The 71,625-nt window shown below is 47.4% G+C and overlaps 3 protein-coding genes and 1 long non-coding RNA gene across 4 annotated transcripts; 2 read left to right on the forward strand and 2 right to left on the reverse strand.

Annotated features, from left to right (window-relative positions):
• Positions 1 to 9,876: 9,876 nt before the first annotated feature.
• LOC112876619 lies at positions 9,877 to 11,621 on the reverse strand. The gene is made up of 3 exons (XR_003225344.1): positions 11,161 to 11,621; positions 10,977 to 11,087; positions 9,877 to 10,311 (listed from the first exon to the last, which is right to left on the reverse strand). It is a non-coding gene; the product is annotated as an uncharacterized LOC112876619 (long non-coding RNA).
• A 37,760-nt stretch (positions 11,622 to 49,381) lies between these two features.
• LOC112877213 lies at positions 49,382 to 50,182 on the forward strand. The gene has a single exon (XM_025941442.1). The coding sequence runs from the start codon at positions 49,484 to 49,486 to the stop codon at positions 49,784 to 49,786; it is 303 nt and encodes a 100-aa protein (XP_025797227.1). The 5' UTR covers positions 49,382 to 49,483; the 3' UTR covers positions 49,787 to 50,182.
• Positions 50,183 to 52,216: 2,034 nt separating this feature from the next.
• On the reverse strand, positions 52,217 to 55,230 carry LOC112875692 (proline-rich receptor-like protein kinase PERK10). The gene is made up of 4 exons (XM_025939630.1): positions 54,941 to 55,230; positions 54,737 to 54,842; positions 52,651 to 54,208; positions 52,217 to 52,554 (listed from the first exon to the last, which is right to left on the reverse strand). The coding sequence occupies exon 3, from the start codon at positions 54,115 to 54,117 to the stop codon at positions 53,542 to 53,544; it is 576 nt and encodes a 191-aa protein (XP_025795415.1). The 5' UTR covers positions 54,118 to 54,208; positions 54,737 to 54,842; positions 54,941 to 55,230; the 3' UTR covers positions 52,217 to 52,554; positions 52,651 to 53,541.
• A 3,206-nt stretch (positions 55,231 to 58,436) lies between these two features.
• On the forward strand, positions 58,437 to 60,910 carry LOC112872892 (TD and POZ domain-containing protein 3-like). Its single transcript, XM_025935927.1, has 4 exons — positions 58,437 to 58,591; positions 58,731 to 58,765; positions 59,833 to 60,182; positions 60,332 to 60,910. Exons 1-4 carry the CDS (start codon positions 58,437 to 58,439, stop codon positions 60,908 to 60,910), a joined length of 1,119 nt encoding a protein of 372 aa, XP_025791712.1.
• Positions 60,911 to 71,625: the final 10,715 nt, after the last annotated feature.

Below are 71,625 nucleotides of genomic sequence, written 5' to 3' on the forward strand. Positions count from 1 at the left end.
ACTTTATTTTGGACAACCGAGGGGGTCAAGTATGGGGTGGATTACATGACCTTCTCTAGGCTTCTTGGACCTGGCTCAGAGGATGAGAAGAGAGATCCAATTCATGTGGAAAATCAATTGAAGCCAAATCAGCTACTGGCCCTCTTCTACAATCCGATTCTAGCTGAAGCCGGTAACGCAAGCATCCTTCAACCCTTCTACTATACAATGAATCAGTTCTTTCATGCCACCATTGATGCTAAGGATGGAGATGCTACGGCACTAAGATACTTTGCTTGCAACCTTGTTGCTTGTATCATGCCCGGTGGGAGACCCTTCTCCATTATGGATTTCATTTGGAATGAGTTGAGGAGGACGATGAATGACCCCCAGAAATTTCTAACATCTGCTCCATATCTCATGTACATGATCGAGAGGGTCGCCAAGGTCACTTTTCCTAAGGACTACAAGCATGCCGCACTTCACCTTCGTCCTCGGTCCGGTGATGCACCGCACGCTCCTCCTCTTCATGCCGGTGCTACAAGGAATCCGAGATTTGATCCCGCTCCGTCTCATTCCGGTGTATCTTCTTCCTCTCGTCACGGTCATCATGATTCTTTCATCAAGTGGGCACTCAAGAACATCTTTAGCATGTGCAAGATAACTACTCATGAGAACAATGAAAACCGCCGTGACATTATTGAGATCAAGGGCCACTTAGGACATCCGGCGGATCCCTACCATGAGTTGCTAGAGTTTGATGACCCATTTGCCGAGTGGGATGCCACGGATGAGGCTGCTGTTGCTGCTGCTCATGCCCCTCTTCCTCGCCCACGTCGACGCGCTCATGCCCCTACTCATTCTCGTCGCTCTCCTCCTCGTGGCCAAGAGATTTTTGATGAAGAAGATGAGACTGAGGAAGAAGAACCTCACAACTACCGTGAGATCCCCGACTCGGATGAGGATGAAGACACATCAGATGATGGCGCCCAAGTTGATGATGATGAGTAGACCATTTTACTCTTTTCATTCCATTTTTGGCACTTGATGACAAAGGGGGAGTGAAGATGATCATTTATTATTTTAGCACACACCTTCTCACCCCACTGTAAAATGTATAAAGAGTTTTTCATGTTTTCTTCATAATGTGCCAACTTTAACTTTTGAGAAGTCAATTTGAAATTCAAATTCATGGCATACACTAAGGGGGAGCTCTTTATATGCTTAAGCTTACTTCTTTATGATTTTTAAATGAAATACATGTGGTTTGTCATCAATCACCAAAAAGGGGAAGATTGAAAGATATCTAGGCCCCTTAGTGGGTTTTAGTGGAAGATGACAAAGCATATGTATATCTAATCATGTTGTCGAGCATGTGTGCAGGGGCTAAGAATGGTGAAGCAAAGCGTATTACAAAAACATGACCCCTCAAAAAGGGAAATGAAAAGCGGTGTTTCAAATTTACTTGAAGAATTAGATTTTATTTTGAAATTGAGTATAGGAACACCGTACTATCAAGAGGGACTTTGACCACAAGTGTTGATGTGGTAGTTGTGTTAAAGAGAACTTTCAAAAGCCATGAGAATCAAACCTACCACTAAAAACAGCCTTCTTGTGAAAATCCATGTTTATCCGGACTGTCCGGTTCAATGTCCGGAATGTCCGAACATTGTGATCCGAAGTATCCGGACAGTCACCCGGAGAGACTCCAGTCCCAGATAAACTTTGGATGAGTAACAGTTACCCGGAGTCTCCGGGTAACTGTTACTCATCCAAAGTTTATCTGGGACCGGAGTCTCCGGATCCCTATGTCCGGAATATCCGGATACCCTTCTCCCAACAGCTAGTTTTCTGTGAGAGGGGGTATAAATACCCACCATACCCCTTTATTTCCCCCTCTCTTGCTCATTTTCAACCAGAACACGCCAGCAAGCAAAAGGAGAGCTCTCTCACTTCCCCTCTTCCATTCTTGAGTGATTTTCTTAGGGGAATCAAGTGAGATAGTTGCAAGAGCAAAGATTCATGCTAGCAAGCTTCCATTCCATCTCTTGAGCACAAAACCCTTAGCCGGTGGATTCAAGTTTATTACTCTTGGAGCTTTAAGCTCCTAGACGGCTAGGCATCGCTTGTGAGTGTTCAAGCAAATTGTGAGCACCACAAGAAGTTTGTAATCTTCATTCCTCACGGAGGAACACATAGTAAGTAACTTTGGGTTTGAGCCTTGGTCTCACCCTTGGAAGAGGAGCATAGGAGTTCTTGGACACCGTCTCTTAAATCCTTCCTCAATGGAGACATAGCTCCTTTGGGAGTGAACTTCGGGCAATAAATTCTGTCTCTATTTTGTGCTCCTTACTAGTTTTATTAGATATTTGCTTGTGAGACTAACTTTCTAGGGTTTGAGGTCGATCTACATTTATATTAGTCTCTAAAGCAAGACAAATGGTTAGAAACACTCCTAAGGTACTACTAGCTTGCCCAAATTTACTCGATCTAAATTGTAGCATCAATATCTTGTTAGTGCATACATTGTTTCATACCCGGACTCTCTGGACAAAATTTCTGGAAACTCCGAACACAAAACCCGGAGTATCCGGACATATATCCGGAGTATCCGGACACCTGTATTACTGACAGTGTGTAAAGTGTTTTAGTTTCAGATTAGCCTATTCACCCTCCCCCCTCTAGGCATCTTGAGATCCTTTCACTATGTGCTTCTACGGTTCCTTGTGCAAACTGATGGAGTCCAAGGTTTTGGGCGACGACTTCGGTATGAGGTTCTTCATGTGCGAGAACTACGAGTATGATCCCCCCAAGAGATACGGCAAGGAGAGACCCAAGGTACTACATCCCACTCTCTGAAATTGCCACTGATGTATTTCAAACTGACTTCTAACTTGATGTGGAAAAAGACTCCACCGCCTCTATGTGATTTCGTGCAGTGGTTGGACACGGAGCAGTCGCAGCAGGCTAAGGAACACGTTGCATGCGAAGGAAGGTGGGCAGCGGAAAGGTGGCAGCGAATGTTGCACGAGGAACGGATGGAGGAGAAGCGCAAGAAAGACTAAGAAGAGATCCGAAAGAGGATGGAGGAGGTGGAACGTTAGGCGGCAGAGGAATGTGAAGCTGATAGGGAGAGGAAGCGAGAGAGGGCACGTCGTGCGAAGGAAGCAGAACCAGATGCTATTAGGAAGAGGAAATATCCCCGGTGCACTCAGTGAAGCAGCATCATGTATTCCCGGCATTTTATATTTCCTAAGGCATATTAGGTGTAGTTCCAACATGAGGTTACCATGTTGCACATACCAGTGCAGGTCGTTGTTTAATTTTACCGTTTAGAACAAACACCTTATGCGTCATGTAGTAGTAGAGATGCAATGGGCCAGTGCTAGTTTATCAGTATCTAACTACCATTTGCAATAAAAGCTAGGATTTTATGATCAGCCTTATGCATCAAATGGATCGTACCACGTTTATTATACTCATAGTAGTCAAATCCTGCACGTCTTATAGAATGTGATAAAGCCTGCACCGGCCAACGTCAAAGCCTGCACCGGCCTACACTATAGCCTGCACCGACCTACGCCAGAGGCTGTACTGGCCTACACCAAAGCCTGCACCATCTTACAAAATGCGATAAAGCAACGGAAATTGAATAATGCCCCGGCATGGAAACAACATTACACAAAGGTACATGTAGTGAATGCAATGTTACATGTCTACTCCTACGATACATCAAGCGATACACATACACCATGCACCTCGAACTTAAACAATTTTTGCAGTGGCATGTCATCAACTTAAACAACTTTGGCTATCATCAAACTTGGATGACACCTGAATGAATTTTGAAATGGAAAAAATGAGGATTCAGGAGAAGAATTTCCATGCAGCTTCAGGTATAACCCTGAACATACTACTCTTCTCTTCCTGATTAGGCTCTCAATATAAAATGTTGTACTTGTCATAAGGAACATCACAAGCATGGTCCTACCAGCAGATGCTGCAAATGCCATTTAAAATGCAGCTTCAGGCAGCAATTTATGTGGAGTATGCTCTTGTCTTGTCCTTTTTATGCATCTCTAGCACAGATTTAGCTGCCTTCACAACTTTGGTTTAAGGAGCCATCCCTGATGCAAGATCCAATCGGAAGGATTCGAAAGTTCAAATTATATTTTTTTTTCTTCTAAAAGCAGAATTTATTAGAATTATTTCTCTCCTACAAGGAGTGATACAAAAGGTTAGTGCTCATATTACAGAGTTCAAGGTCAATACAGTATACTTGAACTAACTAAATCTTAGTGAGTTGCATTGACTATTTTGCTTAGTTGAATAAACTGGCCAGAGAGGAAGTTCAAAATTACAGTTCTATATATTCCTTTTTGGATACTACAACTGAAAATAATTCCAATCCAAATTATGCTCATTATGCTTAAAGAAAATATCTTGGGTATGATCTTTTATAACGGTTGCAGTCAGATGGAGAATGGCCAGGAAACAAGTAATAATTTGTTTGTACTTACCATTATCTATCATCTAAGTCTGGGAGCTTCTATATTGTGTTCATCAGCCATATCCAGGCCCGGCCCGGGGGGTGGGGGACGGGGCGAGAGGGGCGGCCGCGCCGGGCCCCTGATTCCAAGAGACCCTACCTAGGAATACATACAGTATACGTATTAGGTGCAATCACTTTCCGCTTTCTAGAATTCCAATCGATGTTTCCTTTTGCCCATGCTCACGCGCCGCCGAAGCCCACAAATCGTATCGGTCTGACCTTCCAGCTTCCGCGATTCCGCTCCGCCTCCGCGCTGCGACGGCCGACGGCCGACGGCAGCCAAGCTGCAGGTCGCAGACGCTGAGACGCAACCGCCGGCGGCCGGCTGGGCCAACGCCCGACGCCCGACGGAAGCCAGGAGCCCAGGACCGGGACGCACGCATGTGCTGATGCACGCAGCACCGCAGCACGCAAGGAGCAAGCAAGTCATATTCATCTGACGTCTCGTCTAATCATCTATTCAAGTTAGATTAATTCCATAACAACAGTCTCTCTCCTATGAATCAATTGGTTACTTACTGATCAATCTTGTCTTGTTTTTTTTTCAGTTTTACCACATAGCGCAGCAATCAGCGAGTAGACGGACAGGGATCAGCCAACAACTCAATTAATCCAATCTCTTGTGCAAGAATTAGCGAATCAGGACTTTAGAAGCTAACAGGTATTATATTCATGGAGATATTAGTGTGTATATATATTCCCGTTTTGTCCTAAATTATTGACATTCATGACTAACTTATTTTATCTTTAAAATTTCAGCATAAAGTATTATCATGTCATCTAGAAAATATCCATCCGGCAGTGAGAAAAGGAAGAAGAGAAAACAATCAGATGCATTTATTGAAACACAGAGAGTACTCTTGATAGATTTATTAAGCCTAATACAAGCACTTCAAGAAATCCGGATGATTTAGCTTTGGCTACGGTACTTGTGGAGGAACATCCAAACATTAATCAAGAAGATCAGCTGGGCCCTACAGCGGAAGAAAATGTTGATATGAACACAGATGGTAACAATGTGAGTGATCATAAGCCAATATTTAATCCATCTCCTATAGAAAGTGCTAATCTTGATGATGAACCGGTTTTTACCAAGGATATCTATGAACCAACAAATTGGAATAATATTGATAACAAGGCAAGGGATATATTAGTAGAGAAGGGGCCTATAAAAGAAGAAAGTGTTGAATTTCCTTTGGATGACAATGGGAGACATTTTTCATACACTCATTACTCTAGAAAAATGAGCAATGGGGAGGTTCGTAGAAAGTGGTTAGTTTATTTAAAACTTATCGATAGAATGCTTTTTCTTTTGTTGTAAGCTTTTCAATTCAGAAAACTGCAAGAGTTCATTGGGGCATGACGGGTTCAAAGATTGGAGGCACATCAACGAGAGGTTAAAAGAACATGAAGCTAGTATCGATCATATTACCAACATGAACTCTTGGAATGAATTGAGAGCTAGACTCAGCAAGCAAGAAACAATTAACAAAGAATTGCAGCATCAAATCACACAGGAGAAAGAGCGTATTAGGCAAGTTTTATTTAGAATAATTGCTGTTGTGAAATTCCTTGGTAAATGGAATTTGGCTTTTAGAGGATCAAGCGAGCAACTTTACAATGACCAGAATGGTAATTTCTTAGCTTGTGTTGAGATGATTGCAGAATTTGATTTGATAATGCAAGACCACCTCAGATGTATGGAAAAGAATCAGGTCCATTATCATTATCTCAGTCATAAAATTCAGAATGAGTTGATTTCTCTTTTGGCTTCCGAGATTACAAGTTTAATCATAGAGATTGTTAAAGAGGCCAAATATTTTTGTGTTATTCTTGATTGTACCCCAGACGTCAAGTCATCAAGAACAAATGAGTTTAGTGGTTCGATGTGTTAATATGTCTACTGGCAAAAGTGAGGAATATTTTTTGGATTTCTTGAAGGTAGATGACACATCTGGTAAGGGACTTTTCGATTTTCAATTCAATGGTCGATTCCATTAAGTCCTTTGGTCTCAATGTTGATGATACCAGGGGTCAAGGTTATGATAATGGCTCCAACATGAAAGGACCCCATAAGGGAGTCCAAAGACGATTGCTTGATATAAATCCAAGAGCTTTGTATATGTCATGTGCTTGCCATAGTCTTAATTTGACTCTTTATGATATGCCTAAATCTTGCGGTAAAGCTATTTCATCTTTTGGAATTGTTCAACGGATATATGTATTATTTTCCAAATCTACCAAGAGATGGAAGGTTTTGCTTGACTATGTTGAAAGTTTAACTGTGAAATCATTATGCAATACTCGTTGGGAGAGCCGGATCAAAAGCGTCAAAGCAATTAGGTATCAAGCACCTCAGCTAAGGTCTGCTTTGCTTCACGTAAGTAAAGATAAGGATGCTAAATCAAAGGATAGGAGTGACGCAAAAAAATTATTTGACGTGATTGGTACTTTTGAGTTCATGCTTGGTATGGTTATTTGGCATGATATTTTATTTACAGTGAACAGTGTAAGCAAGAAGTTGCGGTCACCATCCATGTGCATTGATGCTACCTTACAACACATAGAAGGTATAGTGAATTTCTTTGAAAACTATAGAAATGAAGGCTTTACTTCTAGTTTGGTCACTGCCAAAGAAATTGCATCAGAAATGAGTGTGTAGTCATCATTTCCAATAAAGCGACGTGCTTCTAGAAAGAAACAATATGATGAAACTGATTGTGAGAAAACAAATCTAGAAGCCGAGAAAGCTTTTGAAGTCAATTACTTTTTAGTTATGGTTGATATGGTAATTAGCTCACTAGAATCCAGATTTGAAGAACTTCAATCATTTACAATTATATTTGGATTTTTAATGAGTTCAGCTACCTTGAAGTTACTGGATAGTATTGAGGTAAGAAAGTGTTGCACTATCTCTGCAAGCACTTTTTCTTTTGATGGTTCATCTGATGTTGATTTAAATGATCTAATTTCAGAGTTACGTGTTCTTCAGCTGACTTTAACAGATAAAACAATGACTACCATGGAGATCTTTGAGTACGTTAGAGAAGTGGACTGCTATCCTAATATTTCTATTGCTTATTAGATCTTATTTACTATGCCAGTCACTGTGGCATCGGCGGAAAGTACATTTTTAAAGTTGAAGCTATTGAGGAATTATCTAAGGTCCACAATGTCTCAAGAAAGGTTAAATGGTTTGCCAACTTTATGTATCAAGAAGAAATTATTGGATGAAATCGATATTGATACTATCATCACCAACTTCGCTTCTAAAAATGTTAGAAGAAACTTTTGAGGTAATATATATAGAACGCTTGATACTGTTTGTTCCTATATCATTAATTTATTACTATTACTATTACTATTATTATTATTATTAAAGGGCTAAATCTCGCCCCTGGGCCCTAAAATCTTAGGACCGGGCCCTGGCCATATCTATGACTGAGTATGCTGGTCCAAACTTGTGCATTTCATCAAAAACATATAGAGCATATCTCCGGCTCTCAGCTTTGCCTAAGTTGTGCAAGCAAGATGTCTTTGATGGGGGCAAGAGCTTGCAAAATAACAGGCTGCAGTGATTCACATGCTGCTGCGCTTATGGGTCCACAAGCACAAACAGCGAGGATGAGCCACAGCTTCCTGGTGAGGTCTGGCCGCTGTACCCAACCACCATGCTTAGCTAGCTTCTCCATCACGCGTGCCCACAATGCATCTGCACGTATCAACAGCTTGTATGCATCTGCATACCATATCTTAGACAACAAAACGCTAATTTTAGCAATGACATACTACCTTGTTCATTGAACGCGAGTAAAACGTGGCCGAGGACTTTATTGCCAACTTGCCATATTATTCCTAGGCAAAGGACGCCTGGTCCAGCGTTGGTTCAGTGAGTAGCTTGCCTTGGAGGCATTTCGTCGAGCAGCTATCGGGCATCGTCCAATGACCGTTCCACCTGGCAGGGCGCTTGCTGGCGCTCTTGGCTGAGTGGGAGGGCGCTCAGGGGCGCGCGGGGAGCTGCGAAGGGTTGGCGCTGCTTGCTTGCTTCATCATGTGTGCATTCAGATGGCGCCCGGCGTGGAGCCGTGGACACTGCAGGCAACAGGGGAAGGGAGGTGCAGAGGTCAGCGACGACGAGGGTGAGCGCACTTCCTTTGGCCATATCCGCGCTCTCTCGGGCCTCCGGGCCGAGCGGGCGCCAGGTGCCTCGTGCCATGGTCGCGTGCCTTCGGCTTCGCTGCGGGTCGCGCGCCTCTCGTTCTCGGAGTGCACGGCGGAGATGGGGCTGCTACTGCGAGGTGGGGAAGCAGCAACCAGTCAAGCGAGACGGCACTCGGGAAGGCTCTGGAAACGCTAGGTGGCGCTATGCTCGCTTTTGGATGGTTCGACCAAAACCCAATAAGGTGCTTGAGCTTGGTCCAGGATTCGTTATATAGAGATTTTCAAGATATGACACTAAATCGAAATTGAGCCATCAGATCATTGTTCAGATCACTAGTTTCTTAGCAACTTCAGAGGGAGCAGTTGCTTCAGAAATGCAGTTGTTCGAATCGTTTTTTGTCTATGGGCTTCACTGGGCCCCTTTTTTCTCGATGGGCCGACGTCTTCACTGTTCAGCCCATCTTCCTCACCCAGGCGGGCAGGCCTGAAGGGCTTAGGCCTGCCAAATTGAATCGTTGCTATTCTATTCAGGATTAAATCTATTGATACTTTCTCAAATATATATATATATATATAAATAAAACGAGTTTGGGAGTAGCTGTATGTAAGTAAGTACGTGTAGAATAAATTATATATATATATGTAGGGGTGCGCTATTTAACACGCAGAAGAGTGTTAAATAGTTATTTAGCGCGTCGCTGCCAGCCCACGACCGACCCTCGCCAAGCCAACAAACCTCCGCGGCCGGAAAATGCCATCTGCAACCGGAAAAAAGCTACTGTGCGTTTCCTGTTGGAAAAGAAGGACATCCGCAACCGGAAAAGGAATGCAGGGAGACATCCTATGGCCGGAAAACAGGTCCGTTCTCTGACAAACATGGAATAGTCTTTGCTTGTCTGAAGAAGTATTCTGGTTTTTAAATAAAAATGCTTGATGCGACCGGAAAAACTGTTGAGTTGGCCCAACGACATGCTAGCCGGAAACAACGTCCTTGACCGGAATGTTTTAGTTGGAAACCGGATCATTTTTAGCCGGGAAATTTTCTGGTTTATTCCAGCAGTATGTTTACGTGGTAGGTCAACCGGAAAATTTTTGCTTTACAACATCGTGCTGAATACATTCAGACATACAACACCTCCATACACATTGGAATGAAATATCCTTTGCATTAAAAATTCAGTTAATATGTACACGGATCAGAAGATCGTACACGAATGAGCAAAGAAAAATTCCAATCATAGGATTACCATTACACTACCTATCCGAGATAACTAAAAGTGACAGTATTTGCCTCCTTTCAACCGAACTCAGCCAGATCGTCAGAGCGGCAGCGCTGCAGATGAAAAGTTTTAAGGAAAAACTTCAGCTGACCTGCCGTAACATACAAAACAAGAAAACTCACCAATGCAGCTTTAGATCAAATACACAGTTATAGTCAAAATCAACATGTGCTTCCAGTTGTCTTCATCACACAACTCTTCATTGTAGAGTAACAACATTTTACTTACTTCATTTACCCCAATTTATGGGTTAGACTAGCGAGTTTTTCTCGGGTTGCACATGATGCACATTTGAAGCTGTAGTGCTGGCTGGATGTACACCTTTGGTGAAACTAGTACCTACAAAATTCATCAACAAGAATGAACAATTGTTTTTGCAACTGAGTAAATAGGTTTTTGCAGTCATACTTGAAAGCCCTAAAGAACGGATTTTATAGATACATGAATCACAAGTTTTGCAATATTTCAATATACAATGTTGTAAAGGCAATTACCACAGATTTTTCCCACTCAAAATTTCCAAAGATTAACACTGAAGACTAACCATGAGTTAACAGAATGAATAACATGGATATATGTAAAGAAGAACAAACATAAAACAGTGCAGGCTAGCTAACGTGTAACATCTACTACTTGATTAAGATTAATGCAGATGAGTTCACACATCATATATGCAGCTACACACAGGCAGCTTCAGAATTGAAATTCACAACCATAAATTTAGTGCAGATGAATGCACATGGGCATGCTCGTCCACAGCTACAGAGAGCTTCATGTTTAATTGCCCATACTATCGCTATCAGATTCCATGCATATCTGCAACTGCATTCCCACAATCCCACGACATTATTCCTTTACAGGTCCAAATTAGCTGGCCACACCAGCTGATCTCGCGAACTGATGGCATGGTACTGTATTTTCAGTCAAATTGACTAATCACTACACAACGGGGAGCACCAATTAAATATGAATAAAAATCTAGAAGCTAGACTTGCAAATGGTACCTTTTCGACTTGCCCAGTCATAAATCCATCAAGCATCAGCACTGCGTTTCCTTTCAGGATGAGCAGCAGACCCACCGGCGGCTAGCTCAGCAGGAGGAACAGGCATGAAATCTGGTAACAGATATGGCCAGTAAAATTTATTGAAACAATCATGTAAATCCACAAAATACCATAGACTATTCACCTGACACTAACACCAAATCGAAAAATTGTCCGGAAAGAATGAATTGGAGGGAGGGGACTTGTGTGCAGAGACTCTAGATGGCTCCGTTGTGGATTCCCAGCGTCTAGATTGGAATCCGGGCAGGAGGCCGTGCGCCGCGCCGCCGTCTGCATCACACATGCCGGGGAGGCACGCCAGCTCCCAGCCTCGAGGGCCGGAACTGATCTGTGCAGACCTGCACCTCGCTTGGTCGTGCTCAATCTATCACGCCGCCGGTTCTTGGCCGGGATCTGCCGCACCTCCTCTCTTTGCCTCGATCTGGTGATGCCGACGAGCAACACGAGATCCCCCCGCTGCGGCACCACCTGCGGTTGCTGAGGAGAAGAATGGGAGGCACGCGGCGGATAATGCAGCAAATGAAAACCGCCCATCAACACGATCTCTCCATGAAAATATCTGCCAACTCGCCAAATTGGTCAAGATTCCGGTTTGCGGTATACAATAATCTGTCTACTCAGCATTTTCCGGTTAAAGGATATCTTTCCGGTTGTGGGCTCGCTCACACACGCTAGAGAGCGGTCAGGAGGTGTGTTAAACAGTTATTTAACACCCAGAGTGTTAAACAGAGAATATATATATATATATTTTGCATAGATATTGGAAAAAAAATTAATTTAATATGTTAAAATTAAAAATAATTAAAACCCAATCTATTATTGAACATCTAAACTTTGTTGAAAAAAACTATCATGCGTGTGTAAATATAGAAAAATAAAACTTCTTCTCTCTCCTCCACTATCTTCTCCACAGATCTAGGAATTTGTTTACTTAGAAATAAAGCTAAAATATAAAAGTTGGACCTGAATGATTACATAATCTTGTTCTCCTATTAAACTAACCTAACTTCATCCAAAAAGTTTGAGGGAAATGCAGCCCAAAATGGCAAATCCACACCATGCAAATCTTGATCTAGCTAGAGGTAGGAGAGCTCCATTTCACAATTTAAACTATCCAAAAAGCTAAGAAAAGATATGGGATTACCCTCAACTTACCTCCTAGATCCTCAAACTCGAAGAAAATCAAGTTTAAAACCTCCGCTCCTCTTTTTTCTTTCTTTGGATTTTTCGCCAGCACCTCCCCCGAGCAAGCAATGGGCTGTCGGGAGAAGGAAGAATCCTTGCGTCCAGAATTTTATGGGCATTTTTAGAGGCGGGTGATGGCGCCATCCGCCCCCAAAAACGGATGGCGCCATCATCCGACCCTAAAATATACGCATATTTTTATATTTTTAGGGGCGGGAAAGGCACCACTCGCTCCTGGAAATTTCATCTTTAGGGGCGGGTGATGGCGTCACCAGTATGTATTTCCAGAAGCGGGTCAGCTGCTACAGTAACCCCAATCCATCTGTATAAGCGGGTTATATTTTGACTCGCCCCTAGAAAAAAAATAGAACGTTGCTACAAATTGTTTTTGCAGCATTGACCTCAAGCTTGCGAAGGTTTATCGCAAGTTGAGAATGGCAAGAGCACTTGACCTTATCTCTTAATGCCATGCTCTGTCAATTTCAACATACAGGCCCACATGCAAGAGACCCATATGCTTTCTGAAAGATGTATATTGTCGATGTTTTACCGCCAAGCCCACCGAGGGATACCTCAAGTTGGTAGGCTTTAGGTGGGATGTTGTCGAGATCTAAAACTCAAAGCTGCAAGGAACACAAGAGTTTAGACAAGTTTAGGCCGCAAGGAGCGTAATACCCTACGTCCTGTGTGGTGGTTTGTATTACCTTAGATATGGATTGCTTTAGAGGGGGTCCTTACCCGCCCTTATATAGTCTGCGGGGGTAAGGTTACATGGAAATTCTAACTCGATACTAGCTTAGAGTCCTACCTGACTACTATCCGGCTAGTTTCCTTCTGTTCCGATTAGTCCTACTCATGTACGAGTAGTTGTGGGGCATGGGCCATGTCCCAACTCTTATCCTAGAATATGTACGCTATGTGCGCAGTCCCGTGGCCCCAGGTCTGACAAGCCCCCGAGCTCTTCGTAGTCGAGTAGAGTAGGCTTCCGAGTAATTCCGAAGGCGTCTTCGAGTTCTACCAAATTTTATCTTGAAGGTGTCTTCCGAGTACTGCTTCGAGGCTATGAGGTGCTCATGCTTCGAGTAGTCTTCTTTTATATAGGTGCGATGAAACTCGCGCTCCATATGGGGTAGCCCCCGAGGTTAGGTTGAATCGAAGAATCAGGCTAAGGGTCAAATTAGTCTTGAATCCTCCGATCTTTGTCTTCTAAATAAATTTAAAAAATAAGCCATTGATGACACGTGTCCTGCAGCTCTCCAGTCTTGAATCCAAATCCTAAGATTTGGAAAAAGAATCTAAAATATCGTTGCATGCGCTGTAAAAGATTTTGACTTGACGGCTAAAATGGATAAATTGATTTAGAAATTCAAAAATCCTCTTTATTTGGGATAACATCCCTGAAAAATGATTAAATAAATAATTTCCCCAAAGAAACCCTAAATTACCGCTCAAATCAAATCGTATCCCGAGAAAAACTCTTTGGCTTCTGTACATTGACTGTTGGTTTTCCACTATGGTAACCGTTGGTTATTTAATCCCGCAATAAAACTAGGGTGTTCATCCATCACCTGCATTTTCACTGCCTTGAGCCTTTCATCTTCCTCCTTCTCACCACCGCCGCCACTTCCAGATTCAGATCTACGCCATTTTCAGATCCACTTCTCGTACTAGAAGTAGTCGCTGAGCTCCCTCCTCCTCCAGAGCACTTCTCCACAACCCCAATCCTTAGCCCCCCGAGCGTATGCGAATGAAACGATTCATGGCAACAAGGATGGCGGGCAAGAAGAGCGCCACTAAGGGGAAAGGAAAACAATCGAAGATTGCCGCTTCATCTGGTGATGGGTGGAAAACAATTAAGTGTTCGAAGCTGACCCCAATTCCGTGGTAGATGAGTGCCTCCTTCAATCCAAGGAGATAATCCAATGGCGTGCTGCCACTGGTGATGCAAGGCCATATGATGGTGCCGAAGAAATAGTCATTTTTGAGCATTTTGTTGAGCAAGGGCTAGGCATCCCGACTTGTGATTTCCTCTGTGGCCTTCTCTTTCACTACGGGATCCAACTTCATCATCTCAATTCCAACTCCATACTTCATATAGCCATCTTTGTCCACTTTTGTGAAACCTTCTTATGAATAGAGCCCCACTTCGATCTCTTCTGCCACTTGTTCCATCTGAAGCCGCAGCCTAATGACAAAAATATGTACAAAGTTGGTGGAGCCGGTATCCAACTGAGGCAGGGTATGGAAAAGAAGTACATCCAGTACAAGTTTCCGACTAGTTTGTTAGGGTGGAGGGAACGATGGTTTTACATCGGGAACCATCAACCCTCGCTTCCCGAGAGGACTGCTGAGGGGCCCAAGATTACTAGTGAATGGACATTGGGCACCCGAGACTTGAGCCAGATCAATGATCTGCTGGACAAAATCAAGGAACTCAGGGATGCTGGAGTTACCGGACTGTTTGTGATGTATTCCTAGGTAGGCAGGCAGATCCAGCCACTGCAGAAGCGTGATCGATTTAGCTTTGAGTACCTTGGTGTCTCAGATCCATCTTGGTTTACTGCAGACAAGATCTTCAAAGAAGAAGCCTTGAGGCGTGTAAGCCGAGTACTGCTAGATGCTGAGACGGTGCCATACGTGCCTAAGATATTCAATGTCAAAAATTCTCCCAAACAAGTAACTAAAAGTATCACTCTATTTCCATCGAGTACTCGTCGTCTGTTTGGATCTGGTTTATTCTGATAGCATTTGTAATCCTATCACAGAATTATGTGAATGTGTACAGGAGTATGCCACCGATACCGGACATTGATCGCCCGAACTACTTGGTGCCATCGGAGTTCCAAGCGCTCAGAATCTCTCGACCTACTATCGATCCAGTTAGTGGGGAGGAAAATGAGGGCACTGATGATGATCACACCTTGGTGGAGATGATGAAGAACAAGAAAACGAAGACCTCCCAAGAGGGCGCAAACTCTCCTAGTGGTGATCTTTCACCAAGTCACCTGAATAAGCCGAGGATCACCACCCTGAAGCGCAAGGTAAGCATCTCGCCGGGTGGTGATGGAGATGAAACATCCAAGTAAGTACTTTTCCTAAACTTGCGAGTACTTTTATTTGCTGATTTTGATTGATTTCTCCCCTTTTCTTGCATCTTCAATGCTAGTTCTCCGAACCCTAAATAGTCGAAGGAGAGGGTCAGGGAAGTAGTCGGGGATGAAGCTGTGAGGGGGCAAAATGTGCCCTCTATTACACTGGACCCATCGTCAGAGTCTGCTAGGGCCGTGCCGGGACAAGTGCTGCACTCGGCGGACCCTAAATTGGTATCAGCTCCATCGACTGCAGCACCGAGAAAAACGGTACCTTCAACGCCGTCGAGTACTTTGGGTGCTGCCCCAGCGCCCAAAGTACTTAGGATAAAAAAAGATTAGTTTTAAGAAATCCTCGCTGTAAGTATTCGAGTACTTTCCAGTCATAGTTTCTAGGTTCGCAATGTTATGTACCAATCTGACTGCTTGTTGTATGAAGGAAATCCTCTGCTCTGGGCTTAGAGCAACCAATTAGCGTTGCGACTAGGCCAGCCCCCGAGCAAGAGTCGAATGCTACAGCGTTAATTGCAGTGGCTGCTGTCAGACCCGGGGCCACCGGGCTGGGCACATAACGTAGTTTAAAGAGGTCTAAGAGATTAAGTCCATCTTATCTCTTATTCATTTTGTTTATCTCTTGTTTATCCCGTTTAAATAGGAGATAGAGCTAACCAACACGGAGGGGATCTACTCAAAGATATGTTCTGGTATGATCCCTCAGCGGAGGTTGGTTAGCATCTTTGTAACTCTGGCCTCTCGGGTATATAAGGGAGGTCAGGGACCCCTCTCAAAACAGAAGATCATTAGGTCATTCTACATCAAAGGCAATACAAACCACCATACAGGACGTAGGGTGTTATGCTTCTGCGGCCCGAACCTGTCTAAGCTTTGTGTTCCTTGCACCTTCGAGTTCCTGATCTCGGCGTCCCTTCACCCAAAACTTACCACCTTGGGTATATCCCACGGTGGGCAGCCGGTTAAACACCGACAGCTGGCGCGCCAGGTAGGGGGGCGCGTCGAAGATTCACTGGCGAGCTCGATGGCATCGTTCAAATTCATCAGGTCAGTTCCCTCCCAGGGTACGACATTCGTCTTTGGTTCATGGGTCTGCATCCAGATGGTGTGGGCAATTTTCGGCGATTCCTCGTCAACATGAAGCCAAAGACTCCTGTTGCGGATCTCCGCAGCAACCTTGACAAGTTTGTCGACGGGCTCGACAACTTGCCGCTTTATGCCTCTGCAGCACAGATCGAGATGAAGTCTGCTCCAGTTTCGACTTCTTCTGGTGTTGCGACAACTTCCCCTGGTTTGGACTTGTTCCAATTTAGGGATCCGCATAACCGATCTCAACTCGGCTTGTGCAAATCGGCCACTGATCTTCAGGAGGCCAACGTCTCTGGGTCCCTCTCCATGTTAGAGAAGGACCTGGACTTGCTGCTTCAGGGTGGAAAGCCTGAAGCCACCGCGTGTCGGGGGGCTTCGGGTTGTTCCGGTACCGGTGACCTCGTGGTCACCTCTTTGCCGGAAGGGCGCGTTGTGCATTGGAGGGGCATGATGCTCTCCGATTTACTCGAGGCAGAGGGTCGACTTGTGGCTCACCTCGAGCCCTTGCCCTTTCAAGAAGGCAGGCTGTTGGCCACCGCGGCGGAGGGGTCGACTGAACTAGTCGACGAAAGTTCTCATGAGCTTTCCTCCTGCCGGGTGCTAATGGCCGAAGAAGGTGAGGACGATGGGGACCTTCCCATCATCAACTTTGAAGCAATCTCCGAAGATGAGATCACGGCCAACGCCAGTGACGAGAACGACGCCGATCATGAGGTGCGGAGGGCCAGGAACAGGGCCCGCACAATCCGGCGGAGGAGGGCCAACGAGCGAAGGCGATCCATGCATCGTGAGCTCAACCCTGAGTTTGCCACTGTAAGCGAGCGGGGTTTCAGGACTCCGGTGGCCAACATCACCAGGGTAACGGCTATCCTCGAGCGCAGCCATGATCTGGAAGTGCGTTAGGCGCTCCTTTATGCATAGAGGGCCTGGATCCAGTTGGATCAGTGCAGCCCGGCATCCACCATCAGGGAGGAGTGCGTTGGTGAGAGCTTGAGTCAGGCTCACAACCGAACGGCTGGTGGCCGTCCTCGACTCCAGCTCAGTAATGACAATGCTCGCGGGAGCCAGGCCCCTGGCGGGAGGCGGCAGCCACCGCAAGGGGGTCAACCGTGACAGGTCAATCATCGACTTCCTCCAGAGGATTTGCGTCAGCACATCAATGAAGGTCGCGACGCGCGGACCGTGATCTCCTCCAGGCGCAAGGTCCGCGAAGAAGTCGAAACTGAAGGTACTGACTGTAGCGATCGATTCCCTGCTTTTTCTGCTCGTTTCAGCAGCTACAAATATCCAGAGGGCTTCAAACCGATCGGCATCACCAAGTATGACGGCAAGTAAGCCCCTCAGCAGTGGCTTCGTTGCTACTCCACGGCCATTGAGGTCGCAGGGGGTTCGAACATTACCAAAGTCGTCTATTTTCCGATGGCTTTGGACCCTGCGCCGCTCACATGGCTGGAAAGCCTTGACAACAACTCCATCGACTACTGGGAACGACTTAAGAAGGTCTTCATCGACAATTTCTAGGGAGCGATTTCCCGTGCAGGTACTTGACACGATCTTGCCCAGTGCAAGCAAGAACGTAACGAGCTTCTGCGGTCCTACACGCGTCGCTTCTTCGACATCCGCGCTACCATCGCAAACATCTCGGAGGACGACATCATCGATTGCTTCTACAACGGCAGCACCGACCCGGGCATCTACAGGGATTTCGGGCGGAACAGGCCAAAGACTGTTGCGGGCCTTCGTGATATGATGCACGATTGGTCCGAACAGGAGGAGAAGATGCGGGAGCAGTTCCCGCGGCGTCCAAATGACAACCGCAACGACAAAGGCCAGCGGGATTTTTCGGGTGCACCCCGGAAACGAAAGCCAGATGATGTCATCGCGGCTATCGATCGTCCTTCGTGGGGCAAGAAGTCGACGACGCAGGAGGAGTTCGAGAAGCTCTTGCAGAAGAAGTGCCCGTGGCATCCGGGCGCCAACCACGCCGCCATCGACTGCTACCACCTTCGGAGGACGTTCAGCAACTCTGGTGGCGGAAAGAAGAACCCGAGGATGATGATCAAGAAGATCATGGGTGCAACCTGAAGTTTCAAGACGCTTCGAAGGTTGTCAACGTCATCTTCGGAGGAGATGAGGATTTTGGTTCCAGGCGGGACCAGAAGCTGCTTCTCCGGGAGATTTTGTCCATCGAGCCGACGGTACCACGACCACTCCGTTGGTCGGAGGTCCCCATCTCGTTCTCCTGTGATGACCAGCGGACGAGCTTTTCGGAGCCCGGTAAGTTCCCCTTGGTCCTGGATCCTGTGGTGGCAGAGGTCAAGCTCACCAAGGTCCTCATTGATGGCGGGAGTGGGCTCAATCTCATCTTCGTCAGCACTCTGAAGAAAATAGGCCTGGACTTCAAGGACATGCTGGTTCCCAGCAAGTCTCCCTTTTACGGCATCGTCCCAGGTAACGCGGCACACCCGCTGGGTACGGTGGTCCTCCCAGTCACCTTTGGCACGCGGGAGAACTATCGTACCGAGTTCATCAAGTTCGAGGTGGCTCACTTCGAATCTTCTTACCATGCTATATTGGGTCGACCGGCACTCGCCAAGTTTATGGCAGTGCCGCATTACGTCTATTTGCTTCTTAAGATGCCAGGACTCAGTGGGGTACTCACCCTCCGTGGCGACCTGAAGAAGTCATACGACTGTAATCAGGAGGCGATCCAATATGCTTCGACTACTCGCGTGCCAGATGCTTCGGGAGAAGTACTCGCGGCTGCGCAGCAGCTTGCCCAATCTGGGCTGGAGATTCCTTCCAAGAAGGCCAGCAAGTCGAGCATCCAGTCGACTGATGACGTGGCCCTCAAGTCGATCCAGCTTCAGGAGGGAGATTCATCTAAGACCGCTATCATCGGTGCCAGCTTAGGTGACAAATAGGAATTCGCGCTCGTCAGCTTCCTTCGGGCTAACCGAGACATATTCGCATGGAAACCAGTGGATATGCCAGGGGTGCCTAGGGAGTTAATCGAGCATGCTTTGAATGTACACCCGAAGGCTACGCCTAAAAAGCAACGCCTGAGGAGGTTTGCCCACGACAAGCGTGAGGCCATTAAACGGGAGATCGCTAAACTTCTCACGGCTGGATTCATTAAAGAAGTAATCCATCCAGAGTGGGTAGCGAATCCCGTTCTTGTAAAGAAAAAGAACAATGAATGGAGAATGTGTGTCGACTACACTGACTCAACAAGCATTGCCCAAAAGATTATTTTGGGCTGCCGCGCATCGACCAAGTTGTCGATTCGACGGCTGGTTGTGTCCTTCTTTGTTTTCTTGATTGTTACTCAGGTTATCATCAGATCGCGCTCAAGGAGGAGGATCAAATCAAGACTGCTTTCATCACCCCGTACGGGACTTACGCCTACAAAACAATGTCCTTCGGGTTGAAGAATGCAGGAGCAACGTATCAGCGTGCGATCCAGATGTATTTCGCGGATCAGCTGCACCAGAATGTTGAGGCTTATGTGGACGACGTCGTCATCAAGACCAGGGCATCCAGCAACTTAATTGCAGATTTGGAGGAAACATTCAGCAGTCTGTGCAGATTTTGGTGGAAACTTAATCCCACCAAGTGCGTCTTTGGAGTACCTTCAGGGAAATTGCTCGGGTTCATCGTCAGCAACCGGGGCATTGAAGCCAACCCTCTAAAGATCATGGCCATCACTGATATGGAGGCTCCGGCCACAATCAAGGATGTGCAGAAGTTAACAGGTTGTATGGCGGCCCTGAACAGGTTCATCTCCCGACTCGGGGAGAGAGGACTACCTTTCTTCAAGCTCCTGAAATGCCAAGATAAGTTCCAATGGACGGAGGAGGCTGAGCGAGCCTTGCAGGATCTGAAACATCATCTTCAGTCACCTCCGATCCTTACAGCACCGTTGCCAGGGGAGGATCTACTACTTTACATCGCGGCAACAACTCATGTTGTCAGCAGTGCTATTGTAGTCGAGCGAGGTGAAGAAGGCCATGCGTTTGGAGTGCAGAGGCCTGTCTACTTCGTTAGCGAAGTCCTCTCCGAATCCAAGGTACGGTATCCAGCTGTTCAAAAGCTCTTGTATGCAATCTTAATCACATCGAGAAAGCTACGCCACTACTTCGACGAGTACAAGATCACCGTGATCACGGACTTCCCGCTGGCGGATATTCTTCATAATCAAGATGCCACGGGGCGCATATCCAAGTGGGCAGTGGAACTGGGGGCTTTGTCAATCGACTTCAAGCCACGCACTGTAATCAAGTCACAAGCTCTAGTCGACTTCATGGCTGAATGGAGAGAGAATCAAGTCCCAACCCCGGTGGACAAGCCAGAGCATTGGACCATGTATTTTGATGGGTCCCTCAAGCTCGACGGCGGTGGCGCCGGTGTTCTGCTTATTTCTCCACGAGGTGAACAATTGAAATATGTCCTTCAGATCCTGTGGGCGGTATCCAACAATGAAGCCGAGTATGAAGCCTTGCTTCACGGTCTTCGTTTGGCGATATCACTAGGGATCAAGCGACTACTTGTATATGGCGACTCTCTTCTTGTTGTTCAGCAGGTCAACAAGGAATGGGACTGCAACAAGGAGACAATGGAGGCTTATGTACAGGAAGTGCGCAAATTGGAAAGCAATTTCTCCGGCCTGGAGGTTCATCATGTATTGCGGGAGCACAATGTTGGCGCGGATGTCCTATCCAAACTGGGGTCCACGCGCACAGGTCCCGTCGGGAGTCTTCGTCCAGGAGCTCAAGCAGCCATCCATCAAGTCTTCTCCGCAGGTAACCATCGACGTGGGTCCCCAGCAACCCAATCGAGAGGTTATGGTGCTGGAAGAGGACTGGCGAGAGGCTTTTATCGACTTCATTCGAGATCAAAGGCTACCAGCGAGAATCGACGCTAAGAGCGCAGAAGCGGCACGCGTCTTACGAAGAAGCAAGGGCTTCGTCCTGGTCGACGGCAAGCTCTATCGGCGTGGCGCTTGGTCAGGAGTTCTCATGAAGTGCATCACGAAGGAAGATGGTTACGACATACTGCGGGAGATCCACGAAGGCGTCTGCGGCAACCATGCGGCTTCAAGAACGCTGGTGGGGAAAGCATACAGGGGCGGTTTCTGGTGGCCCACCGCAGTGACCGACGCGGAGGATCTCGTGCGCAGGTGCCAAAATTGTCAATTCTTCGGCAAATAGACGCATGTTCCAGCTCACAGCCTCATCACCATACCGCCATCCTGGCCTTTTGCCTGTTGGAGTCTTGACATGATCGGGCCCTTCACGACGGCGCCAGGCGGTTTCACCCATGTTCTGGTGGCTATCGACAAGTTTACTAAGTGGATCGAGTACAAGCCGATAGCCAAGCTCACGCCAGATCGGGTCGTCGACTTCATCTCAGACATTTTGCATCGTTTCAGCTTCCCCAACACCATCATCACGGACTTGGGATCAAACTTCACGGCGAACCAGTTCTGGTAGTTCTGCGAGAATGCTTGGATCGAAGTTAAATATGTCTCAGTCGCACACCCAAGGGCCAATGGACAAGTCGAGAGGGCGAACGGCTTGATAATTGACGGCCTCAAGAAGAGATTATATGATGAAAACAGCAAAAAGGGAGGCAAGTGGGTACATGAGTTGCCGCATGTCGTCTCGGGGCTTCGGACCCAACCGTCCAAAGCCACAGGGCAAACGCCTTTTTTCCTCGTATACGGATCTGAGGCTATTTTACCAGCCGACATCATGTGGAAGTCTCCTAGGGTCAAAATGTATAATGAAGGCGAGGCGGACGAGGTGTAGTAGTTAGAGCTCGATTCTGTGGAGGAAGCTCGCTGCACCGCTCTTGTTCAGTCAGCTCGGTACCTGCAGGGGATCCGGCGATATCATGATCGCAACGTCAGGGAGCGGTCATTCAGTGTTGGTGATTTGGTCTTGCGTCGTATTCAGGACGAATCTGGCCTACACAAACTCAACTCAAGGTGGGAGGGCCCGTTCGTCGTCAAGCAGGTTACAAGGCCAGGGTCTTATCGACTACAATATCCTGAGGGTCAGGATGTCCCGAACTCCTGGAACATTCAGAACCTGCGCAAGTTTTACCCTTAAGACGAGGCCCGGTGATTGCTGAATCCCTAGGGGCTTGGAAGATTTCTTTTCCCCGAATCAATTTGGAGGCTATGAGCCACATAACTCGGGTTGTACATTCCTTCTTACTTGCATGATGGCCATGGTCACGCGCAAACACTTATATCTAAATCGACTTCACGTCGTGAATGATGCGGGGGCTACGGCCACGTTCTTCCTCTTTTTGACTTCAGTTCCTGACATAACCCTCGGCTCCGTCTAACTTCTCCACATATCGAGTTCCACCGCGACCTTGGATGGTCGCACACGACAGCAGTCGCATTTTTCCAACATAGTCGACCTGTTCGACTGGTTTATTCCCAGTTTGTTGGATAAGCTCGTGCAAGGAGCTGCCTGGACTACATCCTGCGTGGTTGCACACAGAGTAGTCTCATCCCTGCCACGAACATGGCATACTCGCGGCGACGCCCGCGCTCGCTCCCAGCAAGTCCGATCCATCCGTCCGGGTCCTACCTAACTTGTGGAGCGCGCTCCTACGAGGAGCAACCCCAACTACGTCCAGAGTCGATACACTCGGGGTAGTTTTGTCTTAAAGCCTGGCAATTGTGCGACGATGCTCGTGTTCTTTTCTAACATTTTTAGACCCACGAGTTCGGGTTGTGGACAACTTGTTAGATAAGTTCCTACATGGAGCTACGGCTACCTTCAGGGTCGTTGCACCTAGGGTAGTGTCTACTACTTACGCCTTGTAAGCCTGGATATCAATTCAGCACAGGCACATACACAAGTAGAGACATCAAAAGAAACCATATATACAAGGAAGTGAATACTTGTTTTCAGTACCCTAATCCTGCATTACACTTTGAACTATGTGTTCTGATACAGGTTGGGCCTCTAGGAGGTATCTGTCGAATTGCTCCTCGGTGCAGTCCGCCGCCATGCCTTGAGCAAATATCTCCAGCTTCGCGCTTGGCAGGTAGGACTTCACGATTGTGAGGGCATTGTTGACGCACGTGACAGGTGCCTCGGAAAGGAACTTCATCACTTTCTTCGGGGCCTCACAGAGACGCTCTAGCAGGGGCCGGGGGTTCGCTTCGCCTTCTTCTGGTGGGTCCACCACGTCCACCAGCTCCCGGGCGGCCCCCCTGATGCTCTCGAGTTCTTCGCCCAGCGTCTTGATTCGCTGAGGGCTGTTGACGAACTGTCGCTCAGTGTCGCCGATCACCTTCTGCAGCCTCTCGACGTCATCTGTACGGCGATAGAGCAGGTTCTTCACGTCAGTAAGTAGCTCTTCTTTACTGATTAAATTTCTCCTAAGCTCTGTGGTGGAAAGCTTTTCAGAACCCAGGATGAGTCATACAGAGCAAAATACCCGAGGGAAGCAACGGTTTACCTTGGTGCTTCCTCAGGACATCGAGTTCCTTACGGTCGCGGGCAAGGGTCTTCAATTCCTCTACCTGCTTCCGGGAGCGGGCAATCACAATCTGCATAAAAAGGGAAAAGCCAGATTAGCAACTCGACTTAGCCACTGTCAGAAAATGCTCTCAGGACTTACCATAGTAAAGTCATGCGCCTTCTTGAGGATATCAACATTGTCATCCGTCAGTAGCAGGTCGTCTGTCAGGTCGGTGGCAACGGCTTCCTGACTACCCGATCCGGCCAGCAGCAGCTCATCGGGTCTCCCGGAGATTCCCACGGCTTCTTCAGTAGTCAGCTGCTGGGCACCTGCAATCACAAGTGTTCTCAGCATACAGCATGCGGATCCTGGTAGCTAGCCGGGGCGGTCAGACACTCACCTGCGCCATCTGTTGGAGCGGCGCCAGGGGCCTCGACCTATTTCTCGCCACCGGCCCCGGCCTCGACTTGTTGGAGCTCGGGAGGCGGCAGGTCGGGCAGCGCGGTGTCGGCCCCGGGGGCTGGCTCCGTGGGCGTCGACCCTTCCGGGGCCGATGCCTCGGGGGCTGATGCAGCGGCGACTGGCCCAGCACTTGATGATTCCTCCCGGGTCAAAGACCCGGGGGCTAGGGCAGTCGAAGTTGGCGTCAGCTGGAGGTCCGCGGCACTTGCAGCACTAATGAAGTCGAAGTTAGTCAACACATAAGCCGAAAGATCAAATCATTTGCAGTGCAACAGGAGGCAGACTTACAGTACAGATTTTTTCTTAATGGCTCTCTTCATCTGCACGGCCTGACGCGGCGTCTCCATTGCCGGCGGCGGGGTTTCACCGGCTTGTGGCGCAGTCCCCGCCACGGCGATGGTGACAGCGGCGGCAGTCGCCGGGCTCGCCCTTTCTCCTTCGGGCTCGGCCCAGGCGGAGGATGCGGAAGGACTACAGGTGGATGTTATAAGTACAACTCAACATCAAGGTAACACATTACAACAAACAAGTAGGCTCTTACCCGGTGGACTCGAGTTCCTGCGCCTTGCGCTTGCGCACCAGTCGATGGCCTTGCGGCACCGGCGGCAAAGCACCGGTCAACTCCACGCTCTGTTCGGAGAAGTTGTCCCGGCACGTTTCTCCGTCAGTTCCTTCTCCTGCCTGCGAGCTCACGCCTTCGGTGGACTCGCTGCTGCCTTGAGCTGCAGCAAGGCGAGCCCTCTTGGCTTTAGCGGCAGCAGAGGGGAGGAGGTGGTCCGGTCGGGGGACGTCAGGTCGCGGCGGGTAGCTGCGGTACACCTCCGTGTGTCCCTGCAGAGAGTTCTTCAGTTAACGAAGCAAAAGCGGTTATCTTTAGCAAAAAGAAGTCGAATACTTACTGGTTTGGGCGGATTCCGTGCGGAAAACAATGTGGGCACGTATGGCATGGCGTCCACGTCTAGCAGCACCCGCCGAACTCGCTGCAGCGTGACGTCATCTGGCAAAACCTCTGCGCACATGCGAGAAGGATCAGCGGGTCCTGTGTACTCAAATCCCAGGCGATGTCACTGCTGGATGGGTTGGACGCGACGTTTGTAAAATGCGAACATGACGGAGGCGCCGGTCACTCCCTCCTTCTTCTGTGCCTCAATGAAGCCCAGCAGCTCTTTGACTTGGTCCATCTCCCCGCCGGAGGGTTCAAGGTTCCATTCTCCCCTGATTACAGGTGGTCTGTTCGACTTCGTTGGCAGATGGGGAGTATGGTTTTCGATGTAAAACCAATGGTTTTTCCATCCAGGAAGGTTGGAGGGGAATTTGTATGTGAGATATTTGTCGCCGGCCCGCTGACACAGTTGGATGCCAGCGCCCCCTACAACGGAAAGGTTCTTGGAGGTGGGCTGCGGTTTGATACGGAAGAGGAAGCAGAAAAGGTCCCAGTGGGGTTCGATTCCAAGAAAAACCTCGCAGTAATAGATGAAAATTGAAATGTGGCAAATAGAATTTGGGTTGAGGTGGTGAAGCTCAAGCCCGTAGTAATACAGAAGGCCTCGGAAGAAGGAGCAAGAGGGGAGGGCCAACCCCCGTTCAGCAAAATGGAGAAATGTGACGATTTCATCAACATTTTCCATGGGAAAAGGTTCGCGGTAAGAGGGGCGCCAATTGACAAGGGTCTTTTCTTGCAGCAACCCCTCGGAAACTAGGTTCTTAAGGTGGTTGAGGGAGCACTTACTGTGTGACCACTCTGCGGTTGAAGGCTGCGCCTCCTCCGTCTTCTTCTCTTCGATCTCTGCTTTCTTGGGCGCCATCTCCGGTTCGCTGGCCACGAGATGCTCGGGGGCTGCGGGGAGAGTGGCGGGGAGGTTGGAGCGGGAGGATTTCCTTGGGGGGATGGCGGCGGCGCTTGGCTCAGATTGGGGATTTTGGTGGCTTTTGGCGGAATGCGGATTGAAAGCATGGTTTTTTCCCTACTGTTGTCGCGGGATTAAATAACCAGCGGGGTGGGGAAAAGTTACTATTCCGAAGTTCAGGAGTCACTTCCGAGAATATTCCGAAGTCAAGGGGTCATTTGGTGGATTGTTTGGATTAAATATTCGATTAACCATTTTTCCAGGGTTAGTTAGCACGAAAAAAGGGGTTTTTCGAATTAATAATCTAATACCCATCATCTGTACCATCATTTTGGTAATTCCGCAAGTTGTCATTTTTTGTCTGCATGCCACGGTTGTTGGATCCTTATCTCCAAATTTTGTGGGATTTGGATTTAAGGCTCGGGGGCTGCGGGATACGTGGCATCGACTACTTATTTTTCAAATTTTTTTAAGGATAGGCAGGATTGCAGATTAATAGACCCTCAGCCTGATTCCCTGATTCAACCTAAGGCTCGGGGGCTACTCCATATGGAGTGCGATTTTTCAATCACACACAATAGTAGAAATAAAATTCGGGGCATGAGCACCTCATAGCTTTGATGCAGCCAGGCATGTACTCGAAGAAGGTTTTCAAGATGAAGCTTCAGAAGAAGTCGAAGACTGCTTCGAAAGTACTCGATAAGTCTGCAGTACTCAGCTACGAAGAGCTCGGGGGCTTGTCAGACCCGGGGCCACCGGGCTGGGCACATAACGTAGTTTAAAGAGGTCTAAGAGATTACGTCCGTCTTATCTCTTATTTATTTTGTTTATCTCTTGTTTATCCCATTTAAATAGGAGATAGAGCTAACCAATACGGAGGGGATGTACTCGAAGATATGTTCTGGTATGATCCCTCAGCAGAGGTTGGTTAGCATCTTTGTAACTCTAGCCTCTCGGGTATATAAGGGAGGTCAGGGACCCCTCTCAAAACAGAAGATCATTAGGTCATTCTACATCAAAGGCAATACAAACCACCATACAGGACGTAGGGTGTTACGCTTCTTGCGGCCTGAACCTGTCTAAGCTTTGTGTTCCTTGCACCTTCGAGTTCCTGATCTCGGCGTCCCTTCACCCAAAACTTACCACCTTGGGTATATCCCACGGTGGGCAGCCGGTTAAACACCGACAGCTACTGCTACTCGTGTTGATCCTCCACTGCCGCCTACGAAGTTTCTAGCACCCGATGTTACTGAAGTTGAGAAAAACATGGAGGGTGCAGAGCGTGATGCCGCAGAAGGTCCCAAAGTAGTGGAACCAGCTCCCGAGATCCCATCAGGTGAGCCAATTGTACCGCCCTCACCTGCAAGTACTTTTCTTCCAGAAGTGAGACTAATTACCGTGAGTGAAGTGGCAGATACTCCGCAGCAAAGGCCAAGTGTTGAAGAAACTGGCGCTGCGGGTACTTCATCATGTGGAATTCTGGTCACACCACCTAAATCCCGATATGCTGTACCAATGGAGCTTGTTTATGATCCAATGTTGGCCTCAGATGTCTTGAAACATTTTCAAGATACCTTTAAAGAACTGTATAAATTCTCTACAGTATGTTTTCTTGTTCTAGCATAGAGTACCTAGTTGAGCATCTTGCTTGCTTGACTACCGCTTATCTTGTTGCACAGACGAAGGCCAATCGATCCAGAGAAAAATCTGACAAGCTGAGAGCTGTCGAAGGTGGTCTCCATCAACTGCAAGCCAAGGACCGCCAAATTGGGGAGCAGATCATGAAGAATGTTGAGCCACGGAACCAGCTTGATGCCATCAAGCTGGAGCGCTATTGTCGGCCAAAACCCGCCGGCGGGTAGTGACTGGCAACACGAGGAGCCGGGAGGCTTCCAGGACGGCTGGTGGGCCCCGGTCCCTCGGTCAACGGCCCAGCGATCCGGCGCGCACCCTGACTTGAAGTTGCTAGGCGTGCCACCTGATCCTGCACCTAATCAGGAAGGTGTGACGTGTCGAACTCCTGCGTGCACAGACATATATAAAGATTAGTCCGAGCCGTGATCGGCTCATCACTTCCTCCTCGGTATCGGCTATAGAGAGCCGATTGCATCAATACCGGATCGGATCTTTGGAACAGGCAACATACAAACATATATATATATTTAAATAAGATTTGCTTCATAAATATCAATCTAATCCAACCCACAATAACTAAGCCCTCATTGCACGATCAGAACATCCTACACGTGATTGAGCCTAACAGATACACGAAAGCATCGCGATAAACAATCTAAACAGAGATTAAAGAAACAACCGAAAAACCGATTCCTAGAGCAACCTCTATTTAAGCTACAAGCCGATACTAAAGCGCGCTGCCGGAGCATTCAACTCGTTTGCAAGGCCTAATCATGCACATATCGAACCAAGCTTCTAAGCAAACAGAAACTAGCCATAACAGATCGGATCTACTGATAAAGACGAAACAAGATACAACCATCGCATCCGTGATCGAACACGACGATTAAGCACACGAGAGCAACAAAAAAAGCATGATTGAAACACAAAGGAAAAACATTACTCTAAGCATGCTAAGATAACTAATGCTACTCGCCGTCTACAAGGCTTCAGAACGAGCAACATATAAGCAAACGAGCAAGGGCAATGCTACCCCGATCACGCAGAGCGTGACCGGGGTCGCATGGCACTTACCCGATGAAAACCCTAGAATAGGGGAGGCGATGCACCGAGAGTTGTTGATGAACGATTCTGTCTTTCTTGTTTATTCATGGTACATATTTATAGTCCGTAGACTTATCCTCTTTAACTAACCCTAACCTAACACAACACGAATCTTAACTGCTTATTCCTAACACGGCCTTTCTGGCCTCAATCACCCGCATAGGGCCCGATTCGCAAGCTTATCATGACTGTCGTCTAGGCCCATCTCGCTCCATGGCCCGCTTCTGGCCCGGTTAGATTATGGTGATAACACATGCCCCCTGGTTTCGGCAATGGTAATTCCGAAATCACCTTATTTGAGCATCGCCTCGACCCTTCGGCTTCCGATCCGTTCTGCCATGCCCTTTCGACTTCCGATGGATGTGACCGCTCTGTGCCAGTTTCCTAGGGAACCGTCATGGTGCCGATTCACTTCACCTTCCTGTTTGCCTTTATAAACTTACCCCCGGCGTCTTCCTCAAAAATTTTCTTCTCACAGCCATTGCCAATTACGCTCCTTCTCTTCTTTTGCTATGGCCTCTTCTTCTTCTTCTTCCTCCATCATTTCTTATGAATCTGAATCTTCCCGAGAACCAACTCCAGAATACGATCCGATCGCCGCTTACGAAGTCCGTGCCCCTCTGCATTGGGATGCAGAGGAATGGGACTTTCGTTCCCAGTCAGAGGATGACAAATCCTTGACTGGCGGTGAAGACCTCGCGCTCCTCCTTGGAGCTGAGCTAGAGAAAGATGAAGACGAAGCATCTTGGGGAGAAGACCTTTCTTCCTCGGAAGAAAGAAACGATTCCTACTCCTCGAGCTTCTCCTCTGATCCTTGAGACGCACATTCGATCTTGCGCCACCAACCCTAGATCCATTCTCCAAAATCCCGATTCAGAACTCTCGATGGTGGAATCTTCGAACGCCGCCGCCGTCGGCTTCGGTCTGAAGGTAAACTTCGACCTCCATTAATTTAATGCAGCATCCGTAAAATTTACTGTGCGGTTGAGTGACTCTTTCTTCGGCAATCTTGTTTTTTTGGGGTTTTTCAAGCTTCCGATATCTTCTTACCGCACCCTTCTTCCCCCAATTCTTTCTGCCTCGGGCCTCGTTCCTACGAGAAGCCCATAGATCTGATTTCATCTGAAGCCAATCGGATCCCTTTCGTGAGTCAGGACATAGACCTAGAATCTTGGTCGGATAGCCTCCGCGCTTGGCCGAATCCCCCTGAAGGCTGGATAGTTTGGTACAACAGAGTAGCAGACACCTACCGCGCTTCGGCAATCTGTCTTTGTCCCTTTCTTCTCTTGAAAAGACGAAAACCTTCTGAAGACCATCGGCTACTTTTGGTCCGATGCCTTGAATTGCTTCCTTTTTGGGCATGGTCCAATGACCCCAACGCTGCTAGATGTTACGATGATCACTGGCTTAGACATATCATCAGCTTGCCCTTCTGCTTACAGGCTCCCCGTAGTCCCCTTCAAACTATCTTCCAAAGCAGAGTGTACTAACTGGAGTACATATTTGAGCCAACACCAGAAAAGTAAGGGTCCTGTATCGGAGAAGGAGCACACAGCTTTTCTCAATCTGTGGCTTGAACATTTCCTCTTCTGTGGCCCTTCTCTTGCCCCAACCAAAAATTACCTCTCTCTGGCTTATGAGCTGGCCAAAGGTATCCCTGTTGGCCTTGGTAAACTATTCCTTGGGGAACTTTACAGGCACCTTCATTTGATGACTTCTAGCCTGCTTTCACAGAAAAAACTCAGAACTGGTGGACCGTGGTGGTTCATCCAATTGTGGGCTCACCTGTATTTCCAAAGTTCCATTCCCGATTTCCCTTCCTTGGTTAGCAATTCTTTTCCTGATCTGAGTGGGAGACAGATTAGGTGTACCAGTTTTGGGCAGGCTCTTTACAGTCTCCCTGGTGGGAAATTGAATCCCCAGATGCTTCTCGTTGGTTTAGGATTTTCTACAAAGGCTTAGATAACCCAAATTTCCTCCCATATGATGATCCTGAACTCTTTGAGAATCCGGTTATGTTCCGGCTGGCCGATCTTGCCCATAACGCCGACACTAGGTGCCTATACTCCATCATGGTTCGGCCTTGCCTTCTTCCAGTTGGCATGAGTACCTCTAATTGGATCATCAAGCCCGGTTATGAGTTCTACCAGCCGGTCGTAGCAGCCCGGCAGTTGGGTCTCGGGCAAGTGCCTCCCCATTTTCTTCTTCACTTCTTGACATCAAACAGGGTGGATCTCCCCGATGCTCTAACCACCCAGAGATGTTACAGTCTGTTTACAGACCTCCCCTTATCTGTTCCTGCCAATCTTACCCTTACTTCTTCGGCTGTCGATTTTGATGGGTGGTGGCTGATGTGGAAAACTCATGTTTTCCGAGGAGCTCTGGGTCCGATGCTGTAACAGATCCATCCCGAATACGAAATTCCTGCTGGAGAGGTATTGCTTCTTGGCTAACACTTCCCTTTTTGACTTTTGTTGGACTCTTTCTGATTTCGTTCTTTGTTTCCGCAGCAGGAAGATGGCCCAGAGCCGATGAATGATGATGGATCGCCCTTTTGTTTCCTACCAGTTGCCCCTGTGGTTCTCTTTGGCAAGAACGCACCTCCCCCTTCGAAGAGCGTAATGCAAATTCAGCCGAGCACTGTCAAGCTAACCCCCAAGCGGAGGCGATACTCTGAAGCTGCTGCCCCCCGAGCCCGTGCCAAAACGAGGAAGGTTCTTGTCAGAAAGGTCCAGAAGGAAACTGCGCCATCTTCCCCTAATCCGGCGTCTCTGGTTACCAACCAGGCTCGGCCCTTCCCCCTGCTTTCGTAATTGGACTTCTGTTTATATCTTCTTTAATTATACCCTCTCCCTCTGTAGCCTGCCGTTGTGGATGTCTCCAGCGGGGAGGAGCCCCCGTGCCAGAAGGGCTCATCTTCGGAGGTGCCAAAGGACGTGGACGCGCCCATCAGGGCTTTGATCACTCTACGGGATCCTGGTGCGGCAGTCCTGGAGGGTCCTTCTGCATCAGTCGATGTCCCAGTCGCTTCGCCAGGTCCGCGAGAACCGGTCGTGGCCGCGTCCCTTATTGGGCCTTGTCTGGAAGGGTAATCCACTGCCTCAGCTACCGCCGATCCCATTGCACGAGAGGTACCTCCAGCAGAGCCGACCATTGTCTCATCGGCTGTTGCTCCAGCGGAACCGTCTGCTGCTTCGCCAGCTGTCGCTTCTTCTTCTGAAGACGTGGCTCATCTAGCTTCTTCCGTCGGCATTCGTCCCTCGGAAGGGATGCGCCCCCAGGAACCGATCATCCCTTCATCGGCTATCGTCACCTCTTTGGGACGGGTATGTCTTTGTAATTACTTTGTACTTACTTTGGTCTTCCCCCGTAGTACCTTGCTTACTCTCTTTTTCTTCAGAACCTGAATCTTTCAGAGCTGCTCGCGTTCAATCCTGCCTCAATCGGGTCAGCCATATTGGAAGCCGATGACCCTCCCCTGGACCTGGCCAGTACTGCCAGTCGACTCCTTTGTATGAAGGATCTTCTATCGGGTCCGATCGTCGCCCTGACTCAAGATTCCAACGCGGTAAAGCAGGTCCTTGATGAGGTCAACCCCCATCTCCCCGTGAGCCTTCAGGTCAAGCTTTTGCCGGCCGGGTGCCTTCCTTCTTTCCGGGCAAAAGTGGCAGAGGCTCACCATAGGATTGAGACTCGGCGTTCCCAATCGCTCCTAAGGGCTATCATTGCCGAGATGTGCCAGTCAATCAACAAGAAGAAAGCCGCACTCGACGCCAAAGTTGACACGTCTGCCTCTACCCAGCGGCTTCACCTCCTGGAGAAAGAATTAGAAGACCTCGAAGCTAAAGTCCAGGCCACCAAGCAGCGCATCCAAGAGGAGAAGGATCTTATCGCGGGTTCCAAGTAGGTAGCAGCAGTCTTGACCTCCGAGCTGCAAGCGGACTTGGTTGAGTTAAGCGGCCTGAGCAAGCAAGTGGTGCCGGGGGTGGATGAAGAAGATGAGGCAGTAATTGCTGAAGTTGACCGCATTCGTCTTGATGCTATTGCCGCCATTGATGACTTCCTTCAGAAAAATTGCTCTAGATGAACTCAGTCTTTTTATGTAGTGAACCTAAAGTCGATGGTGATGCATCGGCTATTTAGTAACTTGTGATGTTTAATTGCTACAAGCAAACTTCTAAAGTCGACGACTCGGCTGTTCTATGGGCCGATAATACTCATCGGCCTTCTTTTTTATTTCTTGTCTTGCCCATACGCCATTGATTCGGCCCATGTTACCCTTCTTAGTTCGCTGGCCACATCGGCTTGTTGCCTGATGGGGGCCATCGGCTTCACTGTTCGTCAGCCCACGTACTCGGGAAGTATTTCTTGAGATGTTGGCCGTTGACTGCTACTGGAAACTTGACACCGTTCAATTCTTCAAGCATGTACGCATTTCCAGGTAGGACCTGGTCAACCCTGTACGGCCCGTGCCAGTTTGGGGACCACTTGCCATATGCCGCGTCCTTAGTTCCCAATGGTAATACTGCTTCCCAGACCAAGTCTCCTACTTGAAACTCCTTCGGTTTGACTTTTTTATTGTATGCACGGGCTACCTTAGCCTTATTCGCCTTGATCTTCTCTAGCGACCATAGCCGGAGTTCCGTGAGATCCTCCACATTGTCACTCATTAGAGTAGCATATTCCTCAGCAGATAAGTCATTCTGGAATTCTACGCGCCTTGACCCGGCCGTAACTTCCCATGGTAACACGGCTTCCTGCCCGTAGACCAAGTGGTAAGGGGAAGTTTTTGTCGCCCCGTGACATGATATACGGTATGCCCAGAGTGCTTCTAACAAGACCTCGTGCCAGCATCTGGGGTATTCCTCGATCTTCCTTTTGATCAATTTGATAAGGCTCTGATAGGACGCTTCGGCCTGTCCATTTGCCTGAGCATAATATGGAGACGATCTAATCAGCTTGATTCCCATATCAGCAGCAAACTTCTTGAATTCTTCTGAAATAAAAACCGAGCCACCATCTGTTGTAATGGTCTGTGGGATCCTGAATCTGTGAATGACATGTTCCTTGACGAACTGAATAACATCCTTAGATGCCACCGACTTCATCGGGACCGCTTCCACCCATTTGGTGAAATAATCTGTGATAGCTAGAATGAACTGATGACCCTTGCTAGATGGAGGATTAATTTTGCCGATCATGTCCATACCCCAGCCTCTGAACGGCCATGGTTTAATGATGGGGTTCATTACGGACGCTGGCACCATCTGGATCTTTCCGAACCTCTGACATGCTTGACACCCTTTATAATACTTAAAACAATCTTCGAGCATGGTGGGCCAGTAGTACCCTGATCGCCTAATTAGCCACTTCATCTTGTGAGCCGATTGATGAGTCCCACACGTTCCTTCATGAACTTTATGCAGGAGCCGATTGGATTCGACCGGCCCCAAACACTTAAGCAATAACCCTTCTAAGGTCATGTAAAACATATCATCCCCTATGAGGACATACTTCATGGCTTTGTACCGTATCCTCCTGGGTGCCCCCCGAGCCGAATCCTTCAAGTAATTGAAAATATCGGCTCTCCAATCTCCCTGGTCCAGGAAGTACACCTGATGATTTGACCCATCGGCTTTATACCCTGAAGCCAGTTGCACTAGATCATTGGCTTCTGCATTCCGAGCCCTAGCTATCCAATAAAAATTTATATACCTGAACTGGGCTATTAGTTCCTGGCATTGGACCCACAACGGGAATAGCAGCTCACTTTCGCACCTGTATTCTTCTGTAAATTGGGAGATTATCAGTTTTGAATCCCCGAAGACTTCCACTGCTTCAGCTCCAGCCTCCAGAAGCAACTCCATGCCTTTATGCACCGCCTCATATTCTGCAAGGTTGTTGGTACAGGTAGCAGGTAATCTGATCGAGAAAGAATACGTTGCCCCCCGAGGCGATACCAGTAAGATGCCGATGCTGCATCCGTCTCCACAAACTGATCCGTCGAAGTACATAGCCCAGGCTCGTACAGAAAGTGCTGCTATATTGGTATTGACCCTCTCAACAATAAGGTCCGCTAACACCTGCCCTTTAACTGCTTTTGCGGGTTGATATCGGATATCAAATTCTGATAATGCAAACATCCATTTTCCCAATCGGCCTTTCAATACAGGAGCCGATAGCATATGTTTTATGACATCCGATTTGCAAATGATGATTACCTCAGCCGATAGCAGGATATGGCGAAGTTTGGTGCACGTAAAAAATAAACACAGATAAAGTTTCTCCATATCGGGGTACCTTATCTCTGCATCTAACATCCTCCTGCTGAGATAAAATACCACCCTCTCTTTGCCGTCATATAATTGTACCACCACCGAAGCAATAGAAGTGTCACCGACTGACAAATATATGTAAAATGGCTTGTCCTGTTGGGGTGGCACCAACACAGGCGGTCTCGATAAATATTCTTTAATTTCTTCGAATGCCCGTTGCTGTTCTGCCCCCCAGCGGAACTCGTCATTGGTTTTGGTTTTTACTAACTCCATAAAGGGTTCAATTCGCCCAGATAGGTTAGAAATAAACCTTCTGACGAAATTAATCTTACCAATAAGCTGCTGGAGCTCCTTCTTGGTGGTGGGTGGCACCATAGTGCGTACGGCTTCCTGGCTTTTTAGGCCAATCTCTATCCCTCTTTCATGAACTAGGAATCCCAAGAACTGCCCGGCTGACACACCAAAAGCGCACTTCTTTGGGTTCATTCTGAGCCCGAACTTTCTAGTTCGTTCCAGAACCTACCGTAGATCATCCAAATATCCCTCGACCGATGCTGACTTTACCACAACGTCGTCGATATAAATCTCCACCAGATTGCCGATTAAATCATGAAAAATGTGGTTCATGGCACGCTGATACGTAGCACCAGCATTTTTCAAACCGAAGGTCATAACCACATACTCAAACAGGCCCACCGCTCCGGTATGTGTTGTCCCACTGGGCGTGCGAGAATGTGTTGTCGGCCAAAACCCGCCGGCGGGCAGTGACTGGCAGCACGAGGAGCCGGAAGGCTTCCGGGACGGCTGGTGGGCCCCGGTCCCTCGGTCAACGGCCCAGCGATCCGGGTACTCTGAACGCAGTTTTGTGTATATCTTCAGGGGCCATGAAAATCTGATTGTATCCTGCATTACCATCCATGAAACTTAAAATCTTGTGGCCGGCAGCAGCATTGATCAATGTCTCTGCAATAGGCATTGGGTATTCGTCCTTCGGAGTGGCTCTATTGAGAACCCTGAAATCCACGCACACCCGCCATCGGCCATCTTTCTTCTGCACGGGCACAACGCTGGAGATCCATTCAGCGTATCTGCAAGTCCTAATAAATCCAGCTTCTAACATCTTTTCTACTTCTTTCTTTACCTCAACCAGGACTTCGGCTTTCATCTGCCGTGCCCGCTGTTGGAATGGTCGAAACCCGCTCTTAAGAGGGAGCCGATGCTCAACTATGCTCCTGTCCAACCCGGGCATCTCTGTGTAATCCCAAGCGAAGCAATCGGCATATTCCTTCAGCAAAGTTATCATCGGCTCTCGTAGAGAAGAATGCAACTTCCTACTTATAAACGTTGGTCGTGGCTTATCCCCAGGACCAATATCTACCTCCTCAAGTTCGTCAGCCGATGTGAAACCATATCCTAGCTGCCCTTCCTCCTTTAGATCAAGGCTGCAGATGGAAAAGGAAGACAATATACAGAATCCCGGCCGATTGTTAAGACCAGCCGTTCCACATATCCCATTATTTTCCGAGTTTGTACAAAAAGAACAAGGCCGGCTGCCAGCGCTGGCCATCCCATAACAACTATGTAAAACACTTGTCCTCACAAATTTGATTTTTTGGGGCCGATTGCAGGAATCAATCGGCCTCTATGGCTTTGCTACAACGTGTCGCTCCTTGCGGCTCCTTTACTCTGTAAGGCCGGTGGATAAGACCAGCCTTACTCCGTTTTTTGTAGCCTCGATGCGGTCACACCCCTCTAGGCTCATCCCTAAAATCGGCTCTTGATCTTCTGCATCCCAGATGCTCATGGAAGCATGCGAAATTTCGATCGAGTCGTCCGCCTGGACCACTTCCACCTCATCTCCATCCCGCTGGATCAAACATTGATGCATTGTGGAGGGGATGCAATAGTTGGTGTGAATCCAGTCCCTGCCAAGTAAAACATTGTATGTACTTTTGCTGTTGATGACGAAGAACGAAGTCGGGACAGTCTTGTTTCCAATGGTGAGATCCACACTGAGGACGCCTTGAGCTTCTGAAGTCTGCCCATTAAAGTCACTTAGCGTGACGTTGGTCTTGATTAGATCTCCGGTGGACCGCCCCAAACGGCGCAGAACTGAGTACGGCATGATGTTAACTGCCGCTCCCGTATCCACCAGCATTTTATTAACGGGCTGACCATTAATATACCCTTTAAGATACAAGGCCTTCAGGTGCTTGTAGTTCTTTGCTTGTGGCTTTTCGAATATCACCGGTCGTGGTCCCAAATCAAGCTGGGCTACCGATGGTTCCTCCTGGGTCCGAGCATGGAACTCTGCAGGAAGTACAAAAACCATGTGTGCATCAGCCGATACCTTCTTATCGGCTTTTGTTGACTTGGGCCGCCATTCCTTCCTGGGTGGGCGCGATTTCTTTTCCTGCACATAATGGACTTGTTCTGCCAGATCTGGTCGCGCCTTCCTTAAAGTCTCGATGTACTTGGCCTCGGCCTCCTCCAAGCTACGCAGCCGCTGAACCTTGCGCTTCTGGGAACGATTAAGTCCATCGGGGCACCAACGTGGACGATGATACCTATCTTCTTCTTCGTCTTCCTTTCGTGGTGACCGAACCCGCACTTGTCGGGTTGGAGCAGGTCCTAGCCGCTGGAAAACCGAATCCCTTGCTTCTGACTTCATTGGTCCACATTCTGAGCAATCCCTGATAGTAGGCAGCCGGCTCATACCTGAATCCCAACAATACCTGAAGAACGGGCAGTGCCAATGATCGCGGGCATCTTCGTGCTTCCTCAAGCGCTTTCCAGTGCGGCGCTCATATTCCTCTTCCTCAGATTCTCGCTGGAGACACTGCTGGTACTGGTATTCGTATTTGCTGAGAAGATCAGAAGAGGTTGGCCGTTGATTCTTTACGTACCTTACCTGTCTTTCTGTAACGTACTCCTTCTTCTCTTTTTGGGGCCAATCGCTGGGATCAGCCTCTCCGTTCTTGCCCTGGCGGCGTGATACCATCCCCGCCATGTTGATGCCAAGCGCGAAGTCCAGTTGTCGCCTTGCAAACCGATCGTAATTTTCCACCATGTTGACACCAGGGAACGGCTGAGTGTCGACTTTCATGGCGGTCTGGCCTAGGATCAATCGGCCCTGCTCAATAGCCGATTGGATTTGCCGACGGAGCTCCTTACAGTCACTGGTGCCGTGGGTAAAAGAATCATGCCATTTACAATATGATCTTCCTTTTAACTCCTGCGCCGTGGGGGGTTTGTATCCTTCTGGAAACTTCAACTGCTTTTCTTTTAATAACAAGTCGAAAATTTGTTCCACTTTACTCACATCAAAATCAAACCCCTTCGCCGGCCCTGTTTGCTTTACCCACTTGCACGATACGGGACTTGCACCACGAGCCCATTCTGCAACCGATACTTCCATCTCCTCCCCGGAGTCATCAGCTTCTTCTATATCAGCTAGCGCTACTTGGCGCTTAAATTTTTCTTGGTACAACTCAGGGTGACGCTGCTCATGCGTCATCAATTTCTGGACTAGATGCGCCAAGGAAGTAAATTCCAATTGAAAAGCCAGATCTCTGATCGGCTTCAATAACCCCAATGATGCCAATTCAACGGCTTCCTTTTCTGAGATCCGTGTTGAATAACACCTGTTCTTCATCTCCCTGAAGCGTCGAATAAACTCTGCCACAGTTTCTCCACGCTTCTGTCGTACCTGCGCCAGGTCGGCAATCCCTGCCTCCACAGCTTCTGAATGATATTGAATATGGAATTGTTCTTCCAGCTGCTTCCAGGTACGGATAGAGTCAGGACCTAATGACGTATACCACCCGAAGGCCGGTCCTGTGAGCGATTGTGAGAAGAACCCTACTCGCAACGGATCCGATACAGAGATCATACCCAACTGTGCCAAATATCTGCTCACGTGTTCGATAGAACTAGAACCTTCTGCCCCACTAAACTTGGTAAACTCAGGGAGCCGATACTTGGGCGGCAATGGAATTAGATCATAATCACTTGGATACGGCTTGGTATAGCCGATCGCTCTTCTCTTTGGTAATATACCAAACTGATCCCTCAGAATGGTGCTAATTTGCTCCGCTGTTTGTAACCCAGGGGCCGAGTGCATACTGTCGTGACTTGGCCCTGTAGCATAAGTTGCTAGCCATGCTTGTTTATCCGCGTCGGCTCCAGAAACCCCTCCAACTACTTTCGGTGCAGAATGTATCGGGTTACTGCTGTCCGGTATGTATGCACACATGTAACCATGTGGGATTTCCTTGGGTGGCTCGTTCAAGAACTGGTGATCCATGGGATCACCCCCCACTTTGTAAACCACATAAGCTGGAGCACAATGTGATTCCGCCGCTGCGAGCGCATAAGTCAATGGAGGTCTGGTCTGGAACGGCAATTCTCCCTTATGGCTTCCCAAAGTAGGCCCAGTTGGAGAATGTTGATGTTTCATAATTTCTTGGACCACTCGCAAAGCCACACGCTCGAAAGCGTTGACCAAACTTTCAGAATGCCGGTGCAATGAGTGAGCCACCGCATAATTCACCTCCTGCCGCAGAGCTCTGGTACGGTCTTCAGATGGGGTAGACAGATCTACTCCATCAAGAGCACCCTCAGGTGAAAACCCTCTCCACCTGACACCGTGGCTACGAGTCCTTTCGAAAGAGCCGATGAGGTCAGCTTCAAATTGAGCCTTGATTTCGTCATATCTCTGCTTATGCTCGGCAGAGAGCTCCTCGTAGGTGATTGGATCGTCTCTTGCCATTCCGCCATCTGCGATTGACGAGGTCGACGGTGATGATGAAGTTGATGCAGATTGTCCCACTGGACGTGCCAGAATGTGTTGTCGGCCAAAACCCGCCGGCGGGCAGTGACTGGCAACACGAGGAGCCGGGAGGCTTCCGGGACGGCTGGTGGGCCCCGGTCCCTCGGTCAATGGCCCAGCGATCCGGCGCGCACCCTGGCTTGAAGTTGCTAGGCGTGCCACCTAATTCTGCACCTGATCAGGAAGGTGTGACGTGTCGAACTCTTGCGTGCACAGACATATATAAAGATTAGTCCGAGCCGTGATCGGCTCATCACTTCCTCCCCGGTATCAGCTATAGAGAGCCGATTGCATCAATACCGGATCGGATCTTTGGAACAGGCAACATACAAACATATATATATATATATAAATAAGATTTGCTTCATAAATATCAATCTAATCCAACCCACGATAACTAAGCCCTCATTGCACGATCGGAACATCCTACACGTGATTGAGCCTAACAGATACACGAAAGCATCGGGATAAACAATCTAAACAGAGATTAAAGAAACAACCGAAAAGCCGATTCCTAGAGCAACCTCTATTTAAGCTACAAGCCGATACTAAAGCGCACTGCCGGAGCATTCAACTCGTTTGCAAGGCCTAATCATGCACATATCGAACCAAGCTTCTAAGCAAACAGAAACTAGCCATAACAGATCGGATCTACTGATAAAGACGAAACAAGATACAACCATCGCATCCGTGATCGAACACGACGATTAAGCACACGAGAGAAACAGACAAAGCATGATTGAAACACAAAGGAAAAACATTACTCTAAGCATGCTAAGATAACTAATGCTACTCGCCGTCTACAAGGCTTCAGAACGAGCAACATATAAGCAAACGAGCAAGGGCAATGCTACCCCGATCACGCAGAGCGTGACCGGGGTCGCATGGCACTTACCCGATGAAAACCCTAGAACAGGGGAGGCGATGCGCCGAGAGTTGTTGATGAACGATTCTATCTTTCTTGTTTATTCATGGTACATATTTATAGTCCATAGACTTATCCTCTTTAACTAACCCTAACCTAACACGACATGAATCTTAACTGCTTATTCCTAACTTACACGGCCTTTCTGGCCTCAATCACCCGCATAGGGCCCGATTCGCAAGCTTATCATGACTGTCCTCTAGGCCCATCTCGCTCCATGGCCCGCTTCTGGCCCGGTTAGATTATGGTGATAACAAGCGCACAGGAGAAGTCTAGCTCCTCAAAAAGGAGATCAAAATTCTGGAGGAGAAAAATAAATCCCTGGCTGAGGTGCACCGAGGCAACATTCTCTCGAGTACTATATGAATTTGTACGAATACTTCTTCTTGTCATTTTGCTAGCAGAAATCGATACAAGCTGCTGACTGATATGAATAATTTGATGTACCGTTGCTCAGGTGAAGTCGAAACCCTGATGAAGAAGCTTGAAGATACTAACAAACAACATAGGGAGTGCCTGCAGCAGGTCAAATCAACGGCTGAGGACAAAAACTGGAAGCAGAGGCAGCTTGAAGAACTCGAGGGTGCTGCGCGAGTAGTCGTTGATATGGTGGACCCTCCGGAAGAAGGAGCACTTGATAACAAAAATCTGCTGGAGCGCCTCCGTGAGGCACCGTAGAAGATATCTGGCTATCTCTTGGAGACCACCAAGACATATGTGGCGCATGTCCTTGGGCTCATCAAGTCATTTTGGCCCAAGAGCAGCTTGAGTCCACTAACCGAGGTATGGCTACAAACTGCTCTGATGAGAAGTTCGTAGAATACCTTGAAGAGGTCGGTCCTGTGGCCCAAAGAATAGTAGAGAACCTAGAACGGGATTAGGTCAATGAACATGTCATGAACAATCTGATTGTGTATAAGTAAATATATTGTGTATGATATTTTCTGCCTGTGCGTCTGTTCAGAGTACGAGGAGTACTTGATCATCCTAGAACTAAGGAAAAATTCGAGATGCGACGATCCAGCTACTCTGAGTGTAATGATTCTGAGTGTAATTGATAAGTTGGCATTCGATGATTGGTCCCACGTAGGGATTCAAGCAAATTAGGATGTATGTGCGTTGTGCAGTACTCTAGATTGCTCAAGTTGAATAGGTGCAAGGACCTCTTCAACATTCTCATAATACTTGGCGCAATTGATTATGCTGAGTCATGTAGGCTAGTAATCAAATTAGTTGAAAAATGCACAGATAGCTTTGCGACTTAGCCGGACTGGCTTATAGAAAGTAGTCGTACAGATAGAACTTCTCTGTGGTTAGACTAGCATTCAGTACCCTTGCAGGGGATATGGGTGTGAGTACCCCTTCAATAACGTAGGCTGCTCGTAGTACTAGTCAGGGACCAATACTCGAAGCGGTATTGGAGCTATGGCTGTATGAACCCCTTCAGTAACATAAGTTGCCCAGGGTACTAATCAGAACCGGTACTCAGGGTGTTTCTGGGATTATGGCTGTAAATACCCCCTTCAGTAACATAGGCTGTGCGTAGTAGCAGTACTCGGAGTGTTATTGGGATTATCGGTGTAAATACCCCTTCAGTAATATAAGCTGCGCATAGTACTAGCACTCGGAGTGTGACTAGGATTATGGGTGTAAATACCCCTTCCGTAACATAGGTTGCGCGTAGTACCAGTACTTGGAGTGTTACTGGGATTATGGGTTGACGATGTGGACGCTTTATTTGTAGGTTCCATTGATCATTGCCAAACAGCACGATTGTTTTTATTGGTCTTGTGGCTTAGCTGTGATATGGTTCCCTAATATGGCATCTGAAGAAGCTGGTCCTTTCCTTTCTTTTCCTGTGTCCCTCTCTATTGGCCCTATCCTTAGCCACCGAGCATTGGTGAGAACACTCGTGACATGAGGAATAGGTGACAAGAGAATCGGCTGGAAAGGAAGGGAAATTGGAGAAGTTCGTTGGGCATATCCAGTGGAGTTGCGTGGCAAAGGAGTTGTGGTTAGCCCAACAGAAAGAAGAAAGAATAAATTTCAACTCAAATTAATTCTTTGAGTGGTGAAAAAGGGGTCCTTTTAGGATTAAATTCAAAGAACCCCTAGTTTCGAGATGCAATCCCAAAACAATGGTTGTAAAAACGAACTCGGGTGTTAATTTTGGCGTAGATCATCCCTCGAGTAGTCATGTCTCGAGTAGTCATGTCGCCTTCCATCATGGTCCTTCTTCTTGCCGCTCTTAAATGGAGAGCTCCCAGAGCCCTTCGGAGTTGATGGCACTCGAAGGCCGAGTGCGTAACACTCAGATGCCACTGGCAATAATTGTGGAGGGCCATCCTGAAGCGTTCTTGCGAGGTGAGAGTTTTCTTGCCTTGAGCTGGTTGCTTCATCCTTGCATCAGGGGCTTCGGGAGAGTCCGACTTGCGCTTCTAGGTCAAGCTCAAGTAGTCTTGAGGGATGTGGTAGTTGGTGGGGCTGTAGGCCTCCACTTCAACGCATTCTTGCTACCTGGCGATGATGACGCTACGAGCGTCTCGACCAGCGTTGATGATATTGCGGAGATCGATCGTGGAGAAGTCATAGAGGTTGTCGGGCTGATGCTGCTCCAACGTGCAATGACTGCGTTTGGCGTGTTTGGCGTTTCTGAGCCTGCGGTGTTCTCTTTGGACGTCGTCTTTGGCTGTTATCTTCATGGTGTCTGTGGCGTCGAGAGCGTGTTCGGGAGACCCATGAATGTAGAAGCTCATCGTCGTGTCCGTATTTTGGACGGGCGTATCAGAGAAGTAGCCATCGTCATTGTCGATGCGGTAGTCATCGAATTGGATGTGTTCCAATCCTTCATCGTCCAAGTGCTGGATTTTTGCGATGCGAACCATGAAAACCCCTCGCTCCAGCGCGAAGTCTTTGATTCTCCGTGTGGTCTGCCCTTCTTCTTTGTCAGAAGAGACGAGAGGCCTGCCTTCTTGTGGGAGTTCGCTGGAGTCGGTAGTAGAGCGTAGTAGGCTGAGGTCGAGTAGTTTGGAGGGATTCGTGCCCTTCCGATACATGAACTCGCCCGATGGAGTTGATGTGTTCGTCGGAGCCTGGTGATTGCTTAATATTGGCTTTACGTCGTCTTTAGAATCTGAGTACTTGTCGAGGACAGGGTCCCCCGACGCCCGGTGGCTTCTTCTTTTCCGAGTTGAAGTAGATGATCCAAATCTTCCTCTAACAGGGAGAGGGGCTTGAAGTCGTGTTTGATTTCCCCAACTAGATCAGGGGATGGCACCTCGCCAAGTTGGTCGATGAAGTCGTCAAAATTGCGGTTGAATGCTGTTGCTAGGGTCGCTTCTGGCTCCTTTTGACGGAGGGTGGTTTCCGCAAGCTTGATGCAATCAACGATGGATTGGTTGACCTGATCGATTCCGGATAAGATGTTGCCAATGCTGGCAAGAGGGTGCTGAGGAGTCTCAAAGCGATTCTGTGTCAAGGATCTTGGATTGCCAGGGCGCTAAAGTGCAGCTTCTGCAATCTTGATGCTTCTGGCGATGTTACAGCCCACCCGATCTATACCGATGATTAGATTGCTGGTGTCGATTAGGGTACGAGGGATAGCCCTGAAACGGCTTGCATAATTCCCAATTAGATCAGAAAGTCGAAATTCGCCAAGATTATGTATAGGTTTGTCGATGTCACGGTAGGATGTTGATGCAGATACCTCCGGCTTCCTGGTGTTGGCGAGGTGGCTGTTGAAACCACCTGAACCATTAGCGACGCAGACCCAGGAGCCAAAGGTAAACATGGTGCCCTCGTCGAGCCTGATGCTGGTGAAGTTGGATAAAGCTATCGAGTTATTTTTGTGATCGTCGATGAACGCCCCTACCTGGCGCACCAGCTATCGGTGTTTTACCGCCAAGCCTGCCGAGGGATACCCCGAGGTGGTAGGTTTTAGATGGGGTGACGCCGAGATCCGGAACTCGAAGGTGCAAGGAACACAAGGGTTTAGACAGGTTCGGACCGCAAGGAGCGTAATACCCTACGTCTTGTGTGGTGGTTTGTATTGCTTTGGATATGGATTGCTTTGGAGGGGGTCATTGCCTTCCCTTATATAGTCTGGGAGGACAAGGTTACATGAAAATCCTAGCTCGATACTAGCTTGGGAGTCCTACCCGAATACTACTCGGATAGTTTTCTTTTATTGTGACTAGTCCTACTCTTGTACAAATAGTTACAATAGATGCGGGGTGTGGGCCATATTCCAACCCTTATCCTACAATATGTACACTATGTCCACAGTCTTGTGGCCCCGGGTCTAACATATACACCATTAAGTTCTACCAATTTATAGAAGAACTTGCAATCTCACATGTCAAGAAGAAAGTCTCAAACGACCAACAACAACAACAACAAGGATTGGATGACGATGATGATGATGATGATGATGATGATGATGATGATGATGATGATTTGCGCCATGGAGTGCAAAGACCACAAGGAAATGTTGTCATTTGCGATATTGTGATGGGAACGCTCGACTATGGTAATTTACCACTATTCTTTCACTCTTTTGGTATGTCATTCGCCATATTAACAAATTGACACAAAGGGGCAATATGCATGTGCGCATTGTCATAACCTTTCTTTCTTCTTACTAGGTTGCAAAGACTTCCTCTATGTTGACGGAGAATGGGTCACATGCTTCTATTCATTGTGTTCTCACGAGCAATCTGAAATTTACTTTAGGAAAGATTGTGAGGGTGAAGAACATGCATTGTGTGCCTCCATCAATAAGAATCTCATGAGCAGATCTTTGCTATGTCGAGGTGGTTGTAAGTGGTTTTTCGAGTTCAATAAAGCTGTAGTGTCCAAATATAGAACTTTTAACAATAATGAGGTATGGGTGTGGATGATTGCTGCCTAATATCCAATAAGAAGTATTTGTTGGAATTTAACTTGAAACTAATTGAATCTGCAAATGATCTAAAAAGACATCTAACATTAATAAATGTCATGCATCAGCTTGCATCATTAACTGGACCATAGGGAAATTCCCCCAAGCAAATGAGCCCCAAAACAAACAAGAGTGGGAGAGAAATCACCCTACCTATATAACACCTCTTTTGTAGTGAAATGCTTTGCCATGGACTCCATTTAGCAATACAACAAAAGTGCCAAAATCCCAATATAGGTTCAATCCAAGCTATCCACTTTGACAAAAATTATATGTAAGGAAACATGTCAGTAATGACATTATGCTCCAGGTTATCAAAACATTCTCAAAATCTTAGTAATGACTTGAAGCACTTTTACAACATCATTGGGAGCGAGTGATTTTATTTCATCCAACTCCTCTAATCCTGTGCATCGCAATTAGTGCTTCCACCAAAAAACAATAAGATGAGACTATAAATTGGAGGGGGCTGTTTCATTCATTAACACAAAGGATGATATTGCAATCTTGGAAACAACAAAATAGAACTTTGCATTGCAAATGGACTGACGACGAGTTCTTTCAGATGGTGGTGCGATCATTGAAGAAGGGCTTTGCAACTTCTACATATATTTTGTTTTTGTGATGAGTCTTTTCATGAAGAACATTGCACTTTATAAATACATATATCCCTTAAAAGAAAGTGATAAAGACTTTTAAGTTACCATGTACGGTTTCTGATACTAAATCTACGAGCTTTTTCCGCTTAAAAGTCTTAATGAATCTTAAATAATCATTCATGGATAAGGGTGCGCAACCTGCTAGCCCAGCATTACTAGTAAGTAAAGTGAAGCTTGTCCAACTTAGATAGAATGTGTCCCCTCCATTGACTAGTGTAGGTGGGAGAAGAAGAACACACAAGTGTGTTTATTTGCATTGCCTCTTGAGCACGAGAAATATGTTTCCAATGGCTTGCACACCGTTATGCTAAGATTGTGTTAGGGTGCACGAGTAATCCGAAATCTATTGCTCAGAGATTACTTGGGTTGTGAACATCATGAAGGCATGAGTTTGTCGGTTTACGTTCATTCTTATCTATGGATCAAAAACATTTCCTGGTTGACAAAACATCCCGCTACTGAGACTTGAAGAATTTAATCTAAGAGTGTTAATTTATCCCACAGTTTCAACTTTATGCTTTGCCAAATTTCACCAACAAGTATGTTGCTCGCTAGCAGTTACCGGAAAATTTCTAATTTGTAGCACAAATGAGTCAGCAAAAACCACATGCATGTCGATAGAGTTGAAAGCTATGGGATTAAAATACTTGGCATGGAGGACAAGTGCATGTGGTGTTCATGTGGAGGGGGAGGAAACAACAAGAATCAATGGAAGCTAGAAACCTGCCCTAGCTTCTTATGGGGGTGGGGACAATGACAATGAGAACACTACTCCGAGTGGGGGAATAATTGGGGTGGTTGCTCATGGTCTCAGGACAAATTCATAATGGGCAGAGAATAAACCAGGCATTGTTAATCATTCAGCAGGGTCTTTCAGGAACAAAGGAGCCTCGAACCTTTGCAGCAATTCCCTCTTCCTTTTTGACCCCTGCTTCCATTTGTTTGCAATGTTTGCATCCCCAACTCTTCATCAGTCAACTTCACTGGAAACAGACGACGGACAACTTACTACCAACACTGCATCATATTCGCAAGAGAAACAATGTGCACTACAGGTTTTTTTTTCAGTTCTCTCTTCTTGTAACATATCAAGCTTATATTAAACTTTGGTTTCAAAGATACTTGTTCTTGTTTAACATAGCAACTGACAGCCAAAATCTAGCAAACAGACGAAAGAGAGAAATATAATAAGAATAGATACGGACATACAGATCGGTTGATCATTTTTCTTCATTGTGCAATCATAACCCAACGCCCAAACCATAAAGTTAAAAGTATTATACCTAGCAGTATAAAGTATGATAGATATTATCATTGGACAACCAATCAGTGCCCTAATCCATCCAATCAGTCCAGTTAATCTGACCAACCCTAGCCGCCGTGCCCGCAGCTGAGAATACAAAACTGCCCAAGCTGACGTGGAAGAATGCATGCGTATCGAATGTATCTGCTAGCTAGAAATGAGAAACCCAAGCAGGCAGCAACAACTTTTGAGGCGGCCAATAATAAACAGGCCCAGCATCCATCCATCCATACATGCCAAGCAGCAAACTTTAAAGCTTGTCAATTGCCATGTCTTGCAATGGAGGAACTGCAACTGCCCCCAGCATTCATGTGCCGCGGCACTTGGCACGGATGGTAGGGCCCAGCAGTGTCAACTTAATCTGGGGATCAATGCTAATGCATGGAGCACTAGCAAACAATCTTGGGGCTGGTCCCTCTCTGATCGTGAACTATTAACAAGGATATCAGGCTACTAGAAGCTGGAGATAGTTGGGAGCATCACGCCATAATCTTGGGTTTATGCCTGGCTAAAAGCATCGGAAGTCGCGCCGCGGTTAGTCCGGGGAAGGATTATTCAACTGATCTCGCTTGGTCATGGGCTAGACGACATTTAGGAGGATCCAATCGAAACCAGGTGGCTGGTTGATTGATCTAGGACAGAATAGTGTTGCTCACAGGTCATTCATGGATGTTCAGTTGAGACACTGCCAGACCTACTGAGCTCAGGATGTAAAAATACTTTTTTTTGCTTGTGATGAGTTGGACAGTGACAGGAATTGGTCTACCTAGCTGGAGTTGCCTTCAGACGAATAATAAAAAGGATTTGAGGCAGCCGAAAGGAGAAAAGTGCAGGAAAATTAAAAAGATCGTTTGTCTGGTGGTCCTCGACGATAAACAAACTTCAGTATAATAAGATTCTTGCTGAATCTTTGCGAGGCATGGCGAGGGCAATAACAGTAAAAGGTACAGGCACCATGATGAGCACGGCCGGCTTAGTGCTAAACCCACTTGGACTTCCACAAGCAAGCTCCTCCCCGAGCTCTTCAAATTTCGAATTCAAACAGCTAGGCTGCCCTGTTTCTTTTCTCCCTCTTTTTTTAAAAAAAAAAAGAAGTCTCCTTTAGACTGATGTAGAAGCAACGGTACTCGAGAGCTAGCTTGTCTGAAACGCAGGAAATTTCAGAGGAAACTGTACAGTTCTCATGTCCTTAAATGGGACAAGATGAAATTGTTTCACAAGCACACAGTATATGAGACGTCGGGGGTTCAATCAGTGGGTGCAGTTGGAGGCCAAGACAAGTTAGGTTAGGTGAGGTGCGACTTGGTAGTGTGTGTGTGTGTGTGGCTCCATAGACCTCTGGTTAGAGAGTCAACTAACGCTCCATGACCATGAGCCTAATTTCAAGCCATAATCGACGACACAATTCTATATAGAATCGCAAGTCACAGGCAGTGCGAGCCCAGCCGCTCCTGTATATAAAGCAGTCTCAGGTTGCTGTGCCAGAGAGAGAAAGAAGAGAGACAGAGAGAGAGTGGCCATCGCACATTCTTGTTGCCGAGAGAGAGAGAGAGAGAGACTCCTTACCCTCCGGCGGCTGCACTCCATCTGCATTGGTCTGAATCATGGAGATCGAGTCGGCCAAGTGCGAGTGCTGCGGCCTGCGCGAGGACTGCACCAGGGAGTATATCGCCGGTGTGAAGGCGGACTTCGGCGGGCGGTGGCTCTGCGGGCTGTGCTCGGAGGCGGTGCGGGACGAGGTGGCCGCCAAGAAGCGGGGCGACCTGGAGGGCGCCGTCAGGGACCACATGTCCTTCTGCGCCAAGTTCGGCAAGAAGGGCCCGGCCTTCCGCGTCGCCGACGGCATGCGCCAGATGCTGCGCAGGCGCTCCAGCGACATCTCAGCCACCTCCTCCGCCGCCTCATGATTGCTCTACCTCTACCCCCTGAGGAGCGGAGGAACAAGGGTTAAATGCACTGGCTGTGAAGAAGAAGAAAGCAGCCACTGATCAAGCTAGTGGTGGCGCGGCGAAGCAAGCTTCTGCTGCTGCGCCGGTGATCCTTGACAATGGCAGGTTCTAGGATCGGTTGGTAGTTTAATGAATCTTGTCACTGTACTAGCTAGTTGCAAGTCAGTGCCATCGGCTTGGTTGTCCTCTAGCTCCATTAGAGGGGTGCCAAGCGAAGCCTTCTCAGGCCTAGAAGAAGGCGGCTTCTTGAACGTTCGAGTTTTGGTACGAGGAGAGGTGTTGTACAACTTGAACCGCAATCACAATGTACCATTAATCGCTTCATATCATGAATTGAATTTATTTTTTTCTGCATCGTCCTTTACATTCTCTGTACCCTGATCATTGACCATCGATCATCGTGGAGCATAGCATTTCTTTTCTCTTAGCTTTGGGTTTAAAACCTTTTTGGTGAACCCCAACAAAGAAACAAGATCAGCAGAGGATGTTCTGGGGCTTAAATTGATGGATTCTAGAGAGTATTCTTATGGCACTGTGCTTCATTTCTGAATTTCGATACGCATAAGCACAAGAATGAGATGAACACATATAAAAAAAGTGCTGCGGCAATTTCGATCACAAACTTGAGTCAGTTACAGATCTGTCTCCGGAAGCGATTTAGATGGAACAACCGGATATCAAAATCACACCCATCCTGGAGGTAAGTAATTACTGCATTATTTCAGTAGATGTAATTCCTTGACAGCCAAATACCTGCCCTTTTATAAAGAAAGAAAAAAAGTCATGTACTTCAGATGTGGATCAACTGTTGTAGATTCTTAGCCTGGAGTGCCTCCTGTCCAGCATCTTCACCGTCACAGTTGTACTGAGCATAATTGTGTTTCCGCTGAGCATGCAAGGCCCCAACGGCAATCATGAAAGGAAGATGCTCTCTCCAAATCAGCAAAAACGGAGGGAAAAAATAATAAAATGCGCCAGGGGAGAGATGCTGACTAGGACACGATCGATCAGGTGCGCAGTAATCAGGCACCGTACTGCCATTTAAGGCATAGCTTATGAGAAGGATGCATGCTTAATCATTTCCTTCCTATGGATCAACTGGATAATTATATTGTTCTCCAGCTTGTTTTGTGTAAGATTCTCCCTCGTAGGCCAAGCACAAGCATGGAGCCAAGAGGCTGAGTCATGTCCACGTTTGAACATATTTTTAAGCTGAACCCTAAAAGATGCGGGATAAGGTCTTGTATCGTCTCATATGCTTTTTGTGACGACCGGTGGTTCAAAATGTTTCTTTGAATTTATATTGTAATTTGGACTCTAGGGTCTATTATCCATATATATAAGATCAAAGCTTTTAGAATCCCCCACTCACAAATAAAAGAATTACCTTAATTTGAGTGCCATGAATTTTTTTCTTGAATTTCTATATTCATAAGTTATTTGCAATTGTATTAAACCCGTTACAAAGCACATAATCCATGTAGATCCTTATGCTAATGTTTAATCGACACCTTACCTTTTTCCTTTTGAATGGATTCCGTTTAGGCACCTCAGAATGCTTCGTTGGTTGCAATGATGAAGGCTCATACTGGTACTGACATGGCATAAAAAATTCCAGATCCATGGAACAGTAGTCAGTACTCAGTACCATGGCAAGGCACTGATTGCATACTTGTTTTGTCTTGCATTTCTTACCCGGCCGTATAGTAAACTGCAAAATCTTTCGTCATCTCCTCTGGAAAAGCCTGCACTGTAAAGCTTGACGCTTGTTTTACCACAATCGATCGTTTCACCTGACGTCTGTGAGTTCTGACCCAGGCTGTGAACTCAGACCAACAACTTGGACCTTCACATCAATGCTCCACACATTCATGTAACGCATTCTGTTGGTTGGTAAGTCTGTCGGTTCTTGTGTTTCGTGTAACTGCAATCGTTGCAGCCGATCTTGAGCTCCTGCATCCGATTGCTCAAGAGTTTTTACAGCAATTATCAATGCCTTTCACCCTCCCCTTCCGAAAAACGCAAGCTGGCTTCCATTGGGACACGAGCAAACCACTCTCTTGCAGGTGAGGTAAGGAATAAACACCATCGGTAGCTAGCTTTTCTACCGTGGCAGTGGCAGATGCCAAGGCATCAGAAATCTCAAGTGACAACATACCAGGAGATGGCACCAGAACCAAATGCATCAACACAGTAGCTGCTACAATCGAGAGCTTTGCATCAGACACCACATGGGCAACATACCATTAATCATTAGACGTCAAGTAAAATAGCAGTCGAGGAATATATGCTCACTTTTAGGGAATAATTAACTATTTGCCATCCTTATGAGGTAAGTGGCATGAAATTTGCCACTACGTGAAACTGAAAACACCTCACTAGTGAATCTGAACCGCAGTGACAAACATCTTCTGATAAATTTAACAAAGTAAACCTGATATAATTTGGCTCAGAGCGACAAGAGTTTCTAACATGATGAACTGGTCCTCAGCACAAAACCATTATCACACAAACTAACACAAAATATAAGTATCTGCTGATAACACCATAACATGAAACAACCAACCAAACTAGTCATTTCAGATAACTTAGTCTGGATCCAGCATATACTGCTTCTTCACTGCTAGTGCTAAACCTACAAGGCTCTCCAGAGCATGCATGTGACACTAGCAGGAACTGGGGCATTATGTAACTACAAAACAGGGTAGAACATTGCACAACGAAACCTGCATCAGGACACCAGTCAAACATCAGTATCAAACAGTGGAACCAGTATCCTCCCATTTCTCCTAGAGAACTGCAAAACATAAGCGTGTAATTACCTCATCAGGTGTTGTATGCAGTGCAGGGCTTCAGAGTCTGACTTTCTCTCAGTATCATTCGAGGCTTGAAGAAAATCAGTACTCCTAAAGTGGTTCATGAACTTATAGTGGGAGTGAATGAGCATGCGGCTAACTGAAGGATTGATGCTAGATGCAATGCAGGGACAACTAGGTGAACCTACGATGTATGGAGATGCATGGTATGCCAGATACGCGATAGGAATGCATAGGGAAGTTAGTATTGGAATAGGAGGAAGAGAGAACAGGGGCTTCTCGCATCTTCCACCCAGCTTCTTCCTTACAAAAAAACAGAAGAGCTGGCGAGGAGATAGTGTTCTTTGCAGAGCACCAGAAAGCCAGGATAGTGAAGAGTGGGAATCAGTTGGATAGAGGATAGAAGGAAATAAGTATGCAAGGATATGCAGAATGCACTAAATGCAGGTATACCCTACAAATATTTGACATCTAATTGGGGACTAGGATGTATGCCATTCTCCCATGTATGAACCAACTGCAGCAGGGGAAGGCACTGCTACTTTGGCAGAGTGCCACTGTCAGTTCAGAACATATACTGTGGATGCAAACAATGCAGTTCTAGAGGGCTTAAATTCTACAACTAAGAAACTAAGGAAGCATATAGGTGAATAGTACTGCCGTCCACCCCATCCTTAACCTAGAATCCACCTCCATAACACCCAATACAGCAGTGTCACTTTCAACTGTCCTAGGAAGTAGGAACTACACCTAGGAACTACACCACCATGATCCTGACCATATCTTATAACCACCAGGTATCTATGACCATTACCCTATACACTACTATGCAGGTAGAAAGATGTCAGTTGAAGATAACCTATGTACACAGGAACCACCCTTCCATCCTCCCAGTATTCAATCTGCGATATCCAACTGGAGAATCCTCCTCAGATTCTCTGTTGCTATAGCAGTAGCAGTTTCATTGTCATTGAAGAAATCGTACCCTGATCCCCCAACCGGGGATGAAGGAGCTGATTTAGCATGCGGTCTGACCTCCACATCATCAGAGCGCTCAACAGGTGGTAGCTCAAGAGAGATGCTGCGCTTCTGGCGGAGGGAGAACTTGGGGATGGGCAGTGAACTGGGAGGTGGTGAGTTGGAGAACGCCGGGCCCGCCCACAGCTCAGATCGGGATGGAGGAGATGTGGAGGGGCTTATGGAAATGGGTCGAGTGCGCTTGCCACCATGACGTGGCAGCTGCTGCTGCTTGGGTGTCTTGGGCTCTGGGGATGAGTAGGTGCGGGCAGGTGGGGGTGGTGGGGAAGGGAGCACACCCATGCAGCCACCAGAGTGGAACGACCGGCAGTTCATTCCACGGAAGCCACGAGATGGAGGCGGTGACGTGAAGTGTGGTCCTGATGGCTTGCTACGGGGACCAGGGTGGCGGTGATGGTGGTTGTGCTGCTCCGGGATAACCACAAGAGCCTCCATGTCCTGCTATGCTTGCGACGATGATGTTTCGGTGAGGTGGTGACTCTCCAATACACCTGAGGCAGCTTGAAGCAGCCGATCACCCACAGTCCTAATGAGAAACAAAGGCACGAGGGGGTCAGAAGTTGCACTTTTAATCATATTGTCAGTACATATTACCACAGCTCAACAGTACAGCTGTACTTTTACCATCAGACGAGGTTGCACTTTTACTCATATTGTCAGTACATACTACCACAGCTAAACAAGAACACCCTTGATCATCAGCATAAAACCTCTTCGTAACACTGGGCGCATGTGAGGTCGGTGAAAGTACCCTATTGTGTTTCAGAGTTCTAAGTATGGGAACTAAGAAGGCATATAAACACATACGACAATTACAAAAAAAAATGAATACCCTCGCTACAAATATCAGCAAAGGCCTAGCAAGAAACAGGTGGTAGAGCGCCACCCTTTCTGACATTACACTACACGCTTATAAGTAAGTAAACAAAAGCGAGCAACGTATATATGAACGTAAAGTTACGGATTTGATGACCGAGTAACAAACCGAAAAAGTATCCAAAAATGCAAAAACAAAGCGGAAGAGATGGCAAAAAAACAGTTTCCGGTTGTATACCTTCCAGATCTACAGCCGAGGAGCCGAACGGAGCCAGCAGCACAGAGGGCGTCGTCTCCTCCACGCGAATCCCCTCCGTCGCAACGCAGATCCGGCCGCAAACACACTGCACGCGTGCAGAAACCAGTTCAGGAAACGAAAACCCCAAACACCACCGGAACCGAAACGCCCATCAGGCACACAGAGCCCCGAAACCCAACGCACCTGCTCCTGATAGCGGACCACCACCAGATCTGAGCCGGCGTGTCTCGCCACTTCCGGCGCGGGAAATCCCGGGTAAAACCACCGTCGCGGCCGGGAGGAGGCGGCGCGCGCGCGTCGATCCACGGGACCCGAAACCGGATCCGGGGGCAGCCGCCGGAGAGGAACTTCGCGGAAAGGCGGCGGCTTTGGGATTGGGCGAGCAGTGAGAGCCCGGAAGGGGGGGAAGCGGAAGGGGAGCGGGGTGGGTGGGGGATGGGCAAGTAGTAGGGCAGGGTAGGAGAAAGGACGGCACGAGGCGGCGACGGACGGCGTCGGACCCGAGACGGGGTTTTGCAACGGCAGTTGAGAGAAATCCGTTGCGTCCGGGCGGTGCTGGTGCCGGTTGGGGTGCCCGACGGCGGGCGTGCCACCTGGCTACCGCCCGTTTCCACTTGTGAACTGCCGCCCAGAAAGGGGAAAAATGATCTGTGTACGCTCAAACTCGTAATTTTCTATGGAAGCCAATAATGTAAAGAACTCGCATAAATTGAGTTGCCACTATAGTTAGTCCGAGACAGGGTTGGTGGGTGACCTTGCCACTAGAGTAAAGACTAAGAGTCGTATGATCAAGCACTATCTTTCCTCGTAATCTAATCACATGGTAACACTAGCTAGTCTTATTTTTGTCATTGTTAGTCTTGCTATGAATCTCTCTCGCTTATTTATAGATGAGTTCTACTACCGAAGTTGCATATCGTGAAAAATACCATCCAAAGCATTTCTATATTTGACACCACATCATAAATCACCGTGGAGCTAGCAATAAGCTGCTGTGCTTGGCCGTTGCTCATTCAGTTACAGGACATGTGGTTGCCACCACAAGCCGAATGACACGAAGCCATAAGGGTTTTAAAACTAAGGGGGTTTGCCGTTCTTGTATGGTTATTTTACCCTCTGTCGGTGTTTAACCGGCTGCCCATCAAAGGATATAATTAAGGTGGTAAGTTTTGGGTGAGGAGACGCCGAGATCAGGAACTCGAAGGTGCAAGGAACATAAGATTTAGACAGGTTCGGGCCGCACGGAGCGTAACACCCTACGTCCTATATGGTGATTTGTATTCCCTTTGGTGTAGAATGACCTAGAGATCTTCTGTTTTGAGAGGGGTCCCTGACCTCCCTTATATATCTGAGAGGCCAGAGTTACAAAGATGCTAACCAACCTCCGCTAAGGGATTATACCAGAACATACCTCGAGTAGATCCCCTCCGTGTTGGTTAGCTCTATCTCCTATTTAAACGGGATAAACAAAAAATAAACAAAATGAATAAGAGATAAGACGGACTTTATCTCTTAGACCTCTTTAAACTACATTGTGTATCCAGCCCGGTGGCCCCGGATCTGACAAGCCCCCGAGCTCTTCGTAGCTGAGTATTGCAAGCTTATCGAGTACTTTCAAAGCAATCTTCGACTTCTTCTGTAGCTTCGTCTTGAAATCCTTCTTCGATTACTTGCTTGGCTGCATCGAAACTATGAGGTGCTCATGCCCCGAATTTTTGTTATGGTGTGCGATTTAAAAATCGCACTCCATATGGAGTAGCCCCCGAGCCTTAGATTGAATCGGAGAATCAGGCTGAGGGTCCCATTTGTCTGTAATCCTCCTTATTCATCAAAAAATTTGAAAAATAAGTAGTCGATGCCACGTACCCCACAGCCCCGAGCCTTAAATCCAAATTCCACGAATATGGAGTTAAGGATCTAAAACCGTGGCATGCAGGTTAAAGATGATAACTTGAAAAAGTACCAAAATGAGGATACAAATGATAGAAGCTAGATCACCAATTCGAAAAATCCCTTCTTTCGAGCTAACTAGCCCTGAAAAAATGATTAATCGAATATTTAATCCAAACAGTCCACCAAATGACCTCTCATCTTCGGAATATACCAAAAAACGACCCTTCGGCTTCGGAACAGTAACCTTTCCCCACCCCGCTGGTTATTTAACCCCGCGTAACAGTGGAAAAGACTGTGCTTTCAATCTGCATTTTGCCAAGAACCGCCGAAATTCCCAATCGGGACCAAGCGCCGCCGCCATCCGCCAAAGAAATCCTCCCGCTCCGTCCTCCCCGCCCCTCTCCCCGTAGCCCCCGAGCATCTCGTGGCCAGCGCATCGGAGATGGCGTCCAAGAAGTCAGAGATCGAGGAAAAGAAGAAAGAGGCGCAGCCATCGACCGCGGAGTGGACACACAGTAAGTGCTCCCTCAACAATCTGAACAAACTAGTTTCCGAGGGGTTGCTGCAAGAAAAGAACCTTGTCAATTGGCGCCCCTCTTACCGTGAACCTTTCCCTATAGAAAATATCGACGAAATCGTCACATTCCTCCATTTTGCCGAACGGGGATTGGCCCTCCCCACTTGTTCCTTCTTTCGTGGCCTTCTTTATTATTACGGGCTTGAGCTCCATCACCTCAACCCTAATTCCGTTTGCCATATTTCCATTTTCATCCACTTCTGTGAAGCCTTTCTCGGAATCGAACCCCACTGGGATCTATTCCGCTTCCTCTTCCGCGTCAAACCCCAGCCTACCACGAAGAAACTTTCTGTTGTAGGGGGCGCCGGCATCCAATTGCGACAGCAGGCCGGCGAAAGATACCTTTCATACAAATTCCCCTCAAACCTCCCCGGTTGGAAGAACCATTGGTTCTACATTGAAAATCATGCCGTTCTTGTATGGTTATTTTACCCTCTGTCGGTGTTTAACCGGCTGCCCACCGAGGGATATACTCAAGGTGATAAGTTTTGGGTGAGTAAACGCCGAGATCAGGAACTCGAAGGTGCAAGGAACACAAGATTTAGACAGGTTCGGGCCGCACGGAGCGTAACACCCTACGTCCTGTATGGTGGTTTGTATTCCCTTTGGTGTAGAATGACCTAGAGATCTTCTGTTTTGAGAGGGGTCCCTGACCTCCCTTATATATCCGAGAGGCCAGAGTTACAAAGATGCTAACCAACCTCCACTGAGGGATCATACCAGAACATACCTCGAATAGATCCCCTCCGTATTGGTTAGCTCTATCTCCTATTTAAACGGGATAAACAAGAGATAAACAAAATGAATAAGAGATAAGACGGACTTAATCTCTTAGATCTCTTTAAACTACATTGTGTACCCAGCCCGGTGGCCCCGGATCTGACACCCTCATTTTTTCTACTGTGCCATTTTAACTCTGCTTTTTGAAAATGAAGGCAGTGTTTACTCATGTTCCATGAAGGCCAGCTAACGGTGTTAAAATTACGATAAAAAGACTAGTATGTCCATGCTAATTTGCGCCTACTATTATGTGTACTTTGTGGTTTCACCCTTATTTTGAAAAGAAGAACTAGACAATATTTTGACAGGTCTAAAAAGAATTTTACCAAGCAAATTCGTATCAAATTTTTATAATTTTTAAATATGAGCGAAATTTGATAAATTTCATCAAAATTTTGGCAGCAATATGACGGCTGCGCCGAGGCAGCCATGCCGGGGCGCCGCACGCGCCCGCTCCTAGACGGCCGCGTGAGCCGCGCTGGGTCGCTGCATGTCCACGCCTGGGCGTCTACGCGCTCTCACGCCTGGGCTGCCTCGAGCTCCTACGTCGGGGTGCGGAGCGCCCGCGACTGGCGGCTACTGTTGTAACTAGGGTTCCAACGAGCAAAGCAGGAATCATGAGAGTTTGAGGATGAATGGGGAGAGCTTTTGGATAAGATTAAGGGTACTACAATCTTTTCCTATTGCTGTGAATATTTTTCCCATTCGTTTCAATTTTTTTAGAGGACATCCAACTAACAATAGGGTTAAAAATAGAGGTAAATCACACTTTCATTTTTAAAAAGTGGGGCTAAAATTGTGCAGTCAAAAAATAAGAGTAGAATCACCATTTGACTTCAAAACAGGGGTAAGAACACCAGAACTCCTAAAACTAATGTCTGATTAGTTTCATAAGAAGATTATAGTTTATTAAGCTTGAAAATCTTCAGCAGGAGCGGAGCTAGGCTAGACCAGCAACTACAAGAGAAAGTTGCTCTCATTTTAATCCCCCATTGCCGTAACCGTGCTCTGTGTTGGGCAAAATTTTCTCTCTTTGTTTTCTTTTTAGAGCTTTAAATTCATATCTCTAACATAGAATTTCTAACTCCAACCCTTGAAAATCTTGAAATTTTGAACCTTGTCCAGCTAGAGGTAGATGATGTAAATCTCCGAAGTTGAAGATCGAGTTTCTTACGGTGGAATTGGTCCATCTAAATTCAAGTCCTTGACACGGAATAATGCTTGTATCAATGCCACTGTTAATTCAGTGGTAGGCAGCATATTATACGTATTTTTATAGAAGTGAGTGTATGTCTATAAACGTTTACACCAATACTGTGTTTACGAAAAAATAAAATTTAGATGCTAGCCTGGCGGTATAGAAGAGAACACGTTTAGAATAACAGCTCCGAAAATGCCTAACCTCTGTTACTCCGATCCCTAGTCCCCACCATGCGCGACTCACACTCGGTAAGTTGGACCGGTTGGGTCTGCTTTAACTGTACATCAAATAGCCACCCACCTAGAAGCCTCGTAAAGTCGCAAGTTTGGAAGGCGAAAAGACCTCCCAAACCCTCATCGATCTCCGCCGTGGCTCCCTTCCCACGTCCGCTGCCCACCTGCCCCCACGTCCGCGACAGGCCCCGCCGCCCCACCCCCACTCCACCTCAAGCACGCCTCTACCTGTTAGCATATCAAGAGTTTCTTTTAGTATACCAAGAGTTATAATCTTTTTATTTTCAGTTTCCTACCTCTTCATATCCCCTATATATACCGTTTTGAGATTAATAGAAAGTGAGTTGAGTTATTCCTCCAATTATTCTCCAACCCCTGCCATGGCTCCTAGTCTGCCGCCTCCCTCTTCCACCGCCGGCGACCGGGCGGGCCATCGTCTCCGCCATCGTCTCCGGCGAGGCGAGCGGCTACCACGTGCTCAGGATCGAGGACTACTCGCGCATCAAGTCCACCGTCCCTAACGACGAGCTCGTCGAGTCTCGCCGCTTCCGCACCGCTGAGCACAACGTGCTCAGGATCGAGGACTACTCGCGCATCAAGTCCACCGTCCCTAACGACGAGCTCGTCGAGTCTCGCCACTTCCGCACCGCTGAGCACACCTGGTCTGTACAGTACTATCCCAACGGCTATATCTCGGAGAACGCCGACTACATCTCCATCTACCTAGTCCTCGAGGATACCGTCGCCAGCCACTTGATGGTGCAGCTGGTGTGTTCAGCTTCATCGACCAGGTGGAGGACCAGAAGCCGTCTTACGTTCGCACCGTTGAGCCGAACAACTTCGTGAGTCACGGCAGCTGGGGCCGTGGTAAATTCGTCAGGAGGGCGGAGCTGGAGCAGTCGGGTCGCCTCAAGGACGACTGCTTCACTGTCAGGTGTGACATCGTCGTCATTGGCAAGCCACGCGCCATGGACACAGCGGCCGCTCCCTCCATCCTGGTGCCACCGCCGGACTGGCCGCAGCACTTCCGGGGGGCATTCATGCTGAGCGAGCGGGGCGCCGATGTGCGGTTTTGTGTTGGCGGCCAGAAGTTTGCTGCGCACCGGTGCGTGCTCTCGGCACGGTCGCCTGTCTTCAACGCACAGCTCTTTGGCGCTATGAGAGAAGGCACCACCACACAGGACTGCATACAGATTGATGATATGATGCCGCAGGTGTTCAAGACGTTGCTGCATTTCTTATACACCGACGCGCTGCCAGAGACAGACGGGAAAGATGATGAGGCTGCCAGCGCCGCAATGGCGCAGCATTTGCTAGAAGCCGCTGACAGATACGACATGCAGAGGTTGAAGATGATCTGCGAGGGGCAAGATATCCAGTGCACATGGGGTGCCTTGTGCACATCTGCACATGGCCCATCCTGGCCATCCAAGGAGCATCCGACGGCAGCTGCAACATTTACACTTTAGCCTCCCGCATCTGTCCTTGCTGTGCGAATTTATTTTTTGAAAAGGCCCCCACGTTCCTCTTCTCTCCCAAAGATAGGACAGAGCAACGTTCCTTCTCCTGGAAGGAAGATCGTGCCTCTCTCTCTCGCTGGTACACGGAGACACAGCGATCGCCGCCGCCGCCATCAGCTGCGTCCTCGCCGGACGCCGTCGCCATTGCCCTTGACGTTGCCCACGCCCTCGCCGGACGCCGCCGCCTCCACCGGATGCGCCCTCGCGCGGACGCCGCCGCCACCACAATGCCCTAGCCGCGGTTTCCAGTAGCGCCACCACCTGCGCCCTCGCCGGACGCCGTCGCCGTCACCGTCGCCCTCGCTGTCGTGTTGCCTCCATCGTCGCTGTGGCATGGCAGCACCGACATGATCTGGCCGTGGTGACTTGATGGACCTTCTCAACGCCATGGCCGCGCGAAGGGTGGCCGGCCCTGGTGGTTGCAGTCCGGAAGACGTAGCAGTTCCAGATGATGTCATCATTCAAGGCCATGGTCCCTTTGAACCCACGGTGCTTGGTGAAGATGGTGCACCCATGCAGATCGACCTTCCTGTCCATGACCTTGTTGAAGCTCCGCATCATGCTGATTCTTATGAGGGATTGAATACACCTAAAAAAGATCCAATCAGCTCAACATCGGTGAGCAATTTTTCTTCTTGTTCTAATTTATTCATTATTCATAAGTGTCACAAGCTGCACAATTTGATATTAATTCTTTATTTATATTTCTCATTGCAGTCGTCGTGGTTTGTACCTTATTGCAAGGATGAGAGACTGAAACCAGCTGTTGGAATGTTATTTGATACTCTTGATGAAGTGGAAGAATTCTACAAGACATCACATGAAAGTGGGTTTTCGGTTTTCAGTCCTCTATTATAGCATGGTTTCTTTCTTGCAATGACACAAATTCAGTCATCATTTACAAGCTCCCCTCACACGTTCATTTTACAAATCACAAGCTGCTAAAATTACAGTTCAAATCCACCCAAAATTGTTGCTGAAGTTCACTAAAATGCACAAAAGAAAGTCATCTTTGTGAAGCTAGTCCAAGCAGAGGCGGCAGCAAGCTCGACCACCAGCGGTGTGCAGCAAGCTCAACCACCGGCGGTGCGTGTGCAGCAAGCTCTTAAGACATCCAATGGGTCTAGCAGCGGGTGGGCAGCAGCCAACACGAGCTGCGGGCGCCGGCCTCCTCGCCGTTCTCTGCTCGTCGTTGGTTCTCAACGCTGTCCTCGTCGCGCACCACCTCTTCTGGCCGAACCGGCTCCAGCTCGGCGGCGGAGGGCGTGGCAGCTGCGAGCTGACCTGGGCGCGGTAGGCCGGTGCCCAGGTGCGACGGCCCTCGCGGCATCCGAGCGGTGGCAGCGACCGGCGAGTACGGAGGCGCGGCGGGCGAGGACGGAGGCGCTGCGCCCTCTGCAAGCCGTGCGTGATGCCGCGGCGTTTGGTCCACACGGTGGCGGAGCCCGGGGAAGGAGGTGGCCGGAGAGGGCCCTGGCGGAGGCGCGCCTGGCGACGACGGAGGCGGCGCCCGGCGACGAAGCTGTGCCGGCGCCCGTCGCCCTCGGCCATGTTGTGTCCTGTCTTTGGGAGAGAAGAGGAACGTGGGGGCCTTTTCAAAAAATAAATTCGCACAGCAAGGACAGATGCGGGGGGGCTAAAGTGTAAATGTTGCAGCTGCCGTCGGATGCTCCTTGGATGGCCAGGATGGGCCATGTGCAGATGTGCACAAGGTACCCCATGTCCATGTACCCGTGCCTTGTTTTGTTTGGTCGCTGAATCATTTGTGGAATTAGCTTTTATAACCATGATGCAGGTAACATATAATGCTAATGTGATCAGCATGCAGTTAGTTCAGTACTTCACTTCTGAGCCTCTAAGTTGACCTGCAAGTTCATTATTCCTGTTTATTAGTTTTCTATGTGACACCTGCTAGCAATTGAATTTTGCAAGGTTCTATTATAGTCATTGTATTGTTAGCAACATCGATCTATTTTTGTTCAGTGCAATGTTTCATGCCGATTCAGGTAGGGTACAGGCATCTAGCAGGGTGATGCTCAGTGGTCCACTTCACTTGCTGGTAAGAGGTAGAATTGGTCCATGCGTCCATTTAAAAGTTGCAATAATATACTTGTGAATTTGCTTCGGCAATCCTGGCACTTGTTTATGTGCAGATATAATTGCACATCAGTACAAAGTTATTCAAGGTCCATGCTTTAGAAAAAGTCTGCTTGCACTTGGCGTGAGCTACCTTGGTGGTGAAATTCACGGGTCACTAATGATCCATGGATCAGGTTTTCAGATTTTGACTCGACTTTTCACTGCATATTTTCTTCTTCGGCATGGTTTAGTTGGCCTCTTTAAACACCCCGTGGTATTGATCTTATATTTTGGCAGTCCTGTGATATGTCCTGCAACAGTATGGTATTTTGAGTAAATATATGTCATAGTTTAACAGCTAGCTTAAAAGGAAATGCATGATTGAACCAGGGCAACTTTTAACTATTGGAAGCACGAGACCGAGGTAGCATCCATCATCTTTTCTGTAGTAAAGTTAAACATGTCTTGTGGTTTCCATCATTATAATATCTTCCATACGAATTTGTCTTCTGTGCTATTCTTATCATCAGCAATTGGTTTTAAAGTGAAATGGTCTGGAAAGTTTCTTATGAAACAACTACATGGAGGAGCACATACCAGAGAGGATGGTCAGTTGGATTCAATTTAGTGGAGTTGGTTCATATTTCTTTCTTTCTTCCTTTTTTATATGCCTTTTCCTATGTGGAGCATCTCAGGGTGTCTATTTATCTGCTCACTATTAGTGCCTTTTCCTAAAAGCTATGGGTACTTGAAATTTGATCTAAAAGGATTCATTTAAGTTTGATCAAGCTGGAGCAAAGTTGCAGGGTCGACCACTTTTGAGCATTCAACTGTAAACTTTTGATCTAAAAACTTGGTGTGCTAGAAAAGCTTAAGGCATATATCTGCTGTCTGGGCTACAACTAATGGTATTTTGTTGCAACTGAACGGTTTATGCTCTGTGTGTCGGCATGGTGATGAAGACTAGCCAACTGTTCCCCACCGGGAGCCCCCGCGTCGCTCCCGCAGGCGGCACGGGGGAAACCTCGCAGCGCCGCCGCCGGGCTTCCTCCCTCCTCCCCCTCCTCGCCGTCGACCGAGCTGAGGGCCGGAAGCCCGGCACCAGCAAGGAGGGCTGCGGCGGGGCGTCTCGGCCAGGAAGCGTCCTGGTGCGCTGTGCGGGCGGCGGCGGCGGCGGCGGTGTTCTTCTCCGGCGGCTCCTGGGGCTGCTCCGGTGCTCCATCGGCCGGATCCGTGGCCCCCAGGGGCGGATCCGTTGCCTCCTCTGACGGATCTGCGGCCCTGAGGCTGGGGCCGGCGTGAGGGCAGGTGGAAGGCGGCGTGAGTGCCGCGCTGCTGCCTGGCGGCTGCGGACGGCGGCCGCGGAAGGCTGCGCGAGGCGAAGACCGTTGGCGGGCGGCTGCGGAGTGCGGCGCGGTGGTGTGGCGAGGTCGTCGGTCAGGGGTCTGCGCGGTGGTCCGGCTGCCGGCGCTTCACCCTGCAAGCCGCGAGCTGAGGGACCCGGCGGGGTCCTCGCCTGAGGAAGGCGTGACACCTCGGCGGCGAGGTGCACCGACCGGCGGTGTTGCGTGCGCGGCAGGGGTAACCCGGTCTCCGTGTGTGGCCAGTCGGAGGGGGTGGCGGTGGACGTAGCTACGCGGCTGCGACGCGCAGCCGGCGCGCCGATTCCCCTCTGGAAGGGCTGCTATGGGACGTGAGGGCACCGGCGGCGGCGGTGGTGGTGAGCTAGGGTTTTGGCATCCTGGCGCGACGTTTGTGCTGGAGCACCTTAGCCGAAAGTCTCGTCGACAGTGATTTAGGCGAAAGTCTCGTCGACAGTGATGTATGTTGGCACCGTTTTTCCTGTTGAGGGCGTCTATTCCCTAGCACATCTTGCATGAGTGAAAACCCAGTCCATATCTTGGACGAGCGGCGGGGAGCTACGGTGTCGTTCCTTTCCTGAAGGCGTTACTATTGGAACTCGTTTCGGTCATGACGTCACTCCCGGTGGACAATCTATGCTTCTCGGTACCGGTCGACGTGAGGAGTGGGACTTGCTGCATGAAGTCGGAGCTGCTGCTTTGGAGGCATGGCTCGGTAAAGATAACACAAGGCGAAACCCCCTCCCCCCTCTTCGGCGCCCGGTTTTTGACTTGGGAGGTCTGGCAAACGTCGGGAGCCGGGCGTGGATCCTTGGCAGGATGTCGGAGCTACTCTGTCTTGAGCTTGCACTACAAAAATCCTTTAATCTATGATGAATTTTCGGTGACGTTTACGACAACCGTCATAAATAGACAGGATCTATAACAATTTATGTATTTTCTCACAGATTTGTAAATAACCCATATGGACTGTAATTTGGGCCCAGTTTCCGTGACAAACCTCTGAAAACATCACATAATGAAAATAGAAATCGTCATGGATTTGATATCGTGTGGCACAATTTTTTAAGTGAAAATAAACAAAATAAAAAGGAAATCAGGTGCACACAGGACTTGAACAATTTTTTTGAAGTGAAAATAAACAAAAAAAAGAACCAAAATAAAAAGAAAATCAGGCGCACACCAAGTCTGATATTTCATGTTTTTATTTCTTCTCATGCTTGTTGCTAGCGTGGCATCCACAGTGCCACCTCATCTGTCCAGTCAGCGGGCCATCTCATCAGTCTAAGTCTCCCGAAACAATAACCCAAAAAATGCTATATCTGGTACTGATACTATTTTCCCTTTCTCTGTCATATTTGGTTGCTATGTGCATTTATTTAACTTCTATATATATGTGAATAATCTTATCGATTGTGCATGTGTGCTTTACTTTATTTACTTTTACTCACATGCTGTACTTTTCTCTTGCAGTTAGTTTCAAGGGCGAACTGAGTGAGGAGGCAACCATCTGTTAGATGTGCTGTGCATTTTGATTGAGATAGCATTTTCGTGTTAGCAGTAAGTATCAATATCATTTTTCTATTAGCTGTTTCTAGCTGTTATACTTTTTCTGCATGTCATATTTGCTTGCTATGTGTCAACTTGTGATACTAAAACAAACTATATTAGGCATGAAAGGTTTGATGTAGAGATGCACTTGTGTAAACATGGGTTTAGGGATGACTAGAATATGGACATCACATGGAGAGTCATGTTATAGTTGAGGCCCTCTGATAAGTATTTGGCAATTTGCTATTTTTAGGACTAGGACCAAATGCAACAAGGAGCAAGCTGGTAGAAGCGATTGGGAATTTGAAGGCAACAAAGTATACTAACAGTTTTGGTTGATCCATAACTCCTTTTCTAACCTTAGTTCCTGATAAAATGATTGTGGTCCGTTGTTGGTGTGATTTTCACCTCCATCTTGGTGACTATCTTAATTTAGGACTGGTTATAATATTTGTATATTCGCTTAGGGTTAAAATGGGTTTAGCCCATGCATTGTTGTGTTGACATGTGTTGTTTATATTTTGCGTTGGGCTGAAATGATAATGCTACTATATGGGGCTTTATGGCTTGTCTTGGGCTAGAATGGTGACTCTGAAAATTGGCTGGAAAAATGGCCCAAATGAGTGGCCCAGTTCTAAAATGGGCTTGTTAACAAATGGGCTGCCAATGCCACGTCAGCAGCAATATCAATGTTCATATCATCGATACCTGCCATGTAATCAACCATATCATTGGTACTAGCCACGTCATCATAGTTATCCACGTCACTAGCCATGTTAGCCGCCACATCAATATCCATGTCACTTATGGGTGCATACGTGGCAACCATCTGTGACGTTTATTTTCGTCATTGATTTTGGGCTTGGGCTGGGCTCCAAGGCCCTCAGGCTATTCTGTGACAGTTAAGAAACGTCATGGATTGCTTCAATCCGTGATGATTTTGTAAAAATGTCGATCGATTTAATCTGTGATGCTCAATACATGACGTTATCTGAAATCGTCATGGACACTGCTTTATGATGGTTTTTTAGTGATTCGTGACGAATTCTTTCCGTCACAAATTAAATAGATCCTTGTAGTGTTGGTAACAATGACCTGTTGCGGACTCTTGCTTTGGATCCGCTTGTTTTGGCATCACTAGGGTCGGCCTTGGGGAGTTAGAGCTGCTGGTTGCTATGCAGCCATGCTCGGCAATGATGACCCAGAGTTGTTGTGTGCCCTTTTGCGTCACGTGGGTGGGTTATCATTTAGGTGCCTGGTGTGGGCGTCTTGTTTGGTCACTCTTTCTTATACATAAATTCTTTCATCTTAATTAAAAGGTAGAGCTCCTGCAATTTTACTTAAAAAACTGGTCCCTACTGGTGACTAATTGCACTTTTGTTTGAAGCCTGCATTTCTTGTTTGCTCCTTGCAGTAGGGGTTCTCCCCCCAGCCCCCCTACAAATTTGAGGAGGAAAAGAGGAGGCGGGAGGAGGAAGAAGAACAGAAAAGCCCCCATAAGCTCACTCCTGCATCCGCCACTGTATTCAAATTTTTAGGCTCTTCCTGCTGTTGTTCTCATAGCTTAGCTATTTCCTTGGATTCTGATGAGAGGTATGAGTTTGAAGCAGATGCTGTTAGCCCTGAATCTGCTATTTTGTGATGCTGACAGGTATTTTAAATCGGACATATTCTGAATTCTGTAATTATATGTGTGCCATTCTATTTTAGGTGTGATGGATCCAGTGTGGTGGAATGATGGGCCACATTTCGTTGGTTCGATCAAAATGAAGTTTAGTAAGAATCTTTGTTCATCAGGGTTTCTCTGTTCATGGACGAGGAGGTCCTTTTCTTGAGACCGGATGGAGGATATCCAAATGATAGCAGGAGTCATTGAAATCGTCAGCTTGGTAACACCTATCTGAAGCTGAGATGGAGTTGATCCAAGAACATCTCTGCTGTCTGTTTGGCCAAGCTAACAAAGGCAGTTAAGTGACTGGGGTGGGGAAGCAAAAATGATGATGTTGAGACGCTGGGTCGTTCTGGTCAAGGTGGTGTCAGTCTCGACCCCGGATTTATTTGCTCATAACTTTGGTGCCTGGTTTGGCGGTGAAAGCGATTGACAGTCAAATGTGCGCCAGTGTTCTTATGGAAGGGGCACGAGCAAATGAGTAGTGGTCACTCTCATCATCTGGTGCATGGCTTGTCAGTCATTGAGTTCACCGGGCTGGGTGTATATTCATGATCTCGCCAGCTCTGGGAATGCTATGGCTCTGACTCTGGGAAACCAATCTATAGAAAGCACTGGGAAGTTTTGACATGGTAGTACAACCCCTATGTTCTTTCAGCTCCATGGTCTCCTTGTGGGTGACAACCACAACACCAAGCAAGTTCTGGTCAGACCGGTGGCTCCATGGGAATCTCTGCCTGACAGACGTTGTTCCTCATCTGTGCACTGGTCGCAGGGCGCGTTGCGATCTGTAGGACGGTTTTACTAAGATCCGCAGAACAATCGCTGGTGCCAGGACATTATGGGCTGGTTACCTGATAGTATCTGGAGACATGGTACCACTAATTGCATTGATGGTTTGGCTGTAGGGCCAAATAGCTGAGGATGGGCATCCTTTCAGAACATACGCCGCCAAATCTTGGCAGGGCTACTTGCGAGCGCACCGTTATTCATGTTCAGAACTAAATTACAGTAGTAATTGTGAGGCAAAAGTTCACCTTTATTCATTGATCACTGGTATTTATACATGTATGAAGGGGTGGAGAAGGGAGGAGATGTCTGTTCAGTAATGATCGTGGCCGTTGCTGAAGTAACTGCCACGATCAACGCCTGTGATTTCTCTCATCCTTTTCTTGATGATCAACTGATCATATATTGTAACACTCCCCCTTGAGCAGTTGTTCATTATGTATAATCTCTTAGGAACCCTGTGAAATAAAGGTTTGCAATAATATATATATATATACTGCGTAAAACTCCAGAAAAACCCAGTGGGAAAAATTTGGAGAAAATGAACAGTATATATTCTTGGTATCTCTATCGAAAAACCCGAAGGGAAAAACAAGAGATAGACCTTTACTTGTGTTGACATTGCCTCATTAAAAACCTAATATGAGAAAACTTATGTAGCAAAACTCATATAGGAAAAGAGTACAATGTGATGTGTAAGAATAGTTAAATCAAAGAGATGCTCCCCCTGATGCAAGCAAATCTCTAAGTCGGCGCATACCAATGCCCTTAAAACATTTGTTAAATGTAGAATAAGGTAGCGACTTAGTGAATAAGTCTGCGAGGTTATCACAAGACTTAAGCTTGCATGACATTTATCTCACCACTTTGTTGGAGTTGGTGAGGGTAAAATAGCTTAGGAGAGATATGCTTTGTAGCATCACTCTTGATATAACCTTGTTGCATCTGTGCAACACAAGCTGCATTATCTTCGTAGATAATGGTGGGTAATTCAATGGGTTGAATTCCACAAGATGATTGTATATGATTAATCACCCTTCTTAGCCATACACATTCACGTGAGGCTTCATATAGTGCAATGATCTCTGAGTGATTAGTAGACGTTGCTACCAGAGTCTGTTTAGAAGACTTCCACGACATAGCAGTTCCACCGTGTAGAAATACATATCCTGTTTGTGATCTTGCATTATGTGGATCTGAAAGATATCCTGCATCTGTATATCCCACGAGGCTAGGATCCTGATTTCTTTCGTAAAATAGACCAAGATCTGCCGTGCCTTGGAGATATCGGAGAATATTCTTAATACCATTCCAATGGCGTTTAGTAGGAGCGGCACTGTGTCTAGCAAGTAGATTTACTGCAAATGCAATATCGGGTCTGGTATTGTTTGCTAGATACATAAGTGCTCCAATTGCACTGAGGTATGGGTATTCAGGACCTAAAACCTCTTCTCCATCTTCACGTGGTCGGAAAGGATCTTTATCCTTCTCAAGAGACCGAACGATCATCGGAGTTTTGGACGGATATGCATTGGTCATATTGAATTTACTCAATACTTTCTGGACATATGCAGATTGGTGAATGAGAATTCCCGTTTGAAGGTGCTCAAGTTGCAAACCCAAGCAAAATTTGGTTTTACCCAAATCCTTCATTTCAAATTCTGTTTTTAGAAGATTACATGCTTCATCAATATCACGTTTATGACCAATGATATTTAAATCATCTACATAAACTGATATAATACAGAAGCCTGTAGAAGATTTCCTAATGAATACACATGGGCAATCATCACTGTTAGAATAACCCTTATCCATAAGGAATTCTTTAAGTCGATTGTACCACATTCTCCCAGACTGTTTTAAGCCGTAGAGAGATTTGTTAAGTTTAACACAAAACAAGTTACGATTTTTGCCATTATTCGGTACAGATATTCCATCAGGAACTTTCATGTAGATGTCCGAATCTAGTGACCCATAAAGATATGCGGTCACGACGTCCATCAATTGCAAAAATAGACGTTTTTGTACTGCCAATGATATTAAATATCGGAAAGTTATTCCATTCATAACAGGAGAGTATGTCTCATTGTAATCAATGCCAGGCCTTTGAGTAAACCCTTGCGCAACTAATCTCGCTTTATACCTCACAACCTCATTATTTTCATTTCGTTTCCGAGTGAAAACCCATTTGAATCCAACAGGATGAACTTTATGAGGTATAGGTATCACTGAGGTGAATACCTGTCTTTTCGCTAGTGAGGATAATTCGGAGTTAATTGCTTCCTTCCATTTGTTCCAGTCCGAGCGTTGTTGACACTCTACCATGGATTTAGGATCTGGATCAGATAGAAGGTTATTGGCTATGATCGATGAGAAACATGCGTTGACGACCGTATTCTTACGATCATACAGTTCTCCAGAACTAGTATAATTAATGGAAATTTCTCGTACCCCGTGTAATTCTTCTTGATTCATAGGAAGAATGGGTTCAGGGTGTTCCGATGTGCCAGCAACATCTGAATTGTGCACTATGGTGCTGGTTTGTGGATGTACTGTATCCACTCGGTGTCCATCAACCGAAAGTTGATTTTCGTTTACTGATTTAGAAGATCGTGTGTTCCTTCCTTTCCTTTGTCGCTTATTAGAAGCATTATCCTGCTTAGCAACCCTCCCCCTAATCGGTTGAGAAGGGGGTTGAGTGGTTTTTCGAGGTACCTCCACTCGGCTGGGCGCATTGACAGCAGGATTCAAAGATTTTGTGACACCATTATAGTCAGTAAACGCATCAGGCAGATTGTTAGCAAAGTGTTGCATTTCTATAATTTTCTGAACTTGAAGTTCAGTTTCCTGAGTACGAGGGTCTGAGTATAGGATGGAGTTGTCATCCCAATTGATTTCCTGGCATTCGTTAGGATACTTAAATTCTCCCCCTAATGCCGGGAAATGATCTTCGTTAAAGATGCAATCAGCGAACCGGGCTGTGAATAAATCACCGGTTAGGGGCTCCAGGTATTTGATTATCGATGGGGATTGGTATCCCACATAGATACCCAATTTCCTATGAGGTCCCATAGCTGTTCGTTGAGGTGGTGAAACAGGGATATACACCGCACATCCAAATTTCCGAAGATGGGAAATACTTGGAGGGTTTCCTCGCACTAGGTGCAACGGTGAAGTGCTATGATATGCAGTTGGGCGAAGTTGAATGAGATCAG

The sequence above is a fragment of the Panicum hallii genome, chromosome 9, assembly GCF_002211085.1.
Source record: "Panicum hallii strain FIL2 chromosome 9, PHallii_v3.1, whole genome shotgun sequence".
Lineage (NCBI taxonomy): Eukaryota > Viridiplantae > Streptophyta > Magnoliopsida > Poales > Poaceae > Panicum > Panicum hallii.

Excerpts from the sequence above, each read along its gene's own strand:
- LOC112875692 (XM_025939630.1), bottom strand. The coding sequence starts at position 54,117 with ATGGAGGCTCTTGTGGTTATCCCGGAGCAGCACAACCACCATCACCGC.
- LOC112877213 (XM_025941442.1), top strand. The coding sequence starts at position 49,484 with ATGGAGATCGAGTCGGCCAAGTGCGAGTGCTGCGGCCTGCGCGAGGAC.
- LOC112872892 (XM_025935927.1), top strand. The coding sequence starts at position 58,437 with ATGCCGGGGCGCCGCACGCGCCCGCTCCTAGACGGCCGCGTGAGCCGC. Across the intron at positions 58,766-59,832 it reads CAATAGGGTTAAAAATAGAG|TCTGCCGCCTCCCTCTTCCA; the intron begins GTAAATCACACT and ends CATGGCTCCTAG. Across the intron at positions 60,183-60,331 it reads ACCTAGTCCTCGAGGATACC|CTGGAGCAGTCGGGTCGCCT; the intron begins GTCGCCAGCCAC and ends AGGAGGGCGGAG.